Source organism: Hylobates moloch, unplaced genomic scaffold (assembly GCF_009828535.3).
Source record: "Hylobates moloch isolate HMO894 unplaced genomic scaffold, HMol_V3 SCAFFOLD_12, whole genome shotgun sequence".
Classification (NCBI taxonomy): Eukaryota; Metazoa; Chordata; class Mammalia; order Primates; family Hylobatidae; genus Hylobates; species Hylobates moloch.
Genome location: NW_026652287.1, coordinates 31233593 through 31294263, shown reverse-complemented (window position 1 = coordinate 31294263; position 60671 = coordinate 31233593). Strand labels below are relative to the sequence as shown.

The following is a 60671-nucleotide window of genomic DNA, read 5'->3' as shown; positions in this document are numbered from 1 at the left end:
CAAAAAAAAAAAAAAAAAAAAAAAAAGAGTATCAGGAAAAGGAAGTGAAGAAAATCAAATGATCATGACACCTTATGGGGATTCTCTGAAAAAAATGCCCAGCAAATATGCACTCTCTACAATGAGTTAACATCATGGACCTATGGATGACATTGTTTTTTAATCTGAAAATATTTAATTGGCAAATAAAGGTCATATACATTCAAGCTGAACAATATGATGATTTGATATATGTATACATTGTGTAATGATTATCACAATCAAATTAATACATTCGTCAGCACCGATGCTGTACATTCGACGCCCAGAACTTGTTCATCCTGTAACTGAAAGTTTGCACCCGTGTAGATCAAATTGAAATGCAACTGAATCCATTTGAGAAGATTGCCCTAGAGTTACCTCTGAACACATCCGGCTTTCTTTGTTAGAACTGTTCGTTTGCTTATTTGCCAAGCACTAAGTAGAGTTTAATGTGAGAAATAGTGTCAAGTAAAAGTCTATCCTTCTCAGATGTACTTTCTTTCTAAGCCATGCTTTAAAATTCTGTCACTGGCTTTGATGGTCTATTAATATGCCAATTACAGATATGTTTTGATCTAAGTTTCTTCAATTTGAACTTCAGCCTAAAATAACCTGGATGAAAAACAAAGTTGCTATTGTGGATGATCCAAGATACAGGATGTTCAGCAACCAGGGAGTCTGTACCCTGGAAATTCGCAAGCCCAGCCCCTATGATGGAGGCACTTACTGCTGCAAAGCAGTCAATGACCTTGGGACAGTGGAGATTGAATGCAAACTGGAGGTGAAAGGTATGACATCCAATATCTCATGTATAGACTAAAGTTAAAGAAAATCATTGAATTATTGTTCTTAATGCTTATTGTTCTTAATCCAAATTGCTTGCCAAAATGCTGCAGCGAGGGTGGGAGAGGGTGGTGAGGGCAAGGGAAGCAGGGAGGGAATTCAGGGAGAGAAGACATTCTTACATCCTGCATTCACTTCACTTTATTTGTGGAAGGCTACTTGATTATTTAAGTTAACTTATTTTTATCTTATGTGATTTGCACTAACTAAGGGACTGTTAATTTCAGTGGAATGTTAGTGTGTGTACAGCATGGTAAGAATGAAAGGGGCTATCACTTTGGTGACATAATCCATCTATAAATAGAAGCCTAGTGTAAAAATCCATCTATTGAAATGACAATTGAGGAATCTGCACTATTTTTAATTAGTTTACTATTTTTTAAAGTTTATTATTTTCTGATATTTATAGAAATAGTTTTGCTAATTGTTTGATACTACACATATAGAATATAGCATATACATATTATAACAGGTTGCTTTTCAAATCTCTAACTAGAGAACTTCCATTTATAGGTATACATTTCATTTATACTAGTTTTCAAAGTGTGGCAACTAATGTAAACCAAGAAAACACATAAGAATTTATGTGATTGAAAAGCATAACCTGCCATCTTAATCAATTTTCAAATTAATCAACTACCATTTTTATGCTGATATTTTTCTTTACAAGCAGAACCTACTTTGGGACACTATGAAAACCCCTTCAAAGAGTCACCATTATGAGATAATAGGTGACATGATCCTAATGTGTTTTCTCTCATTCTTAACTGTATCATATTGCCATTCTGTAATAACCAAAATCTTTCTTTTTCCAACCTCTCTATAATGAAGAAATTATAATCTAAAACTAGTAAATAACTATTTTAGAAAATCATAGTATATGCTTGGGTATTTATGTTTTTTTAAAAAGAGTCTTTTAGTCCTAAATCTAGTATAAATATGATAGAGAAACTTCTTGAACAAAATAACTTTCATATATATATATATATTTTTTTTTTTTTTTTTTTTTTTGAGACAGGGTCTCGCTCTGTCACCCAGACTGGAGTGCAAGGGTGCGATCTCAGCTCACTGCGACCTCTGCCTCCTGGGTTCAAGCAATTCTCGTGCCTCAGCTTCTTGAGTAGCTGGGATTACAGGCATGCACCACCACACCCGGCTAATTTTTGTATCTTCAGTAAAGACGGGTTTTCGCCATGTTGGTCAGGCTGGTCTCAAACTCCTGGCCTCAAGCAATCCATCCACCTTGGCCTCTCAAAGTGCTGGGATTATAGGCATCAGCCACTGCACCCAGCTGCTTTCCTCTTATAACTTTTTAAAGCTGTATTCTTTCTTTTACAATTCATAATTGAGTGAAAGGAAAAAGATTTGATTTTTTTCCCTCACAAATATAAGGCATATAATATTCTTAGAAAATTTCAAGCCTTACTATTGAGATAACCCTTACAAATTTAAACATTTTTAGCTGCTTTATTGGCTTTAAATGATTATTAAGGTCATAATTGCAAGTCATCTGGTTTCTAAACTGCTACCCTTATTAGTTCCAAAGTATTGTTGATGCTTTTGTTTCAATATCCCCCCAAAAAACAAAAACTAAAAAAAAAAGTACCACTTATTTATGCTTTGAAACTAGCTGAATGTTGTTAATGATATAAAATGATGCTTTAACAAATGGAACAATATTTGTGGCCCTCCTTAAAAGCGAATAGTATTATACATATACATGATATATTCTTTTTAGTGAAAATGTAGTAAATGGTACAGTAATTAAATTTGATAAAAAGAATAATGTATTCTAGTATGTAAGTTCATAATAAAGTATCAACTGTGATATATTGATAAAAGCTTTTGATCCTAAAAGTAAAGCTGAAATTGTTTATCATCAGATTGTTATCTGATAATAGGTAACTTGAATCAAGTTAAGTTGTGAAAAAAGGTAAGAATGTCAACTGAGAATAAATAAATACTGGTACAAATATTCTGATTCTGCAGTGATATATCAAGGAGTAAATACCCCTGGACAACCAGTCTTCCTGGAGGGGCAGCAACAGGTTTAAAAAGTTTATATCCCACTGGATATTCTACTTTCCGTTCCATTCCTCTTACATGAAAATGCACCTTGCATGTAAAGCTTGACTTTCTCATTTGCTTTTAATTGTACCCCTTAGCAGCTCATGGCATACAGTGTTTATGCCATGAACAAGGAAGGCCAAATTATTCAAGGATATTAAGTAATGTAGAAACTAAGTTTTGTCAGAAAGCTACATACCATACCACAAGTCTCCATGAATAAAGCCGGAAAACTACATTTGAAGATGATCTCGTTTTATATAATAAGACTATCAAAACTTGGGAATCAATATTTCTTTAATATTTTCATTTTTTAAATGTAGAAAGACTTTTTTTAAAGATAGTTTACAGCATAGTTTCCTTATATTCATGATGCAATTCAGAGAACTGAACATTTCAAACTTTTTTTAAAAAATGTTCTGAGCATTTTTTATGGAAAGAGGATACAAAAATAGATCCGATATTTAGAGGCTGGGCGTGATGGCTCTCGCCTGTAATCCCAGCACTTTGGGAGGCTGAGGTAGGTGTATCACTTGATCCCAGGAGTCCAAGATCAGATTGGGCAACATGGCAAACTCCCATCTCTACAAAAAGTACAAAACTTAGCCAGGTGTGGTGGCGGCATGCCTGTAGTCCTAGCTACTTGGAGAGCTGAGGCAGGAGGATCACTTGAATCTGGAAGGTCGAGGAGGCTTCAGTGAGCCGAGATCTCCAGCTTAGGTGACAAAGTAAGACTTTGTCTCAAAAAAATAAAAAATAAAATAAATAAATTGGGAAACTTACCTATTTAAAATATTCCCATTACAAATTCACCAGTAGAATATCTGTAACCTATCTGTTGAAGATTTTGGACATTTTCATGGGGACTCAAATTATTTCACATTTATGAACTTAAAAGGAAAGAAAATTCTAGGCTCTATTACAAAATGTATCAAGTAATAAATGAGTACTATCATATATATGTGATTCACCCCCATTTGGAATTGCAAATTAAGAGTTATTTGCAGCTGGGTATGCAACCTGATAAAAACCCTGATGATGTAGATCTATGCCTGAGGTTACAATATTTGTTTTGTGAGTTTCCAGAGATAATATCAGCTTCCAAAAGAGGAAAAAAGTAAGGTTCTTTCTTGAAAGCTTTGTAGATTATATATACAATAGCTTTGTGACATAAGGTTAAGTTTTGTGTCTATTTAGATCAGTCATATATATTCCATTCAGAATACAATATTATAGAATACACTAGTCTAATATTTGTACTTGATAATTTTGCCTTTTAGAATTTCAACATATATATATGTACATTAACACTTTGTCTATTGTCTATGTTTTTCTTTTGTTGAAAAACACGATATATATATGTTGTAGGGTTTTGGTTTTTTGTATTTGTTTTAAGCTAATGGTTTGGAAGCTCTTACCAGAGATATTCACTATACAATCAGATTGCCTTTGCCACCTATTCAGGCAAAGTAGTTGTGCATATTAATAAATGTTTTACATATTAATGATCCTTTTGACGTGACTGGATCCCCACCCTTCATTTCATGTGCTTCTATTTTCCTACATCTTTTACATGACTAAGGATTAATGAAATCACCTCATCATAATCATGACCATAATTTCATCCAACAAGTACTCAACTTTGGTGTTAGCACTTTATTAATGCTTACGACTTCTCTCTCTCTCCCTCTTTCTCTTTTCCTTAGTCGTTGCACAATAAGGATTTTTGAATGTATAATATCATCTAAGGTAAGCTTTCATATGGTTTTGGCATATGAAGCTTATGACTGTCATAAGCCATACCAAGCCTGTGGAGTATGGCATGATTTTCATTATGTAATCCAATGAAAATAGACTTATTTTAAATCGCTAACTTTGTAGTTTTAATTTGTATTTCACTATCTTGAAATTAACAGCTAGTACTTATCCATCACAGCAGTCTCCTATTGACATGAGGCAAGTTATTGAATGCAGTAGAGCATGAATCAAAGCATTTAATGTAGACAAAAATGGGTGATACCCAAGCATTCTGAATTATTTGCATCAAGGAATGGACATGTACATAAGTGGCATCATTTCTACCAATATGTGACTTGAGTTGTTTTTTTAAAAAAAGGAGAATGACTTTCTCAAATTTGCATTAAAGAAGTTTTTAAGAATGTTCAAATGGCATGCTGCTTTGCCTGGACGTGAATTTATTAGCAAGTAGTAAAGCACTTCACTAAAGGACCATGAATTTTTGTGGTTTCATGGATTCTCTCTTGAAGGGTACTTTTATTTTTTTAATATAATTCAGAAACTCAGAAGGTAAGTATGAAATATTGGTAGGTGTTTCTCACACCTTCAGAAAGTATTGGACTGGTATTGTTATTATAATTTTAACAAAATATTTCCAATTTTTGTGCTTTTGACATATATAAGTGGCCAAAGTTAAAGGGAGTAGTTTTTATCTTTTCCAATGTGCTTGAATTGAAACTCTCTGTGCCTAATTAAAAAGAACATTAACAAACTGGAAGCAGATCTTCCCACTGATCCATAATGTGGTATGCATTTATTCTGCTGTTCAGTCAGAACATTTAAATCATCTATGAGGAATCACAAAACCTCTCAAAGAGCAATAAATACTTTCCAACTACTTGGGAATTTAAATGAAGATTGAACAATAGTAGGCGAAAAACTGCTATGGTTCTGCTGGGAACTTGCTTTTCCTTCTAGATGCCAAGTGCTTTAAATTCTAAATGTACTAAACCCAGGAGAAGATTTTCCAAGTAGAGACTGAATGAATCTTTGTAACTAATGGGCACATGATTAGTCACATTTCCAGGCAGCTAGTCAAGAAGTATTGTTTCAGCGATTTTTCAGGTAGATGGTTTTGATTTGTCTGTTTTCCTTTTGGTCCTCTCTAGGTGGGCTCTCCTTCTGCAGGCTCCTCTTGCAAGGCGTACCTCCAAACATAATTGATTCATATCTGCGAGACTTACACTCAAGCAATCCTGAGGAATACTGAGGGAGGGCCTGGCCACTGCCTCTCTGTACTCTGCTGCTTTGAAATCTGGTTGAAATGAGAAAAAGCATTTTCTGTTTTCCCACCAGGCCCCCAAGTGTGGTCTTTTTCTTTCCTCCTAATGTTGAAGAGAAAAAAAAAAAAAAAGTTTGCCCAGATTGCTTAATTAAAAATTGCAAACAAAATCTCATTTGAAGTCAACACTTTGGTCATTATTATCTCTGCTCACTGTATTATACTTTACAAAAATGCAAGTCATAGAATAAGCAAAAGCAGTTATTTTCATTTAAATAGTAGGCTATAAATGCTTTTTTTTTCCTCTCAGAGTAAAAAACATAACACAATGCACCACGATTGGATCTTGAAAACCCATCTTTCTCTTGATCTAATAGATTTTTCTAACCAAAGCGGAGTTGTTGATTTCATACAGGCCTGCTTCACACCAGGATCTGTGCCCTTTTTTCTTATTTGAATGCAATAAAACATTTTTAAAAGTCTAACTTTCAAACAAATTTTCTCAGTAGAAGGGAAAATGAATTCAGTAAATGGTACAACAAATCTGAAGTGTTTGTGATGAAATGATACAATATTCATTCATGCATTTAGGGTTGTATGCCTAGACACAGAACTGAGGCTAAAGGCTGGGAGCCAGCATGCCCCTGAACCCAGGTCTGCCTTCCCTGTGTCTCTAGCAAGGCATCTTCGCCAAATCTGCCAGAGCTTCTGCCAAAACAGCTAGTCATAGTGACAGAGGGCTGTTACAGCAGACCTATTACAGAGTTAGGGTTTGCTGATGGTATCCGTTCAATTTGATGGAAACCTCTATAAAAAAATCTAGCAGCTGAGAAACATTTATACTAACCCATAATCTTTTCAGCAACTTCCTTTACTTTTCCTGATATAAAGTTTCAGTTAAGGGAGTAGAATCGAACTGTAAGGTACCACAGCATTACTGTTTATTCCCTTGCCTCCCCTCTGTTTTTCTTTATGGTCTTTTGTCGCAGGAGCTAAGTATATTGTGACTTGTTGGTGGGCCCATGGCTTCTTTGGATGACATTTTAAACATCTGCTCTTTTTTCTTTCCAGATTTTAGCTGGGAAGTTCTGTGGTGGTCATGGATCTGGGTTGATGTTGGGCTCGTAAAGGGAAGGGTGAATGATTCAGGTCATTGCAGTACATTTGAAAACAAGAGAAAGTCTAGTTTATGTCCAAACTATGGTGGCTCTATATATCTCTGTTGAAATTGGTTGGTGATGTTGCCTTACTGGTTGTTAAGAACATTGGCTATCACCCCTGCTCCTATGCTCCCAACAACTCCAGAATAATATTGTGTGCAATCCCTGTGTAAACACCAATTTTATTTTATTTTATTTTATTTTTATTTCTATGACCCATTGATTTATATATATATATATATATTTTTATTATACTATAAGTTCTAGGGTACATGTGCACAACGTGCAGGTTTGTTACATATGTATACATGTGCCATGTTGGTGTGCGGCACCCATTAACTCATCATTTACATTAGATATATCTCCTAATGCTATCCCTCCCCCCTCCCCACACCCCACAACAGGTGCCGGTGTGTGATGTTTCCCTTCCTGTGTCCAAGTGTTCTCATTGTTCAATTTCCACCTATGAGTGAGAACATGCGGTGTTTGGTTTTTTGTCCTTGCAATAGTTTAATGAGAATGATGGTTTCCAGCTTCATCCATGTCCCTACAAAGGACATGAACTCATCATTTTTTATGGCTGCATAGTATTCCATAGTGTATATGTGCCACATTTTCTTAATCCAGTCTATCATTGTTGGACATTTGTGTTGGTTCCAAGTCTTTGCTATTGTGAGTAGTGCCACAATAAACATACGTGGTAAACACCAATTTTTTTTTTTTTTTTGAGACGGAGTCTCCCTCTGTCACCCAGGCTGGAGTGCAGTGGCGCGATCTCGGCTCACTGCAAGCTCCGCCTCCCAGGTTCATGCCATTCTCCTGCCTCAACCTCTCTGAGTAGCTGGGACTACAGGCGCCCGCCACCATGCCCGGCTAATTTTTTGTATTTTTAGTAGAGACGGGGTTTCACCATGGTCTCGATCTCCTGACCTCGTGATCCGCCCGCCTCGGCCTCCCAAAGTGCTGGGATTACAAGCGTGAGCCACCGCGCCCGGCCTAAACACCAATTTTAATCAAGAAAGCTACATGCACAGTATTGGCTAAGGTATTTTAACATAAAGGAATTCTGGCTCATCTATAAAGACATGAAAACTTTATGTCTATGTACAAACCAAAGAAATGACAACGTGGCAAACCCAATCAACGTGGTCCCTGCAGCCCAGCTGCTGGGTCTTAGCCATAGCGCAGCAGCTGAGCTGGCTGCTTAACTCAGATACTCACGGAGCAGTTTTGCCAAGACATTGGCCAAGCTACTTAGGCTGCTTACACGTGTATGGTTTTACATAGCCTAAAAGAGACTGTAAAACCTCCCTGCTGAATTTTGGTTCCCCACATATGACTTAGGCTCTTTAATTATATTTTGTACTAGATAATGTTACTTTTCTACATATAATCTTTCCTTATATTAAGGGTACACATACACTGCAAAGTTCTAATAAGGAAGAAAAAGTCTATTGTGAAACTGCAAAGAGCAAAAAATTTCAGAAGCTGTCATTACTGTTGGTTTTTCTATAATTTTGTTTAAATTTCATTCTGTTAAAAAATTACGTATCACAGGAATTTACCATAAATTCTTTTGGGGAACTAAACACTCATTAAAAATTTTAGGCCGGGCACGGTGGCTCACGCCTGTAATCCCAGCACTTTTAGAGGCCGAGGTGGGCAGATCACTTGAGGCTGGGAGTTCGAGACCAGCCTATGCAGCATGGTGAAGCCTTGTCTCTACTAAAAATACAAAAATTAGTTGGGCGTGGTGGCACACACCTGTAGTCCCAGCTACTTGGGAAGCTGAGGCACAAGAATAGCTTGAACCTGGGAGGTGGAGGTTGCAGTGAGCAAAGATCGCACCACTGTACTCCAGCCTGGGCAACAAAGTGAGACCCTGTCTCAAAAAAAAAAAAAATTTTTTTAAGGCTCACATCTCTTTATTTACCTTAAAAGAAGGCTTAATGAATGTTCTCATCTAAATTAATATCAAAGTAGAAAAAAATTAATTCTAAGAGACATTGGAACAAGGTAATATGCCCTTAACCATTCATTTTTAGAGTAAATTCTGAAGCACTATTCAGCTCAACAAATGAGTTATTGAATGTCTGATATCTGCATGGTACTGTAATGGATTCAGCTTGCAACTTGATAAATAAGGTACTTCAGGCTGGGCATGGTGGCTCATGTCTGTAATCCCGGCACTTTGGGAGACCAAGGCAGGCAGATCACTTGAGTGCAGGAGTTCAAGGCTAGCCTGGGCAAGATAGCAAAATCCCGTCTCTACAAAAAATTATCCAGGTGTGGTAGCACACACCTGTAGTCCCAGCTACTCAGAAGGCTGATACATGAGAATCGCTTAAACCCAGGAGGTGGAGATTGCAGTGAGCTGAGATGGCACCACTGTACTCCCAGCCTGGACAACAGAGTCAGACCGTATCTCAAAAAAAAAAAAAAAAAAAAAAAAAAGAGGTACTTCATGCCTTCAAGGAATTTATAATGTATAAGACTAGTATACAGAGGGGAACATATAAACAAAGCAGGATGCAGGTATAAGAGAGCACTATAACAATGCAGAAGCTGGATAGTGTGGTTTATGTATTCGTTATTATCAATGTGTGTATCATACTAGGATGGAGAACAGGACTTACCATATTACTTCACTTTTCTAAATCAGATTAAATGTAACTCTGAGCTCTCCACTAGCTAGGGAGATTGAGAAATTCTCTGTCCTGTTTGGGGATTCAGATTCCAGAGTCAACAGGAATCTTCCTTGGTGCCCAGAAAATGGAGAGAAGGAAAGGCCTCCGGTCTTCAATCTACACTGGTGACTGCAGAGATGCCTGTCATTGTATTACACTTTATAAAAAAGTCACCCATAGAATAAGCGAAAGCAGTTCTTTTAGTTTAATGGTCAAACCCAGCATGGTTCACTCCAGGACAGGTGACTCTGAAACATCCCTGACAAGCGTGGACCTGGGGTCTTTCAGTCTTCAAGGCTATAACTTGGCTATTATATTAGGGTTCTTCAGAGGAACAACCAATAGGAGAGGAAGGAAAGAAGAGGGACAGAAGGAAGGAATGGAAAGGAAAGGGAAAAGAGAGAAAAAGAAGGAAAAATCTAGAAAGAGATTAATTATAAGGTATTCGTCATGGAATTATGGAAGCTGAGACATCCCGTGATTTGCTGCCCACAAAACCCAGGAAGGAAGGCTGGAGGTGTAGTTGAAGGCCTGAGAGCCAGAGCGCTCAGAGTGGTGCCTCCACCTAAGCCTCCTAAGACCGTGTGCGTCAGTCCCTCATTACTCAGCTGACCACCTGGGAGCTTCTTAGAAATGAAAACTCTTGTGCCGGGCGCGGTGGCTCGCCCCTGTAATCCCAGCACTTTGGGAGGCCGAGGCAGGCAGATACCTGAGGTCAGAAGTTGGAGACCAGCCTGGCCAACATGGCAAAACCCTGTCTCTACTAAAAGTACAAAAATCAGCCGGGCGTGGTGGCGCGTGCCTGTAATCCCAGCTACTCAGGAAGCTGAGGCAGGAGAATCCCTTGAACGCGGGAGGCAGAGTTTGCAGTGAGCCAAGATCTCGCCACTGCACTCCAGCTTGAGCGGCAAGAGCGAGACTCCATCTGGAAAAAAAAAAAGAAATGAAAATTTTCTAGCCCTGACCCAGATCCTTAAGTTCAGAATCTGCATTTTAACAGGATCCCCAGTGATTCATGTGCTCATTCATGTTGGAGAGCCCATGCTCCAGACTCTTTCTGTCTTGTTCCTTGCATGGCTATTATTTGGAGGCATTCTCTCTTAGCTGTCCCAGAGGAAAAACATCCTGATAAATGTATCCCGTCCCAGGTATTGCTGATAATGACCTAAATATAACTTAACCTGTTACTCCTAAAAGCCCTGACTCAAAGGCTAACTCACTGTGGGGTGTCTGGGTTCCTGAAAAAGGAATTTTTGAGGAAGGATGTTCCCTCTAGTGCTTCTCAAACCATACCATAGAAAGCGTTTTAGAGCAGTAGAAGATAAACTCAGAAAAAGATTATAAATAAAAAATGATTAAAGGATATAAACAAGACCCAATGCTAAGAACCGTGTCTCTGAAGGAAATCAGTTTTCTTAACCCTAAATTGCTTTTGCAATTTCAGATAAACGGCACAATTATAACATCTTAGGGACTGTATTGTGAAATTTTGTTTTCTGATCTTGTCCAGGAAATTAAGCATTTTTAGAGAGGAGAGCAAAGGTTTCAGTCAATCTATTAGTGAACACTGAATATCTACCCATGTATTTTGTAAAGTTACCATAGTTCCATAAAATTTAGACTTTAGAGTCTCGAAGTACAAAACTATAAAAATATAAAACCCAAGCAAGTAAAGCAAGTATTATACCATAAAACTATGCTTATCACAAATACCCCAGCCTGTGTATCTAAAGCTCAGAATTCTAAACACTCACACAGATAGCTTGATGCCCTGATGATAAAATTCTACTGCAATGCAAACCTAGCCAGGTGATTTATTTATTTATTTATTTATTTATTGAGACAGGGTCTCACACTGTTGCCCATGCTGGAGTACAGTGGCATGATCTGGGCTCACTGTATCCTCCGCCTCCTGGGTTCAAGCAATTCTCCTGCCTCAGCCTTCTGAGTAGCTGGGATTGCAAGTGCATGCCACCACACATGGCTAATTTTTGTATTTTTAGTAGCGACTGGGCTTCACCGTTTTGGCCAGGCTAGTCTCAAACCCCTGGCCTCAAGTGATCTGCCTGCCTCAGCCTCCCAAAGTGCTGGGATTACAGGCGTGAGACACCGCGCCCGGTCTCTAGCCAGGTGATTTCTTATTGCAACCCACTCTTTCTTCCAAACCAATGAAAGTCCATGGGCTTCTAACTGGTTATTTCACACACAACAGTGCCTAATCTGCTTATATGACATGATTTAATATTTTGTGGAAAGTTGGCCTAGAGATCGGGGATGTTAAGGAAGACTTGAAATATGAGTGAAAGTTACACAAAAGAACTAGTTAAAACTGAGAGCCTAAATCAAGATGTTCTTTCTCCTTTGGAAAGGAATGCAATTTAGTTAAACCATCAAATAAACATTTATGCATCCCTATCGTGCTATGGAAATGTAAGATGTTACCATAGGAGGAGGCTGTGTGACGGCTATACAAGGGATTCTTTGTACTATTTTTGCAACTTCCTGTGTGTCTGTAATCATTTTAAAATATATATTTTTTAAATTATGAATGTCTACTGGATGCCAGGCATTGAGGAGCATACTCAGTGCGGGCTTGGTCTGACACTCTATGACCTGGGCAGGGAGGCTGAACAATACACAAATAACTGAACAAAGATAGCCTGCATTACAAGGTACAAAGTGCTCTGATGGTGTGGGAGTAAGAGGGATCAAACTGGAAGAGTCTGAGAGGTCATTTTCGAGAAGGTGGAATTTAAGTGTGGAATCTGAGTGATGGGCAGTGTGCTAGGAATAATAAGGGATTGAGGGTACTCCCCAACAGGGAACAAATGAGAGTGGGTTTGGGGACAGCCAATGGGCCCACACAGCTGGAGCATGAGACTTAGGGAGGAGAATGGGGGAAGAGATATTAGGGAGGTAAGACTAGGAGGGTAGACTGGGCCTGCAAATGCCAAGTGAAGGAAGTTGGACTTTATCAAAGGCTTCTGAACAAGGGAATATTTTATTAGTTTTAGTAAATTTAGTACAATAATTTTTTTCATAATATTTAGAATGGACTGGAATGGCACAAAACCAACATGATACATAGAAACTAGACTGTTCCATATTGACAAAAGTACCCACTAAAGTCCTATATTTAATACATGTAACTTATTAGGTGGCATTTTGCAGTCGTTGGGAACATAAGCTCTGAAATCAGACTACATGGGCTCGAATCCTGGCTTTACCACTATACTAGCTGTGCAGCCATGGGTAAGTTTTTGAACCTCACTGTGCTTCAATTTCCCCATCTGTAAAATGGGGATAACAATGGTCTATTTTATAGAGCTTTTGTGAGGAGTAACTGAAGTAACTCCTGATGTTTAGAACAGTACTTGGCATAGGATAGAAACTCATAAATGTGAGCTACTATGTTAATTCAAGAAAAGGGGGAAACATTGTATATATCAATCACTATGTAACAAACCATGAAAATGGAGGGGAGCCATGATTCAAGAAATAAAATAATAGGAAATCTCTAATATACTTTTTTGACATTAGAGTATATTAGAGTGGGGTAAGGTAGAAGAAATAAATATGCCTTAGTATGTCTTGAATTAATTTGAAATTTCCAAAAATTCAGCAAAGAAGCACATGGAAAAATCAATTTAGAGCATGATGAGTAGTTTAAAAATGGTTTTTATATTTATTATTTTCACTTTTTTTTTTTGAGGTGGAGTCTCGCTCTGTCACCCAGGCTAGAGTGCAGTGGTGCGATCTCGGCTCACTGCCAGCTCCGCCTCCCAGGTTCACACCATCCTCCTGCCTCAGCCTCCCGAGTAGCTGGGACTACAGGTGCCCGCCACCACGCCCACTTAACTTTTTGTGTTTTTAGTAGAGACGGGGTTTCACCATGTTAGCCAGGATGGTCTTGATCTCCTGACCTCGTGATCCACCCGCCTTGGCCTCCCAAGGTGCTGGGATTACAGGCGTGAGCCACTGCGCCTGGCCTACTTTCACTATTTTTAAATTATGACATTTCATATTTGCAAAATATACAAATATACAAATATGCCATCTATATCTATGTAGATATATAGTTATATAGATTGCATAAATAATAGTAAAATGAACATGTTACTACTACTCAGTTAAAAAAGTGTGATTGAGACAGCTTGATGGCCCCCCACAATACCCACTCTCTCACTTTTCAATAATAATAGAAATGTTTTGGCCAGTTGTGGTGGCTCACACCTATAATCCCAGCATTTTAGAGGGTCAAGGCGGGAGGATCATTTGGGGTCAGGTATTCGAGACCAGCCTGGCCAACATGGTAAAACCCCATCCCTACTGAAAATGCAAAAATTAGCTAGGTGTGGTGGACTACAAGTCTCAGCTACTCAGGATGCTGAGGCAGGTGAATAACTTGAACCTGGGAAGAGGTTGCAGTGAGCTCAGATTGTGCCACTGCACTCCAGCCTGGGCGACAGAGCAAGACTCTGTCTCTAAATAAATAAATAAATAAATAAACAAATAAAAGAAATTTTACCTGGGCAGGTGGCTGGCTGGCTAAAGATTGCATTTGCAGGCTCTTTTACCGTTAGGCATAGCAGCCATGTGGCCAGGTTCTGGCCAGTGGGATGAGAGCAGAAGTGATGTGTGCAACCTTTGATCATGGCCTTCAGAAGAAAGGAGCATAGCAGCCCCTTCTCTTTTTCCCCTTCCAATTGGTTGGGAGTCGTGGCCAGCCATTTTTGATCACAAGGACAAGGGCACCATCCGAAGGGTGGCAGACTAATAAAATGGAAGAAATCTGTGTCTTTGACACCATCGAGCTGCCATGTAGCCCTACCATGCCTACCCAGACATCAATGTGGGAAAAATAAACTTCTATTCCAGTTAGGCTGCTGTAGTTTGCCTAGCTGCATTCTAAAAAATTACCAATACCCTTGAAACTTGCCATATGCCCCTCTATAATTGCATTTCCCTTCCTTTCTATCAGGAGTAACCACTATCAGGATTGTACTTATAATTCTTTTCCTTTTCTTCATAGCTTTGCCACATGGGAACTGCAAAGTGCAGTCGCATGTTTTTGAAGTTTATATAAGTAAAATAATACTGTGTGTATTTTGCCTATGACCTGCTGTTATGGACGGAATGGTATCCTGCCCCTACTCCACCCCCAATTCATATGTTGAAGCCCTAATCCTCCACAATGTGATGGTATTTGGAGATGCAGCCTTTAGGATATTGGATATCACGAGGGTGGGGCCTTCATGATGGGATTAGTGCCTTTATAAGGACTTTATAAGGAGACACCAGAGAGCTTCCTCTCTTTCTCTCTCTGTCTGCCATGTGAAGACATAGAAGGTGGCCAGCTGCAAGCCAGGAAGAGAGTTCTCACTAAGAAACACACTTTGACTTTGGACTTCCCAGCCTCCAGAACTGTGAGAAATAAATTCCTGTTGTTGAAACTATTCAGTCTATGGTATTTTGTTATGGCAATCCAAGCTGACTAATACATCTGCTTTTTTTTTTCACTCAACATATGCTTGTGCAATTCATTCATGTTCATAAGTGCACCTATAGTTCAGTAATTTTTTACTGCCATATTAAACTTGCTATATAATATTAAATTACTTGAAAATACCAGTTTATTTACCCATTCAATATTAGTGGACATATAAGTTATTTACAGCTTTTAGTTATTGTACAGACAAAGGTGTCATGAATATTCTTATACTTATCTCCTAGGATACATGTGCAAGAATTTCTTGAGGATCTATTTCTGGATCAGAATTGTGGTGTCAGAGTATACGCGTCTTCAACTTCACCAGATCATGCCAGGTTGTTTTTCAAGTGGTTGTAACCATCTACTCTTCCTAGCTAACACTTCCACTTGGGTACGCCACATAATTAAGTTCTGGCCAATGAGATACATAATACAACAGTCCCCTTATCTCCAGGGATATATTCCAAGACCCCCAATTGTTGCCTAAACTATGGATAATACCGAACCCTATATGTACTATGTTGTTTCTAATAACCAAGATGGCTAATAAATGAATAAAGGACAGGTGGCTTATATAGCAGGGATACACTGGACAAAGAGATGTTGTAAGTCCTGAGTGGGGAAGAGCGAGACTGGGTGAGATTTCATCATGCTACTCAGAATGGCATGCAATTTAAAATTCATACTTTGCTTATTTCTGGAATTTTCTATTTAATATTTTTGGACTTTGGTTGACTGTGGGTAACTAAAACTGCAGAAAGTAAAACCAGGGACAAAGGGGGACTACTGTATGGAGAAATGTTGTCTGGGAGTTTTGGAGAGGCACCCCAGTTTGCTCACCAGCCAGTGATATCCACCTTTTTTTTTTTTTTCCTCTCCTCTTCCTCCTTCCTGCTGCTTGAAATGCAAATAGGATGACTGGAGCTTCACCAGCCATTCTGAATCATGAGATGGCCTTATAGATACAAGTCAGAGAGGATACTGGAGCAGAGAGACAGAAGAGCCTGAGTTCCTGATGACCATGGAAACATCGTACCAGTCTTGGAATGCCAATTCTATACTTCTTTTATGTGAGAGAGAAATAAATTCCTGTTGTCTAAGCTATTCAGTCTATGGTATTTTGTTAAGACAATCCAAGCTGACTAATACACCTGCTTCTTTTTTTTTTCACTCAACATATGCTTGTGCAATTCTTTCATGTTCATAAGTGCACCCTGGAACATTACCATGTTCCAGGGCTTCTCCTATAGAAACTGAACATAGCCCAGTTGATTATTTTTTATTCTGATTGATTTTTAGGAGTTCTTTACATAATCTGGGTACTACTCATTGTGGGTTTTGAGGGAAATACCTTTTCCCAGTTTATGGCTTGTCTTTTCATTCTCTTGATGATGTCTTTTGATGTACATTAAAAATTATCTTTAATACAGTGAAATCTGCTAATCTGGAAAAGGATGTTTTCCTTGGACTGTTCATGGCATTGGTAAATTAAAAAGTAGGTACCGTCAAGTTCACTGCACATAAACCGGCATTGTTAAAAGTGGATCTCCATCATTCCTTTTCCTTTCGTGCGTTTGTCAGCATCGTTTTTCACACTAAAGATGAGGAGATCCATATTCCTAAAACATATACGCTTGGTCTGTAGACACCCTCATTGCTCTAAGGCAGTGGTTGCCACTTTTTTCCTTAAAGGGCCTAGTAGGACATATTCCAGGCTTTGCCAGCCATCACAACTGAATTCTGCTGCCCTTGTAGCATGAAGGCAGCCAAACAATAGGTAAGGAATAAACATGGCTTTATTCGTGGCACTGAACTTTGAATTTCATATAATTTCACATCACGAAATTGTATTCTTTTGATTTTTTTCCAATCATTTAAAAATGTCAAAACCATACTTAGATGGAGGGCTGTAGGAAAACAGGTGGTGGGCTGGGTCTGGCCCACAGGCAGCAGTTTGTGGACCCCTGTGCCAAGTGTTTGACGAAGCCCGTGAGGCAAACTGCACTTGCCGATAGAGTTTGCGCCACACAAGCGTCTTGGAAGCAATTTCTGTCTTGTCCTAGGCCTTAGAAAGTGCGTGCAGATCAGAACCATGAAGAGCAAAGCAAGTGACAGGCCTGTCTCAGGTTGTGCAACAGAGCATGTTTATGACAGATGTCCCCTGTCCAAGTGAGTGCACTGTGAGATAAGGGGCCGGTGACCTACCAATGCGTGTGGCAAGCCAGCCTGTTCCCCCGTGCAAGGGGAGGACACTCCTGCCCTCTATTCCAGGAAGAGTATGTGTAAAAATATCCACCCTTGTTGGTATCAAATGCGCTGAAGAAAATAGGTATCGGGGTTTCAGCCATTCGGTCTCCTTGTTAGTGTTCTAAGCCTTGATTTTCAGTTTCAAAACCTTGGTCTCTGAATCCGCAGTGATGGGTCTCTAGAGCGAATACACGGCAGGGCCGCCTTCCTCCGTACAGAAAGGGAGAATTGTGCTTGTGTGTTTTACCAAGCAGGACAGATGGGGCCGTCACCCCCGTGACCCGAGCCCCGCAAAACTGTGTTCTCACACGAAAACCCCCAGGCTCTGCGGGCAGCGTGGTCCTCCAGTGGTTAACAATGGGCGACCGGAGTGGTGTTCCCAGCCCTAGGAGAGGAACCGGCTCCGTCGCGGTGCGGTCCGCGAGGAGACGACCTCAGGGCGTAATCCGATGCCGTAGGTTAAGAAATCAGATCCCAGGCGCAGTGCAGCCGGCCCCTAGGGAGTCAGGGACCTTGATCGCCAATAACAAGTTGCCGTTGGCGGGCGCCGAGGGTGACCCGCGAGCCTGGCGCCCACCTCCCCGCCCCCAGCCGGACCCCCCCCGCCCCGCCCCCCCCCGCCCCCCCTCCGCCCCGCCCCCAGCCGGACTCTTCCCCGAGGCCCCGCCCCACCCGCGAGCCGCACCCGCGGCCCCACCGCTTCTGGGGCTGGGGCCCCGGGACCCGGGCAGCCCGGCCTGACCTCGACCTCTGCCGTGCGGGCCCGACCGGTGAGTCCAGCCCGGCCGTCGCAGGCCCCGGCCGCCAGCCCCTCCCTCCACCTCTCCCTGCCCCCGGCGCCAGGCGCGGGCTGCCCTCGGTGGCGGCGGCGGGGCCCGCAGGCGGCCATGGCGGCAGGCGCCGGGGCCAGGCCCGCGCCGCGCTGGCTGAGGGCGCTGAGCGAGCCTCTGAGCGCAGCGCAGCTGCGGCGACTGGAGGAGCACCGCTACAGCGCGGCGGGCGTCTCGCTGCTCGAGCCGCCGCTGCAGCTCTACTGGACCTGGCTGCTCCAGTGGATCCCGCTCTGGATGGCCCCCAACTCTATCACCCTGCTGGGGCTCGCCGTCAACGTGGTCACCACGCTCGTGCTCATCTCCTACTGTCCCACGGCCACCGAGGAGGTAGGGCTGGCCGCTCGCCCGAGCCCGGCCCCAGTTGCGCTGCGGGCGGGTCGCTGGAGGCGCCGGGGGAAGGGCGGACCCACGCGCGGCTGAGCTTCTCCCGGGCCCCGGAGGGGCGGACTGGCCACTGCCCCGGGCGGTGTCCGCCCTGGGCCGCCTGGAGACTGTCACGGCACTATCCCAATCCCGTGACCATCCCGAGCCTCCCCTGGGCAGCGGAGGGGCTGTTAAGGTCACTGCCCTAGGTCCAATGTCCCCGCAGGTCCTCCCGACGGCCGCGGACGGGCCGGAGGGCGCCTGCCCAGCCACTATCCCATGCGGCGCCAACCTGTGGGATGGACCCGCGGTCGGGTGCTTTGCACACTGGGGACTGAACACCCCCATCTCCGTCCTGCCTGGCACAGGGACTTGTGCCAAGCCCCGAGACGCTCTTTGAATACTTTCGTAACCGTTCGTTTCTGGAAGGTTGAGCTAGTGATCTTGAAATGACTGGTAGCACTGATCAAAGATGAGTTAAGAGGTAACTTCCTCTTTGCTTCATCGACTTTTTCAAGAAAAACAAACTGGAATGTTATCAAGGCAATATTTTTTTTGTCATCACAACCTAGGGCTTTAAAAAAACCCCAACATTTTATTAGCAATAATTACATTTGACCTTTGTACAAAATAAGGAGTAAATATAGGCTTTGGATAGCTGTTCATCAGAAGCACCCTTTGGGCTGAGTGTGGAGGGATGAGGGCAGAGTGGAGTTCATTCCCATCTATAGTTTATACTACGTGGGATAAATATTACATTGCACATTCTGTGACATTACTTTCTATTCTCTGCTCCAAATAGTGAAGTCCCTTTATAATCATTTGAGTGTAGGCCTTGTGGAGGACTCATGGGGGTTGAGGATGGATTAACAGAAATACAGTGGAAATATTTCATGCCCTCCATGCATGCATCCATTTTGTTGTTGTTGTTTTTGAGACAGGGGTTTACTCTGTCACCCAGGCTGGAGTGCCGTGCCGTGGCCCGATCTCGGCTCACTGCAACCTCCGCCTTCAGGGTTCAAGCGATTCTTCTGCCTCAGCCTTCCAAGTAGCTGGGATTACAGGTGCGTGCCACCACGGCCGACTCACTTTTGTGTTTTTAGTAGATACGGGGTTTCACCATGTTGGCCAGGCTCATGCATCCTTTAAAAACAAAAATTTGATCGAGCCTACATTTTAAAATATCTTGTCAATGGTTCGATATGCTTATTATGTATTTCTTTTCTTTCTTTCTTTTTTTTTTTTTTTTTTTTTGAGACCGTCTCGCTGTGTCACCCAGGCTGGAGGGCAGTGTGGTGATCTCGGCTCACTGCAACCTCTGCCTCCTGGGTTCAAGCGATTCCCTTGCCTCAGCCTCCTGAGTAGCTGGGACTACACGTGCCTGCCACCACGCCCAGCTAATTTTTGTATTTTTAGTAGAGACGGGGTTTCACCATGTTAGCCAGGCTGGTCTCGAACTCCTGACCTCAAGTGATCCGCCTGCCTCGGCCTCCCAAAGTGCTGGGATTACAGGAGTGAGCCACCGTGCCAGACTTATTATATATTTCTTAATAGACATTCCCATTGTCATTTGCCATTGCTATTCATTTACATATTACATATGAAAAAGTAAGCTGCTTTAGTTTTTGGCTGTTTTGCTGCCTGTTTCTAGAATTTACCAGAGGGAGTGCCTTAGAATGAAAGGATTGCTGGGTTGGAAGTGGAGGTCTTGGTTTCTCACTGGCTCTTCCACCACAGACCTGCTGGGTCTGTGTTCCCACATATAAAATAGAAAATAATGCCTGCCAAAACAACTTGACAAGGATGCATTTGAGGACCAAATGATATATATGCAGATAAATGTGAAAGATTGTGATGTGCCTAACAAATTAAAAATATTACTCAACACATTAAAAATATTACTGTTATTAGACAACATCCTGAAAACACAGAATAAAATTTAGTTTTGATTGGGTCCAGATTTAGCTAACAGCATTTGAATGTTTCTGATATTGGCCAGTTAAGTTGTGGACTCTTCAATGTTATTATTAATTTAAGAAGCATTTGTTGAACACTTAGAGCAGGGCATACAAAAAAAGTCAAGAGCTTCTGCTTGGGGAGGTAAAGGGAGGCCTGATGGAAGAGGTACATTTATGATTAATTAGTTTTTAGGATCAGCCTCATGTGAAAAAAAAAAAGGGGGGGTGGAGGGTGGGGATTGGAGGCATTTAAAAATAAAGTGCAAAATCAAATGGCCCAAGAAGGGGAAATGAGAGTTAAGAGTTTCTGAAATGTATGTCATTAGAACCTACATATGCTTCTGAGTGACTGATGCAGGGAGGGGAAACGCCATTACAGGATCCACATTGCTTGTTTGGTGAAAGCCCAGCAATAGTGTGAAGAGTGTAGCAGTTTCTGGCTATTTTCCCTTAAGGTCATAGAACTAGCAAATGACTGGATCAGGTAGGATTCAGATCTAAGTTGGTATGACTTAAAAAATAAAAAGATCCTGTGTTTTATATAATAGAAGTATGTAAAGTGCTTTCACATCCATGGTTGCATTTGTGTCTTGTATCAGCCGAAGAGGTTAGCAAGTTTTCCGCTTCCTACAATGGCCCTTCTACCACCTCAGTATTTCTTCTATCCATCTATCCTAAAGTAACAGTAGTAAATGTTTTCATTAGAGGAAATTGAAGCCCAGAGATGTTAAGTGACTTTCACCTGGCTTAGGACTTCTTTTCTGATTCTCAGACTTAAGAATTCTTAGTGCTTTTTCAGACTTGACAGATTGCTTCCAGAAAGGGTCAGCAAAAGCACATAAGGTTTTTGGATTTAGATGCTTGGGCTTATCTACTCATATAGGCTTTAATACTGAGTGCATGAATAATAACATTTGATATGTTTTTAAGTATGATGCTAATTTCTAGAACATGACTGGGGATAAAGGGAAACTAATAGAAAAAAAAGTTGTGATTTATATTTAGCTTCTGCAAACTGCTTTTCAAGCCATCATTTCCATTAAGGAACTTTGTACTCCAGCCAAATTGAACTTCTTACTCTAGCAAGGATTTCTCTCCTTCTTATCCCTCTCTTTTCCCCTTCCTCTTCCTTTCTTCTGTACCAGTTATCCAACTATGCACCCATCTTTCAACACTCAATTCTAACACTATATCCTTATGAAAGTTATCTTCCTTTTCCTAAGTCAAATCAACCACTCTGAATTCCCATGATAATAACAATAACTAACTTTTACTGGGTATTTACTGTGTATCAGGGATGATTTTAAGTCACTTTTATTCTCTCATTGAATTCTCTCAACAACCTTATGAATAAGGTACTATTAATATCCTCATTTTATAGATGAGGAAACTGAAGGAAAATTATCCTCTTCTAGAGGGGCATACCTTTAAGTGGGGGCCAGGATTCCAAGCCAGAAGCTATGCTTCCTTTGTAGGGCTTTGTAGCTCTCCTGTGGATCTTCACCGTTTTATTTTGGTTATCTGTGTCCTTATTGAGCAGGACAACCTACCAGATTTTAAGTTCAGACAGCAATTGCTTGTTCATTTGTATAATCTCTATAGCACAGTGCTTTACATCAAACAGATGCTTATAATTTTGCATCAAACAGATGCAATAATTTAGAAAACAAACATTTGTTTTCTAAATTATTGGCTGCAGGAATGAAATAACACAATGTGATGTCAAGAGATGATGTTTTTCAACCCTTATTCAGTTTTAGCTGTTCTTGGGTTAAATACCTAGCAATTGTTTGGCCTTGGTAGTTTTAAGTAGAGTAAGCAAGTGTTAGGGCAAATGGAGAAAACAAGAACTTTGTCTCCTCACTTTGATGAAGCAGTTCTATCTGAACATCACCCTAAGTAGGTAGTCCCTGGCCCCCATTCCTTGGCTACCTAATCTTAAAATAGAATCACAGATTCTTAGAGTTTGGAAGGACCTTAGAGATTATTTAATGTAACTCCTACATTTATATATGTGATAACCAGGTGATTTGAATCTAGTTCTTCTAACTCCAGCCTAGTAGCAGTCTCTCCTACTAACTCCATGCACTTGTGTTTGACTGGTATACACTGTGACTCCATTCTCTATTACATATCCGATTAAGTGTTTCTGCCCTGTCTTCGTGATCTGTGCATATAAATCCATGTCAGTGTCTTTATTAAGAATATGTTTATGGCAGGGACAAGTGCCTAGCTTAAGGTCAGGTCAGAGGGCATTAATTAATGCATTTCTTGTGTTTGTGATGATAAAGAGTTGAACTGAAAAGTAAGTATACCTGAGCATGCCAGAAACACCTTAAGAAATGGTTTATTCTCTGTTTAAATAACTTATTTAAATAACTCATATTTTAAACAGAGAATAAACCATTTCTTAAGGTTATCTTTGTACTACATATTGCCTTTTTTATTACATATTGAAGAGTTATTTTGGGGGGGAATAATAGAAAGAAAAGGAAATAACCTTTAGATTCCTACTCAGACTTTTTTTTATAGGATTTGGTTTCTTTGAGATCTAGTATATTTCCTTTTTAATCACTCTTTTACTCCCGCTTTTTTAAAACCAGCTCAGTAACTTTTCAAGCATCATTTATTAAGGCAGGACTCTTGTAAGGGCGTGACCTCTCTCATTAAAACAAAATGTAAACTCCAGATTTCCAGGAGATAGAAGCAGGGAGGGACTTAGGGTGAGGCAAGCCAGGACTCAAAATTTAAGGAGGCCTTTGCAGGACTGTGAGAATGAATGTCCCCTTAACTTCTGCAGCCATGGTGCCTCCTTGCCTCACCCTTAGTCCCCAGTCATCTAGAAGGAGACTCTTCAGATAATGTGGAGGTAGCTTCCCTTGATTCCTATGGCTTCACTATACTTAATTCCTAAAGAATAAAACTGTTTCTCCTTTCGAATTCTGGTTCAAGTGTGGATAAAACATGGCATTGTGGTATTTAGAAGAAGCTTTAAGTTTTCCTCCTGGTGCATTTGATTGGGGTAGAAGGCTACAGCTAGACCACTTGGGATTTGCGAAGTTAAAGAACAGAACAGAAGCAACCCAGTACAATTGATGTGGATGATAGATTTGGCCTCAGGGGAATTCTCTTCACACCCCTCTCTCTTTTTGTTCCCCTTAGCACAGTGACAGGCTGGCATTTTCAACAAGAACCCTCATAAGTATTAAAGAAGAAAGAAAACCAAAATGATTCACACTAAACGTAAAAATAAAGGCCACCTTTCAAAGTACAGATTTCTCAGGTCATGAGAAAACCCCATTGGCCCTGAAGTGCTGGTTTAACTGCATTTGTGTGTGATGTCAGTCTGGTTTCCTTTGCCGCAGCTTATAACCTGCCTAATTTCCTAAAAATGGATGTGCTCTTCTCAAATGCTAGTTCCTAAACTGAGCCAAGACCAAAGGTCTGGGTTGAAACCAGTAAGCCCCTAGGGCCTTCCTGATTGGCTTGGCAGAGAATGGTCTTACCTTTTCTGACCACCAAGGCTCCTCTGGAGCCTCCCCAGGCCTCAGGTAGGAACCCTCCCTCCGTAAACAAGGAAGCGCCCTGCCCATCACAGGCTCCCAGTAAACAGTGTGTCATAAGCACATCTTAGGCACTTATTGCGTTAGAGCAGTTGTAGGAATGGAGCAATCAGTCATTTCTACTTCTTATGTCTTCCAGAGTCAGGTTAGCAGTCTATTAGAAACTCTATTAATTCTCTTTTAAAAATCGTAGAATCTCTTGTGACCCCTGGAATAACGAAATGAAAAAAAATCTTAAGAGTCACCTGTCTGGGTGGAAAGTCTACCTTTGGCAGCATACTAGCATTACATGTTTTTCACATATGCACAATATGTCTTCTAATGTCCTTTCTTCCTATGTCTTAGAAATGCAGTTTCTATTTTTATGAAGAAAAAAGTCAATGTTTGGATAATTGAAATCTTCTTGTTACCAGCTGACCTAATGGTTATTGGTTATCTAATTCCCTTCTGCATAGATGTCAGTTCATCCAAGGCCATTTCAAGCAAAGAGTTGTTGTTTTTTTTTTTTTTAGTATAAAAATTTACATAATGAACATTGTATAGTTCCAGTATTTCCTAGTTTGGGAAGATTTTTTCTTTTATATATTATCTATACTTGCTTTTATTTACTATTTTTCTTTATGCCAACCTTAAATCAACTCTTTTAAAAACTTTTACTCTGACTTAATATTTATAAAATCATAGATATGATATGCTATTTTTCTTTTTTTTTGAGGTGGAGTTTCGCTCTTGTTGCCCAGGCTGGAGTGCAATGGTGCAACCTTGGCTCACTGTTACCTCCGCCTCCTGGGTTCAAGTGATTCTCCTGCCTCAGCCTCCCAAGCAGCTGGGATTACAAGTGTGCGCCACCATGCCTGGCTAATTTTGTGTTTTTAGTAGAGATGGGGTTTCACTATGTTGGTCAGGCTGGGCTCGAACTCCTGACCTCGGTGATCCACCCACCTCAGCCTCCCAAAGTGCTGGGGTTACAGGCATGAGCCACCGCATCTGGCCCTATTTTTCAAAATACATTAAATTTTTTCAAAATATATTAAAATAAACATAAATATTCAAATGAAAAATTTACCTACAGATCACCTAAAATTATCTGATGGAGTATCGGTAATAACAGTAACAGTAACAAATACTGAGCTCCTTCCATATGCCCATCACTTTTATAAACATTTTACATGTGATAAGTCATTTAATTTTCACAATGAGAGAGGAGCAATGATTATTACCATTTTCAAATGGAGAGACTAAGGCACTGTAAAGTAATTCATCCAACTCATTTAGCTAGTAAGTAGCAGAGCAAATGTGGGTGCAAGTAGAGTCTAGAGTCTATGCCCCAACCACTCTGCAAGAAAAACCTGGGGCATGTATTCTTCCCATTGCCTTTTTGTTTTGTTTGTTTGTTTGTTTGTTTGTTTGTTTTTGAGATAGGGTCTCACTTGGCTCACTGCAACCTTGGCCTAGTGGCCTCAAGTGATCCTCCCACCTCAGCCTCCCAAGTAGCTGGGATTACATGCGTGCACCCCCACGCCCGGCTAATTTTTGTATTTTTAGTAGACACGGGGTTTCACTATGTTGGCCAAGCTGGTCTTGAACTCCTGGCCTCAAGTGATCTGCCCGCCTCAGCCTTCCAAAGTGGTGAGCTACCACACCCAGCCTGATTTTCATCATCTATGTATTTAGCTTCTACAGAAGATTTTTAGAAAAATAGAATACGTGGCCGGGTGCGGTGACTCATGCCTGTAATCCCAGGACTTTGGGAGGCCTAGGTGGGTGGATCTCGAGGTCAGGAGTTTGAGACCAGCCTGACCAACATGGTGAAACCCCATCTCTACTAAAAATACAAAAACTAGCCAGGTGTGGTGCACATCTGTAATCCCAGCTACTCAGGAGGCTGAGGCAGGAGAATCAGTTGAACCTGGGAGGCGGAGGTTGCAGTGAGTGAAGATTGCACTACTGCACTCCAGCCTGGGCGACAGAGCAAGACTCTGTCTGAAGAAGAAAGAAAGAAGAGGGAGAGAGAGAGAGAAGAAAGAAAGAAAGAAAAAGAAAGAAAGAAAGAGAAAGAAAGAAAAATAGAATACATATTTCATGCCCATGAGACGATTACATTCTAATATGAAAGATAGGGCCACATACAAATGAGATGACATCAATCTAGAGCTGAAACATACCTCAGAAACTGTCTAGTCTAGCATTTTCATTTAGAGAAGACCTAAGAACATGTTCCAGAAAAATCAGTATTTTGAGGCCGTAAGTGAAATTTGTCCAGTGAGCTCAGTGGATCTCAGCATGAGGCTTTCACCAGATGCCAGTGTCATGCCCTTGGGCTTCCCAGGCTCCAGAACCATGAGCCAAATAAGTCTTTTCTTTATAAATTACCCAGTGTCTAGTATTCTGTTATAGCAACAGAAAATGGAGTTACACAACTCTTATTTGAAAAAATGGGAGGCTATAATTATGAAACAATTAATGACTTATGTAGAATTACTTCCCTTAGTTAAATTAGATCTTTACTTCATTAACTAAAGATGGTAATTTCAAAGCTTTGCTTTTTAAATTTGTTCTGCTACCTGTGAAATCATTTAAAATCAAGGAAACTAGACAACAGAAACAGTACATTCTTATAAAGTCATGAACGTCATTGTCATGTAGTTCCTTATATTTGTATACCTGAGGTACTAACCATCTAATGAGCATATTTTGTACAACAGAAGGCCTATATATTTGCAAAGACTGCTTTAACCCTGAAAAATATTTGTAGAAGGTGTATTTTTAAGGGAGTAGGTAGGAATGGGATGACTGGAGATAGGTAGGTTTGTGTCCTTTGATCTCTCCCTAGATGAAGTTGTAGGTGGAGTAAGAGGTGTATCAAGCAGTCCTTGAAGGAGGGGGCACGTGAGTGCTTTGCTGAATTGGGTGAGAAGAGTGTTTAGAAAGGAAGAAGCCATGAGACAGTATTAAGTCATAAATAAACAAGAGGACTTTGTGGGTGGAATGGAGCTGGAGTATGAAGGTGGGTGATCGAGAGTTATGCTGCGAAGAGACTCTTATCAGTGAGTAAAGAGCTTGTGGTCATTCTATATCTTTTACGTCTTCTAAGACTGGTTTAGGAGTGGCCAGAAGAGCTACTCCTAAACTCATGTGCTCCTTGATGTGCTTCTAAACTAAGCACATGAAGGCGCTCCCCTAAATCTCCTGTAATACAAATAGAAAATTATTTTTGCACAAACACCTTTATTGTCACACTTGGCCCATTAATTGAGGGATATTGGTTAAACATATACTCTGTGCCAGAGTAATATTCTAGAGTACTGGGAATGTAGGGGTGAGTGAGAAAGACACAATCCTTGCCCTCTCTGTGCTTTAATCAGTTCAGCCTTAGAAAATGAAATATCTTAGGTGAGAAGGCAAGGAAAAGGGAAGAGTTAATTTTGGAGTTTTGGATTGGGTATGTGGGGGGCAGGTGGCTTTGATTAGGGAGACCAAGATGAAGGCACTAGTGCTGTTTCTCAGTGAGTTACAGGGTTGTGGGCAAGGAAGAAGAGAAGTAGATGCCTCCTCTCTCACCTCAATCTTTCTCCTTCAGTCACTGCGTAGTTCCGTCTCTTAATATGGAAACGTTAAGATTCATATACTTATGGGCCTTTTTCCAGAGAATGCAGAGAGCATACAGGATTTTGTCAGACGTGCAGTTCACCTCTGGATGTTTTCTGGAAGAGTAAATAATGTGTGAAAATTGAATAAATTAATGGACTATCAGACTTGCTGTTTGCTTTTTTCCAGTATAAGCTTTGTGTCTTTGAGACAATGGTAGGAGTGTATGACTTCCTGGCTAGGATGTCAGTTTAATTTGTTTGTGCTTCTGTACAATAGTTACAGTGTTGTAAGAAAGCATTGAGGAAGTTTTAAAATCATAATTTAGTTTTATCTAATCCTGTAATGATTAGAATCCTATGAATAATTCAAATAACTAGAAAAGCTAAAATTTCCCAAATACGTATTTTATACAGCTCTTTTTCAGTGTATAATTGAAAAACAACTTAAATTTTAATCAGTGGGGTTTTTTTTAATGACGGGTTATGATTGATTTTTAGTAGTTATTTTGTTTTCTAGAATAAATTTATATGAAATTTAATATATCAAGTAAAATTCATTGTTAGGGAAGCTATTACTTAAATCATGATATAGCCACATAATTGAATACCATGCAGTCATTAAAAAGAATGATGTAGATCTCTGTGTTTGACCTGGAAAGAGTTCTGTAACATTGTTAAATTTGGATACAGTAGATATTATGAAAACTATATAATTAAAACGTATTTATTTATTTATTTATTTATTTATTTATTTATTTATTTAATTATTTAGAGACAGGTTCTCACTCTGTTGCCCCAGCTGGAGTGCAGTGGCTCACTTCAACCTCTGCCTCCTGGGTTCAAGCAGTTCTCGTGCCTCAGCCTCCTGAGTAGCTGGGATTACAGGAGTATGCCACCACAGCCGGCTAATTTTTGTATTTTTAATAGAGACAGATTTTTACCATGTTGGCCAGGCTTGTCTCAAACTACTGACCTCAAGTGATCAGCCCACCTTGGCCTCCCAAAGTGCTGGGATTACAGGTGTGAGCCACCACATCCAGCCATAAAAACTTTAAATGTTAGAATGGAATATTACCTAGAGAAGTTCTACTACTTGGAATAGATTTCTTCTAACAAACATTGCTTATGACTTTATAATTCACAATCCAAGGGTGAGTTTTTCATCCTTACATTTAAATTTTTTGAAAATAAGTTAACGTGAAAACTAGAATTGAGTTAGGGAGGCTCTGTAGCTCCCGCTTCCATCAAGAGTCTCTTCTGGCTAGGCACAGTGGCACTCGCCTATAATCCCAGCATTTTGGGAGGCTGAGGCAGAAGGATAGTTTGAGGCCAGGAGTTTGAGACCAGCCTGGGTAACATAGCCAGACACTGTCTCTACAAAAAATTTAAAAAATTAACCAGGCGCCGGGCGCGGTGGCTCAAGCCTGTAATCCCAGCACTTTGGGAGGCCGAGGCGGGTGGATCACGAGGTCAGGAGATCGAGACCATCCTGGCTAACACGGTGAAACCCCGTCTCTACTAAAAAATACAAAAAAATTAGCCGGGCGTGTTGGTGGGCGCCTGTGGTCCCAGCTACTTGGGAGGCTGAGGCAGGAGAATGGCGTGAATCCAGGAGGTGGAGGTTGCGGTGAGCCGAGATCGCGCCACCGCACTCCAGCCTGGGGGACAGAGAAAGACTCCGTCTCAACAACAAAAAAAAATTAACCAGGCATGGTGGTGCACACCTGTAGTCCTAGCTACTGAGGAGGCTGAGGTGGGAGGACTGCATGAACCCAGGAGTCTGAGGTTACAACATGTGCCTCTGCACTCCAGCCTGGGCAACAGAGTGAGACCTGTATCTAAAAAAAAAAAGTCTAATCTATAATTGTACCATTTTTGGAAAGGGATACCTGGAAGGAAGTTGTTCTGCTGTGCCTGGCCAAATAAATCCCAGCCTGTTTGCAGGGATAACAAGTTAGAAAAAAAGTGAGAAAGTGCAAACTATTTAATCGCTTTCACCTAGGAATGGAGGTGGTGACCAAAGGAAAAAGAGGAGATAGGTCTGGCTCCTGAGGCCTTGGGAAGACTGGGAAAACTTGGAAAGATTTGGGAAGAATTGGAAAAGGAGTGAACCAAATATTGGCAGATCATTGTGCCTTTCTGGGTTTAAAAGAAAGACTCTTGTGGCTGGCACCATTTCCTGTGGCTCACTACCACTTGAAAGTGTATTGTGTGAGGGGGAAAGTGCTTATCAGCAGGTTTGATGGAATAGGGAGTTTGTGAAGATTTCAGGTGAAGAGTTCCATTCAGTCTGTGTGGCCTGTGGTAGGATAAATCTCATCAAAGTGCAAGTTGGAAGACCCGATCTAGTTCCTCGACCCAGCCTAAGTGCTTGCCTTGATGTAAATTATCACTCCTCCGTTTCACTTTCATGTTTAATAAAAAGAATATGATAATAACTGCCCTATCTCTGTGGATTTATGTATTAATTGAAATAATACGTTAGAAATGCTCTTTGTCAGCTGGGTGTAGTGGCTCACGCCTGTAATCCCAGCACTTTGGGAGGCTGAGGCAGGTGGATCATTTAAGGTCAGGAGTTGGAGACCGGCCTGGGCAACATGGCGAAACCCCATCTCTACCAAAAATATAAAAATTTAGCTGGGTGTGGTGGCGTGCGCCTGTAGTCTCAGCTACTTTGGGATCACTTGGGCCTGGAAGGCGGAGGTTGCAGCGAGCCAAGATCCTTTACTGCACTCCAGCCTGGGCGACAGAGCGAGACCCTGTCTCAAGAACAAAAAAAGAAAGAAAAGAAATGCCCTTTGTTGTACTATTTAAGATCACATTACCTTTGCAATATTATCTCTTGTAAATTACCTGTTCCAGGAACATGGATCTAGTCACTGACTCCAGTAAACCTTTCACTTTCAGCTAGAAACTTTGGTTTCTGCCTAGACTTCCTCTCTTCCCTGTTTACATTCCCAGTCTCTCCCTATTTAAACGCCGCTAGTATCCTAATGAAGTACTTTTAAACTGGTGAACAGTCTTCATTTCCCTTTTCTAAATGAAGAGCGGGATATAATTTGGGGCAGAGTCACCACCAGTTGTGGTGTAAGGGTTAATCAAATTTATTTCAGTATGAATTTCAGTTAATACCTGACCATGAGACCTGCCTATACCTAGTTTCTCAGATCAGAGATCAGAATTAAGCTTTAAATGTTGACTTTTAGAGTTCTCCTTGAGAAGATCCAGATTTTCAGTATAAAGAGTTACGCAGAGAAATGGAAGATCCCTCTGACATTTTGTCATTACAGAAATTTTAATAACTTCAACGTCCAATTTTACATATGTCTGACGTGTAACTTTGCTTTCCTTTAATCATCAAAATTAAAAACAATTTCTCATAGTAGAAAAAATGGGTAAGAATTTGCTAGTTTGATATGGTCAACTAATTTTTGATAAGGGCCCCAAGAGGACACAATGGGGAAAGGATAGTCTCTTCGATAAATAATGCTGGGAAAATGATTTCCATAGGCCAAAAGAAGGAAATTGGACCTTACGTTACACTGTATACAAAAATAAACTCAAAATGGATAAAATACCTAAATATAAGAAAACTGTAAAACTATACCCAAAGGAAGTGAAATCATCACCTTAAAAAGATATTTGCACTCCCATGATCATTGTAGCATTATTCACAGTAGCCAAAATACAGAAACAGCGTGTCTGTTAACATATGAATGGATAAAGAAACTGTAGTATACACAATGGAATATTACTGAGCCCGAAAGAACAAAATCTTGCCATTTACCACAACATGGATGAGCCTGGGAGACATTATGCTAAGTGAAATAAGCCGGACACAGAGATATTGTGTGATCTTGATCTCGCTTATACACAGAATCTGAAAAAAAAATTCAGAGATAGAGAATGAAACTGGTTATCGGGAGCAGAGGGGTGTAAAGGGGAGGAAATGGGAAGAGGCAGGTCAAAGGATACAACATTACAGCTTTGGAAGATGAGCAGGTCTAGAGATCTGATGTACAACCTGAGGGGTATAGGTTAAAAAAATTGAGCTGTAAAATGAATAGATTTTAGCTGCTCTTGCCACAAAAACAAAAAAATGGGTAACTATGTGAGATGATGGATACAGTAATTTGCTTCAGTTTAGTACCGTTTCCATCTATCTACATATCCCATAACATCATGTTGTATACATAATAAAATTTATCTTTAAAAAAGAATTTACTAGTTCGAAAAGAATTTACTAGGTTAACAGAATTGTTCTCTGCAAGACACTTTGGGATTCTTTCAAAAGATTCTGGGTAGGATGTGTTGTTTTTCATTTTTGTACTGTCATGATGACTGCTCAGTTTTCTGTTTGCCCTTTCTTAAATTGTTTCATAGTTTCCAAGATAAACTTTTAAGAACATGCTCACTGGAACTGAATATGATATTTTATTTATTTTACTCTTCGAGACAGGGTCTCGCTCTGTCACCCAGGCTGGAGTACAGTGGCACTCACTGCTCACTGCAGCCTCGACTTCCCCAGGCTTGGGTGATCCTCCCACCTCAGCCTCCTGAGTAGCTGGGAATACAAGTGTATGCCACCGCACCAGGCTAATTTTTGTATCTTTTGTAGAGATGGAGTTCACCATGTTGCCCAGGCTGGTCTTGAACCCCTGGGCTTAAGCAATCTGCCCACCTTGGCCTCCCAAAGTGCTAGGATTATAGGTGTGAGCCACCGAACCTGGCCTGTGATTTTCTGCTTACTACTAGTTTTCATTGATTTAATTATGATGTGCCTTGATGGGTTTTTAGAAAATACTTATTCTGTTTGGGGTTTGTTGAGCTTCTTGGACATGTGGGTTTATAGATTTCAACTTTGGACATTTTTCATCATTTATTTCTTCTTATATTTTTCATGCCCCCATCTGCTCTTTTCTCTTTTTAAGACTCCAGTTACATATGTGCTAGACTGCTTTCTGTTGTCCCACCACTCGCTGATGCACAGTTCAATTATTTTTAGTCATTTTTCTTTCGTCATTTTGGATAGTTTCCGTGGGTACATGCTTATTGATCTTTTCTTCTGTGGTGTCTAATATGGTGTTAATCTCACCCAGTTTGTTTTACAATTCGAATATTGTAATTTTCATTTCTAGAGGTTTCACTTGAGTCTTTTCTTCCATTTCTGTTTATAATTTTCCTGTTTTCTTCTACTTTCTTGAACATGTGGAGCATATTTATAATAACTATTTTGATGTCCTCATCTGCTAATTCTATTACTTCTGTTCATATTGATTCTGATTGTATTCTGATTATATGGATTTTACTCCTAGTTGTCGATTATATTCTCCTGCTTCTTTGCATGACTGGTAATTTTTTACTGAATGCCAAACCTTGTGAATTTTACCTTTGGGATACTAGATTTTTTCCCCTAAGATGTGCTTTGTGATGGCTGTAGTTAAGTTGCCAGGAATTACTTGGATCCTTTTGAGGCTGGATTTTAAGTTTTGTTAGGGCTGTCCAGAGAAGCCTTCAGTCTAGGGTTAATTTATGCCTGCTGGTAAGGCAGTACACTTCTGAGAACTTTACCCAATGCCCCAAGTATTAATGAGGCTTTCTGCTTTGCCTGGCGGGAACATGAATGTCCCAGCCATGTATGAGCTTTGAGAATTGTCTGAGCTTCAACATTGCAGTGCTTCTCTCCCTGGCCTTTGTTAAGTTTCATCTCATTCAGGCACAGGTGAGTTCTCAGCCGAAGACTGAAAGATACCCTTCCATAAGACGTCCACAACTTGTGCTCCTCTCTCTGTGCAGCTCTGTCCTCTCAGGCACTCTGCCTCACAAATCCTAATTGCCTTGACCTTCCTGAACTTTGTGTTTCTCTTAAACACAGCATGATCGCTGGACTCTGTTCTAGTCATGGGACCTGCACTGTGGCCTGGAAACTGACTCTGGGAAGTGAGCTGGAGCAGTCGCAGGGCTCATCTCATTTGTTTCCCTTCTGTGAGGAATCACAAGCCTGCACTGCCTGTAATGTTTGAAAACTTTTTTGTGTTTTTTTTAAAATATATTTTATTGCCTTTCTAGTTATATAAGGTGGGAGAGTAAATCTAGTCCCTGATACTCCATTGTGAATGGAAGCAGAGGTTGGCAGTTGGCCCCTAAGGTCTTTTTTCACAGCAAAAATTTAACAGTAATTTCAAATCTGTGGCATAATGCATAGTATTATATTAAAAGAGCCAGGGATGTAAGAATCAAGATCAGGGTCCTAATCCTTACTCAGTTGTTTAACTTTGTGTTTCTTACATTGTGGACTTCTGTGACCCTCTACCTAGATGACTTAAAGCAGTTAATTCGATTTCTCAATTTAATTCTCATCTGTAGAATGAGGGTTAGAAACGTTCTTTATAACACACGGGGTGCTACAAAGTGTGAAGCCTTAGGTTGAGCTATTTTCAAAAAGCTTATTATCACTAACAATCTTTATTTTATTTACATTTTTTATAGGCACCATACTGGACATACCTTTTATGTGCACTGGGACTTTTTATTTACCAGTCACTGGATGCCATTGATGGGAAACAAGCCAGAAGAACAAACTCTTGTTCTCCTTTAGGGGAGCTCTTTGACCATGGTTGTGACTCTCTTTCCACAGGTAAATTAGTGGAGTTTTTTTTTTTTTTATGATACCTTAAAAATACAATGAACTAAGCTGTCTGAATGGTCAGTTTTTGGATGGATATACATTTGGAAGCGAATGTATGGAGTTGTTTAAAAAGTATGTCAAGAATTCATTTTGATAAGTGTACTTTATTTTAATGCCATGATTATTTCCTTAGAGCTCCGTATTTCTAAACAGCATAGGGTAATTATTTCATAAATTATTTTTAATTCTTAATGATTCTTAAACTTTGTTTCTTTCAGTATTTATGGCAGTGGGAGCTTCAATTGCCGCTCGCTTAGGAACTCATCCTGACTGGTTTTTTTTCTGCTCTTTTATTGGGATGTTTGTGTTTTATTGCGCTCATTGGCAGACTTATGTTTCAGGCGTGTTGAGATTTGGAAAGTAAGTATGCTTTTTAAGTTGTACATTAAAAAATATAATTGAATTCATTTGCACAATCTGTTATATCGTTCATCAATAATAAGGAGAACAAATCTTCAATCAGTAATTTAAATTAATTCGTCGGAGTACTCATAAATGCTACACCTTAAGTCTTTTAGGTATTCTGCATGTTATAAATAGTTACATTATTTGATAATAATTTTATTTTTCTTCTCCTCTTCTCCAACTTAATCATTAGCCCAAGTTTACAATAGAGAGGATTAAAAGAAAATTAAGGGACCTGAATAATATAGAAAAGGGATATGCAGTACTTAAATAAGCATTTGATTCATATAATAAAATAATGCAGTATGGAGTCTAAGGTCCTTTTTTGGTCGAATCTTCGTGTGCACAGAAAGGGGACCCGCCTTGACAACAGTCACCAGCATCAGGTAATTGTGAGACTCTCAACTGTGGTAGGCAATTGGTGAGATAATGTAAAAGCACCTTGTAAATGCTAGTGCTAAACATTAGATAGTATTATCTGCCTCTGGTGCCTCTTTCTTAGAGACCAGGAAATAGTGCACAAAGCAGGAATGCTATTCTCTGTTCCTCTTTTTCATATAGCTCCCTCTCGGTCTGATCCTTTTAAGAACTTTGTCATTTGCTCATTTTGGCTTTGGCTTCCCATGTCTACTGATTCTTTTTAGCCCCACTTTATTGCTGAAAAGGAGAAACAGTAGCTCTGAAAAAAATCTCTAATGATAAATGATAGGAGAAGCTCAAAACTATGGATCATTTAGCAGAGGGCAGGCTTCAGGCAGTTGATTCTCAATTACGGAATAATTGTATTTACCACCTATCGAGCACTTACCTGTTTCAGGCATTGTACTAAGAGCTTCACAGGCATTATCTTATTCCTTACATTTATCCCGTAAGGTGGGTATTACCTCCATCTAAAGACATTGGGGCATCCAGGCAGAGATGTAAAGTATGTAGACAGATATAAAAATCTAGAGCTCAGGAGGCCGGGCGCGGTGGCTCACGCTTGTAATCCCAGCACTTTGGGAGGCCGAGGCGGGCGGATCACGAGGTCAGGAGATCGAGACCACGGTGAAACCCCGTCTCTACTAAAAAATACAAAAAAAAAATTAGCCGGGCGCGGTGGCGGGCGCCTGTTGTCCCAGCTACTCGGAGAGGCTGAGGCAGGAGAATGGCGTGAACCCGGGAGGCGGAGCTTGCAGTGAGCCGAGATCGCGCCACTGCACTCCAGCCTGGGTGACAGAGCGAGACTCTGTCTCAAAAAAAAAAAAAAAATCTAGAGCTCAGGAAAAAATGTAGATTGGAGATAAGGATTTAGAAGTCATTAGCATATAGATGGTAGTTTTAAGTATAGATAAAATTGTTCATAGACTATAAAATTCCAGATGGAATTCTGAAAGCATCATCTAAGATATGAATAAACAGGCAGTCTAGGAAGGAGCATGAGAAGAGCTCCAGCAAGGGAGGAAAATCAGGAGAGAACATGGAATAGATAAAAACACAGCAGAGCTTTTCAAGAAAGAGGGTATGATCAGCATCTTAAATATTGTAAAGAAGTTATGCAAGATAATTAATGAAATGTATCCCTTAGATTTGTATCCTTTAATTGAAATTGAAAATTGAAGGTCAATTCACCTTAAACAATTTTAGTAGAATAATAGGGCCAAAAGCCAGACTACAGTGGGTTAAGCAACAAACATGAAGAGAGGAGAGAATTACAAATGTTGACTAATTTTCGGTGAGCCTATTCGTGTAGCATAGGAGAGAGAGTGACAGCTTCAGGGGAATGCAGACTAGAGGGACTGATGCTGATTGGTTAGTGGTTTTTTGAGAAATTTAAGCATATTTATTAGGGGAAAAATGTCTATGGAAACTAAAAAAACTACAGTGACTATTAGTACCTCAATGAAGAAGACTCTTGGAATTTTCCCTACTTTTTAAGTGAAATTGGCCTGGGAGTGTTTAAATTTGCCTTAAATCATATGGTTGTTTTTATTATAATTTTTCCTTATGTACACAAGTAGTGGGTAATTGTTGTGAAAAAACTTCAGACTTTACAGGAGTACATAAATTAGAAAATAAAAGTCTTTATAACATCAGTGATAACTATTAGCAATTTGATACATGGTATATATTTTTTTCCTTCTGCATGTACTGTTACCTATGTGTGAGCACATGTTGTTCTGTAACCTTTTTAACTTAACAGTGTAGTCAACTGATAATTCAGTAATGGAAGTAAAGGTAAAAATAAACTAAGCCTACAGAGATTTTTCCATCTTTGCTATTTAATACATGATTAACCTCCATATTCAGGAATTTTATTTACAAACACCTTATCGATTCTTTGTCCTTCCTCTTTAGAGTGGATGTAACTGAAATTCAGATAGCTTTAGTGATTGTCTTCGTATTGTCTGCATTTGGAGGAGCAACAATGTGGGACTATACGGTAAATCCGAATATTTAAATTTATAATTAAGTACTTTTCAAATATTTAGGAAAAAGTATTGCATTGTTAATTTTCTTCAGAAATCCTTGGCATTGTATTTAATTTTTTTCTCTTTTTTATTGGTGTATTTAATATTTGTTCCATTTCTTAACATTTTTTTCTTCATTTTATAATGTGTATTATCCTATATACCTTATGGCATTTCCTCCTATGCATAAATATATTGCCACATAGAAGAAAACAACCTCATTTCCCTAATACTAAATGAAACAAAAACAACAACAGAAAACACATTGGAATAACTTTTTCCAGGGTGAAATAAAATAAATATTTTAAAAATAAATCCAGTAAAATATTTTACATTTAAAACTAGTCACTCAATATTAGGAAAGTAGTTAATTTGCATTTTTATAATCTACCTTGAGGTGAAGATTCCCATATTAAGGAATGTTTTTATTTTCTGCCTGCTTGGTGACCTCAGTATTTTCATAAAAGTTGGCTCTTAGGAGGCCATTGTCATAAATTCAAGCTTTTTTGCAAAAGAAGAACATTTCTGAAGAAACAATTATCCTGTTACCACAACCTAAGTCCACCATACTGGCTAACTGACTCGCACTTTCTGCTCATAGTGTTAAGAATAATAATAAGGATATCAATAGTCAACAACTAACAGTCATTCAATACTTATGTTCCTAAACATTTACCATCAGTTTTATCTGCCCCTCAGAACAATCCTATAAAATAGATATTATTAGTATTATGCTTGATAAATAAGTCTTAGGGCGATTAAGTAATTTGTCCAAGGACACATGAGAAGTGCTGGAGCTAGGAATTAAACAGACTGATTCCAGACTGTATGTAATCACTAAGCTATACATCTAGTAAAAATAGTAAGTGATACAAAACTAAACATAGTTTTACCACATGATCAGCACACTCCTTGTTATTTACCTAAATGATTTGAAAACTTATGTCCATACAGAAACCTGTACACAAATGTTTATAGCAGCTTTATTCATAATTGCCAAAATTTGAAAGCAACTAAGATGTCCTTCATCTTAGCTGGATAAACTAATGCTAAAAAGAAATGAGCTATCAAGCCATGAAAAGAAGTTATGCGAGGAACTTATGGAGTTCCAAGAAGTTATGGAGGAACCTTAAATGTTTATTACTAAGAGAAAGAAGCCAATCTGAAAAGACTGCATATTGTGTGATTCCAACTGTATGACATTCTTTAAAAAGGCAAAATTATGGAGACAGTAAAGGGATCAGAAGTTACCGTGGGTTGGAGGAAGAAGGGATGAATAGGTGAAACAGAGTATTTTTAGGGGAGTAAAACTATTTTTTATGATACTAAATGGTGGCTACATGTCCTTATACATTTGTCATAGCACATAGAATGTACAACACCAAGATTGAACTCTAATGTAAACTATGAACTTTGGGTGATAATGATGTGTCAATGTAGGTTCACCAGTTGTAACAAATGTACCACTCTGGTGTAGGATGTTGTTGGCGGGGGGGTGGGGTGGCTATATACTTTTCCACTCAAATTTTGTTGCAAGCCTAAAACCACTGTAAAAAATTAAGTCCATTAAAAACACAGTATGAGGCCAGGAGTTCAAGACCAGCCTGGGCAACTTAGCAAGACCTTGCCTCTACAAAAACTCTTTAAAATTTTAGCCGGGCATGGTGGCATGCACCTGTAGTCCCATCTACTCAGGAGGCTGAGGCAGGAGGGTCAACTGAACCCAGGAGTTCAAGGCTGCAGTGAGCCATTATCATGCCACTGATTACACTCCTGCTTGAGTGACACAGCAAGACCCCATCTTTAAAAAAAACAAAAAAGATTTCCCTGTAGCATTTAGTATCAGAATTGCCAATTATCATTTGTCAGTAGGCTTCAAAATAGACTTTGGGCATGTTTTTAAGTAGTAGTGATAGATTCCCCAGTACATTCATATTCCCTCTCATCATGTAAGAGTAAATAGAATCAAGGGTATGCTACTATAGGCCCATACAAGATAACAGAGGGGTGCTATGTGTTTTTTGTAGTAACTGTTCAGGTTGTGCCCGTAAGAAGGTAAATGTATGGGCCGATCACCTGAGGTCAGGAGTTAAAGACCAGCCTGGCCAACATGGCAAAACCCTGTCTCTGCTAAAAATATACAAATTAGCCGGGTGTGGTGATGGGCACCTGTAATCCCAGCTACTCGGGAGACTGAGGCAGGAGAATCACTTGAACCTGGGAGGCAGAGGTTGCAGTGAGCCAAGATTGCGCCACTGCACTCCAGCCCTGGGCGACAGGAGACTCCGTCTCAAAAAAAAAAGAAGGTAAATGTAGACCTAGAAGCAGTTAGACAACTCTAGTTATTAAGTCAGGTGTGGTTGTCTTAAATTTGGAATTGAATCTTAAAATTGTTTCACTCAATGTTTTGGCAATATTGTAGGAAGAAAACATACCTGCTTATTCTTACCAACAAGAATACTTACTTTTGATTCAGGTTTTCTAAATTTAATTATTAACCTGTAGTTTCCACAAATTTTGGTACATTATTTCAGTCTATTTTCTAAACATAGTAGCCTCTAGCTTCTGGCAATTCATTGTTACTGTTTTTTAAATCCTTTGCTGCCTTTGGAAGTTTTCTTGAACAGCAGTTGACCAACAGGTAAATATATTGCTAGAGATTTAATCCTGGATATTAACTACACAGATTTTTTGCTTGCATACACATCATGATATTTGTTACATTTATGATGCAAATCATGGTGTCTCCCTTTCCTGTGATGCTACTTTTTAGAAGCTACTAAATTCAAGTGAACTATCCTTTTTCATGTTTAAGTCAGATGAAATCTTATGAGATTAAACATTTAGTCATAGTTATATAAACAGACTAAGCTGGTTTGGTGGATTCATTTTTCACTTAGGAAGAAAGCAGTTTCAAAAAAAAAGTCACTTTAGGCTGGTCCAGTGGTAGTCAGTTATCTCAATTGATTGCTTACAGTCAGTTACAGGTCAAACTCCTTGTTCTTCTCTTTCCCCCCCTCATTACTGTACTTGGCTAGTCTAAAAACAATAATAAAAATTTAAAAACTAAAAAAGTTAAATAAAAAAAGTTTTTAAGTTATCACTTTGGACTATATTCCAGAAGTTGAGGTTTGATCACAAGAAAAAGGATAGCTTATTGTACAGGGCTTATCATTATGTTTCTTTATTATTTAGTAAAAAAACAAAATTCTGTTGTCTTAATTGTTTCTTTCTTCTACTCCTAAAGATTCCTATTCTAGAAATAAAATTGAAGATCCTTCCAGTTCTTGGATTTCTAGGTGGAGTAATATTTTCCTGTTCAAATTATTTCCATGTTATCCTCCATGGTGGTGTTGGCAAGAATGGATCCACTATAGCAGTAAGGCATTAATTTCATCATTCAGTGTTAATTTTATGATAAATTTTCTTATCACCAGCTATAAAAAGATTAAAATATGCCAAAGTTCAAGAATGGGGAAGGAAACTAAGTATCTTAAAGAATTCATTTTAGGCACATAGTACAAAAGCATTTTAAAAACAGTTTAAACTGATATTTTCCTCTTTCTACAGGCTTGCTCTGCATAGACTTTTCTGACATCTAGTTTCATTGCTGCACATAATTAAGAGTTGCCATTTGTTTTCCTGCATTTTGTGCCTTGAACTAATAGCAGAGAGGAGGAAGGGTAGGGAATGTATGAGTTCCTGATTGAAAGCAGGAAAGCAGCCAGAGGTCCATGGTTTCACATATGGGGCAATTTATTACTCATCAAGTAAATTTTATTGAAATTTCGCTGAAATATATTTGAAAGAACTATTCTAATATTTCAAAAGGTAAAATTTTAACTTTAATTCTCAAGTGGGTATACTTTGTGCTTGTGTTCTTTACACCTTGCTCATGCAAGTATTAAATATAATGCTTTTGTATTTTTTCATATTTGTTTTTTAAAACTTCAGTACTTTTAAGTGGGCAAGAGTTGGAATTCCTGCAAACTTTTTAAACAAATGTAACACCTATGTTTTTAAAAAGCCTATTGTCATTTTCAAGGTAGTTGAACAGAAGAAGACAAGTACTTATTCCAGTGATACCATCTTATACCAAAACATTGTTATAATGCCTTTTTCAGGGCTGGGCACAGTGGCTCGTGCCTGTAATCCTAGCAATTTGGGAGGCCGAGGCAGGTGGATCACTTGAGGTCAGGAGTTCGAGACCAGCCTGGCCAACATGGTGAAACCCTGTCTCTACCAAAAATACAAAAAAATTAGCTGGGCATGGTGGCCCATGCTTTTGTAAATCCACCTAGCTACTTGGGAGGCTGAGGCAGGACAATTGCTTGAACCAGGAGGCAGCGGTTGCAGTAAGCTGAGACGGTGCCACTGCACTCCAGCCTGGGTGACAGATTTTTTTTTTTTTTTTTTTTAAAAAAAAAAAAAAAAAAAAACAGAATGCCTTTTAGGATTGCTTTAACCTATAGCATATTCACTTTAATTTCTTTTGTTGTATAGTTCAAAATTTCTATCCTTTAAATTAAAGTCATTTGGAGCAAGGTCTAATAAAATATTAAACATTAGATATAGCATTTTTAGTAAAAAAAAAGTCTCATTCTTTTAAAAGACTTGTAAATAGACTTTGGAGACAATTTCAAAGGGATCCTCATAATTGATAAATTGTCAATATTTATGAATACACTATATACATAATTCAAAAGCAAAGTATACAATTCATCTAGAAATACAAGTTCTGACATATTTGGAAAAGTTGTCATTTTTTGAGGTGTTTTGTCAGTTGATCTCGGTATAGTACTGTGCTTAGGAATACATGTTGCTTGACTGTGGATGATAACATAGAACATTAGTTGGAAAATTCCATTGAAGAAAACAAGATTTAGTAATGATCACTGTCTACTCTAAAGAATATTTTTGGCCAGGTGCGGTGGCTCATGCTTGTAATCCCAGCACTTTGGGAGGCCGAAGCAGGCAGATCATGAGGTCAGGAGTTCAAGACCAGTCTGACCAACACAATGAAACCCCGTCTCTACTGAAAAACAAAAATTAGCTGGGCTTAGTGGCGGGCACCTGTAATCCCAGCTACTCGGGAGGCTGAGGCAGGAAAATCGATTGAACCTGGGAGGCGGAGGTTGCAGTAGGCAAGATCATGCCACTGCACTGCAGCCTGGGTGACAGAGCTAGACTCCATCTCAAAAAAAGAAAAAAAAGAATATTTTCATAAAAAAACTGTTAGATGTTTGAAGGATGACTTAAACACAAGTTAGCAAGTGGTTGGTTTCAAACTCTTAAACTGGTATTTTTCCAGCTTTTTTAGGAGCAGATTTTTTTTCTTGAATGAAATTTCAGAACCATAATATAAAGCACTATTAGATTTTTATAATTTATTACTATACAGTGTCATGTATATAATTTTATAATATGGTATTACTGTAATTTTATAGTAAGTTCTAACTTAAAACATGTAAACTTAATAAACAAGAGTAAAGCTGTTGTTATGAACCCATTTAAATTGGTTATAGACTTAATAACCTCAATACCAAACTTATTTCAATATTTTGTTTAGGATAAGCAGTGCCAAGAGGATACTAATTCACATAGATAAAAATATAATGGTCTGGATTTTACAATTTTACATAAAAGAACATTTGCAGTCTGAATGCAAAAAAAAAAGGACGTGGGGATGTTGGTGTGGTGGCTAATGCCTGTAATCCCAGCACTTTGGGAAGCTGAGGCTGGGAGGATCGCTTGAGCCCAGGAGTTCTAGACTGGCCTGGGCAACATGGGGAAATCCTGTCTCTACTAAAAACACAAAAAATTTAAAAAAAGAAAAATAGAAAAAGAAAAGAAAATAGGAAAAAAGAAGGAAACCTGAATAGAACTAAACTATTCTTATTCTTCTTCATCAGTGATGTTTTGTAGAATTGGCAGAATAAGCTCTATTTCAGTATCTCCACAAAATTATGTTAGTTTGTCAATCCACATGTGGATGGCCTTCAACATAGTAAAAGTTGATATAGAATAAACTGCATTAATTTTTAGCCAGTTTAAAACATGTGTGAATATCAAACTGGAATCAGACATCTGTGGCACTGTATTATGTCTCTGTCACCCTCAGGTTCTATGAAACCTTGAAAAGCACAACTCAGGTTTGTACACTCCTGTAGGCCATACACTACATCACACTGTTCTTTAGGCCTCTTGCACAAAATAGATGGTCAGAAAATGTCTACATTGTAATAAATGCAGTGTTAAAATGTGATACTGATTTTCTGCTTTATCCCTTAGGGCACCAGTGTCTTGTCACCTGGACTCCACATAGGACTAATTATTATACTGGCAATAATGATCTATAAAAAGTCAGCAGCTGATGTGTTTGAAAAGCATCCTTGTCTTTATACCCTAATGTTTGGATGTGTCTTTGCTAAAGTCTCACAAAAATTAGTGGTAAGAAATTTTTATTATTCATGATATAAATAATATACTTGGTCATCAAACACAAAGCTGGAAATTATTTCATAAAATGTATAGGTTTTTTTTGTAATGTCAAAATCATAATAGCTATTTGTGCTCCAAGCAAAACTGTGATAGGAGTTATGTTATATTCAGTTAAATTGTTTAGCTGTAGTTATCATTTACAACTTTCTGATATCAAGAAATTTAAACATTAGAAACTTTAATAAGCTACCCAGTTGTGAATTTGAGAAGGTGTAGAAAAGTATTCTTATATCAAATGTGAGATTAAGTGGTCTGTCTGTTTTAATACTGAATTAAAGTTATAATTAATTCTGTCGTAAAAGCTAACACATTTAAAACTTAATAGTAAAATTATTTTGTTTAATTTTTTTATAGATAGCTCACATGACCAAAAGTGAACTGTATCTTCAAGACACTGTCTTTTTGGGGCCAGGTCTTTTGTTTTTAGACCAGTACTTTAATAATTTTATAGACGAATATGTTGTTCTATGGATAGCAATGGTAAGTATTTTTCTCCATTTTATTTATTTTTTAACAATGCTTAAGAGATATTTCAGTGAGCTATCAGTAGCCTCAAGATCTAGTCTAGGCCAGGCGTGGTGGCTCACACCTGTAATCCCAGCACTTTGGGAGGCCAAGGTGGACGGATCATTTGAGGTCAGGAGTTCGAGGCCAACCTGGCCAACATGGTAAAACTCTGTCTGTACCAAAAAAAAAATACAAAAAATTAGCCAGGCGTCATGGTGCATCCCTGTAATCCCAGCTACTCAGGAGGCTGAGGCAGGCGAATCACTTGAATCTGGGAGGCAGAGGTTGCAGTGAGCCGAGATCATGCCACCGCACTCCAGCCTGGTGACAGAGTGAGACTCTGTCTCAAAAAAAAAAAAAAAAAAGATCTAGTCTATACAATATACACAATAAATGTTTCTGAGTATTTGAAATTACTTCTTCTAAGCTGTGAATAATTTTATATTGTGTGTAGAAATGGCCACATATCTATAGGCCAGGTTTCCAACAACCTGGATTCTTGGAAACACAACTGTCTACCTAAAAATAGCTATATTTTTCTCCCCCAAAATACCAGTACAAAGATGCCAAAAACCACTTTACTCTGCCCAAAGACTTCATTCCCAGTTTACAGCAAGTAACAGGAAAATTAGATGGGGTTAGTACTAGCAAAGGTGGGCACTTTATTGCATCGAGAATTGTCAGCTAATATTGAGGAAATAAAACAGAATAGACAGTGCTACTAAATACAGGATTCTCAGACCATTTTATGCTAGATGTAAGGAACCCTTTATATGTGTATGGCCCTTGAGAATAGTGCATAATTTGTATTAATGATGACTAAGTCATCAATTAAATTAAATTCTCTTTGATTATATCCTGCTTAAGGAAAGGATGTGGATGACATAGATATTAATTTCTATTCAAAATGATTATAAAATACAGAATATAGTGCTTGAGAGAGACACGTCAGCCATCTAAGGAAAAGAAAATATTGGTAACACTTCAATTACAAAGTTGGATAAATGGAGCATTATTACATTTTTTTCTATTATTGAGACATATCTTTATGGTTGGTCTCCAATTAATGGTGGCTTTGAATAGTTTTGTTGTATTTCTATCTCTGGACCCACTGGTTGTCACCAAATTCATAGTGATGTATAAATATACTGAAGTACACCAAAACAAAACCCCCCAAAGCCCTGCAGTGAATCTTTCTTTGGATAATTCAAATAATCTCACCGTATTTGTTAGATTTGGATATTTAAAAAAATCTGTATCCATTCTGTGCATGGATTACGGGAGTACATCTAAGGTCCTTTACTAGGTTGTGTAGTATGCTTTTTCTGGAGTAACTTAATAACGTAATATTCATTCATGGTCCATTCAGAAGTCGTCATTCTTCCTATGGTGGCAGTGAGATGTCCTTAATTCTTTGAGGTGGACAATGAACGTTTTCAGGCAAAATTTTTAAAAAAATGTTTAAAAATCAGAATAATGTCCTTTAATTTGGTATCCACTATAAATATTTTTAGGGCTCCAAGGCCGGGCGCGGTGGCTCACGCCTGTAATCCCAGCACTTTGGGAGGCCAGGGCGGGCGGATCACAAGGTCGGGAGATCGAGACCATCCTGGCTAACACGGTGAAACCCCGTCTCTACTCAAAAATACAAAAAATTAGCTGGGCGTCGTGGCGGGTGCCTCTAGTCCCAGCTACTCGGGAGGCTGAGGCAGAAGAATGGCGTGAGCCCGGGAGGCGGAGCTTGCAGTGAGCCAAGATCGCACCACTGCACTCCAGCCTGGGTGACAGAGCGAGACACCGTCTCAAAAAAAAAAAAAAAAAAAATTTTAGGGCTCCAGAACAATCCAGTTTAAAAAATAGGGGGTAATTAATCAAAATATCTAAAAACTCAATGTAAGTTTTCTTTTAGTGAACTTAGGTATGTATTACCAAGTGGAATTGCTGAATTAAAATATCAGGTGTTAAAAAAAATCAATCATCTATTGTAACGAGTAATTGGCCTGGTTTACACCTGTGATGGAGACTGGTAAACTGAGGAAGTCAAATTCAATTTTTATTTAAAACACTATGTGGATGACAAAAAAAAAAAAAAAAGCCACACACACAATGTGGTGCTTTTCAAGTAAGCTTTTAATGTAAATGATAGAGATTTTCCCCTCATGGGTGACAATTCCCTCTCCAAGGGCAGAGCTATGAGGCTCCTTTTTCTCCTGGGTTTCATTTTCTGAAGAGAAGCATTTGACTGTAGACTCTGGGCAAAGTTTCTAAATAGAGGCCATCTTTAAATTTGTAAACACAATTTTGTATATGCTTCAAGTATGGTATCTTTTCTAGACCTTTTACCTTCTTACAACTAACCTCAAAGAAACAGAAATGTATATGATGGAATTAGTTCATTATAAGATGGCTGATAACCTCTTCTAGAAGGAAATTTGCAGCTTCGTGGCACAGCAGGAAGTTGAAACAATGTGGAGTCAGGGGAGTTGGGTTCTGTTACTTTCTAGCTTCTGTATTTTAGTCGTCTTTTTTACCTCTGAGCCTCAGTGTCTATAACTGAAATAACCTGCATTTTCCAGAGGACTACAATGAGGTCCAAATTTGAAATGTATTAAAGTGCTTTAAAATGTAGTATTTTTGGTGAAGAATTTTAGGTTAAGGTTTGATATTTGGGGGAGAAACAGAATAGTGCTACTTGAGAAAAGATAGATCATAATCCATTTTATATTTTTTTTGCTTCTAAAGGTGATTTCTTCATTTGATATGGTGATATACTTTAGTGCTTTGTGCCTGCAAATTTCAAGACACCTTCATCTAAATATATTCAAGACTGCATGTCATCAAGCACCTGAACAGGTTCACAAGCATATTGACTGACTAATAGCCCAAGGAAAAGAGGAGATGAAGTTAGGGGAATCTATGAGTGAAGGAAATCCCCCTGTGCAGGAGGCTAGTATACCATAAATAAGGTTATATTTGAATATAAAACATAAACCCTGTAGATTTCATTGTGTCTATTTCAGTTATGAAGCCCCCGTTGTGTGTATCATCATTTTTTATCACAGATGTTCTCAGAATAGTCTACATATTAATTAGAAACAAGACTAAAGAAATGTCAATCCTGAGGACAACAGTGAACCCCTGTAATCCTAAGTAGCAGTTTGTCTCTGAGACTTAGCAGACACAGGGTTTTCACCGCCAAAGGATTACATAAATATTCAGAACATAAAGGATTTTAGCCATCTTGAGGGTGCTTACTTTGACTGCTAAAAACTGAAAAGTGATTCAATACTGCTTAAGTGCATGGCTTATAATATTGTAATTATTGAATCAAGTGATGTTCTAAGAAATTTTTTATACTAATGATTTTTCAAAAGAGGCATATTAGTATGTTATAAAAGAAAATACTTGCTTTTAGTATAATAGAATTTAAAAGGGCTACAGGAATTTTTTAAGTAAAATTTGTATTTAATAAAGGGAATTTCTCGTACCAGTTCAGAAAAACATCCGAGTCTGTACACTGAAGGTAACTTGTTCCTTGATATTTTGAGTTAAAATTTCACTGTCACCGAAAAGTGGATGTTAAATATTCCCTTTCATGAAAAATGAAACAGTAGCTAAAAGTCAGTTGACATGTAAGAAAATTAATTAGTAACTTAGAAAAACATGGTAAAAAAAAAAAATCTTCCTTTTAGAATATAAAAGTTACTTTAAGTACACACTGACTCATTTGAGGTGATAAGGGATAAAATAAGTAAAAGTTATTCAACCACTAAGTACATTAGGTACTGATTCTTATCTTTCCACTCTAATTTAAATGTATTTAGATTACTCGTTATGAATACTACTAGAACTATCACAAAGATCTCTGGGGATCCAAATCTTCAGATTCCCATCTGACTCTATTTTTAATTTTATATAATAGTTCAGTAGACCATATGTCATATGATGAAGTAATCAAAAAATTAAAGGAGTAATTTATGTACTACATCTGTTTTAGGTGAGAAAAAGGCATATTGAAGAAAACAGTAAAAGATGATATTCCTTAAAAGCAAAAAAACATACTTACGGGAATTAAGTACACAGAAAACACTGGAGTACTTATTTTGCCTCTAACTAACAACTATTGGTAAAACTTCCCAAATAAGGACTTCCTTACAAGGATGAATAGTACTTATGATTTATATTCTAATATATACTTTGGCTTAAAAGGAAAATCCTTTACAAAGTTCAAAAATTTAGGAAGTAATGTCAAATATTTGTTAATGGTGAAAGACTAATTTCTTCCTGTACAAGTAGGTTGTCACAATTAGAAAAAGTTTATCTGTAGGCACCTGTTTTTTTTAAAACTTGGAAAACCTTATTATAACTAAGATAAGGGTGAGTTTTAGAGGCAAAAATTAAAATTTAAAACATGGAACAGCAGGAGGCCAGGCATGGTGGCTCACACCTGTAATCCCAGCACTTGGGGAGGCCAAGGCGGGCAGATCATTTGATCGTTTTTTCCTTAAAGAATATAACCTTCTATACTTGCATTTTCTACCTTTTGGGATTGATACAGATACAATGAAGCCAAACCTAAAATTAAATCTTCTTTATTTAATTGACAGTGTTAAGAGAGAAAAATTCACTATCATTACTAAAGAGCTGAAAGCTTAATACATATTCTTTAGGAATAGTTGCTAACTCATAACAACTATTTAGATTTGACTTAACAGAAAGGGAGGTCTTACAATGAAACAGGTTTATGATTAAAGATGTTACAATTAAACTATTCTAAAGACTTACAATATGCTTCTTAGCTAATGTTATAATTGTATCATATTACTTAGGTTCAAGTTCTTTCTTCAAAGAGTCATCAGAATAACATGGATTGAAGAGACTTCCGAACACTTGCTATCTCTTGCTGCTGCTGTTTCATGGAAGGAGATATTAAACATTTGTTTAATTTTTAGTTAAGTGTTATACCTATTTCAGCAAATAAAATATTTCATTGCTTATATTAATCCTTATTTTTTTCAATTTCAATATGATCACTTACAGTTTCCATCATAATTTTTTTTTGCAACATAGCCATTTCTTTTTTAAATTCATTTTGTGCACCAGTAAGTAGATTATCATGATTCTTCTCCAACTCTTCCATACTCTAAAAACACAAAAGACTAGTTAAGTTACAAAGCACCACTTTTCATTTCAGGTTCTAAACTTGTACAATTAATTTTCAAAAGTAGTAATTTTTAAATATTCAAATGCTCATTATCTATTTGAAATAAAAATATTCTAAGTAATACATGAATACCAAAATACCTACTATAAAAGAAAAAAATATAAGATATGAATAAAATGTTATAGGAAGTACAATGTAGTATACTTTGCCCAAAATGGGTTTCCTGAACTGTTAAGGTCAAGATAAAAAAGACTGGAAGTCCCATATCAGTAAAAACCATTTCTATTAAGCTTTCCAAATATCAAGTAATAATCTACTTATGACTAATAGTGTGCCATGAATTCACTACAGGGAATAAAATAATCTACAGTACAACCTCTTTCACGTTATGAAAAATAAAAATTATGTCTTACATCTTTATTGTTCATTCAACAAATAATCTGGTGCCTACTATGTAAAAGGTGCTGTATTAAGTGCTGTGGAGAAATTAAAAAACAATAATACATGATTGCTTCCTGATGGCAATGAGAAAAAAACGTAGAAACAAAAATTTTATAATAGGAATGGAAGCACAACTTGCTGTGGTGATATAGTGGAAAATGGGGATTAATTCCAATTTAGTGGGCAAAACACTAAGATTTCAATAGATAAAGAAAAAGGAGTTAAAAATATTCTAGGGGAAGGGCATAAGCAGAAGCATGGAAGTACATAGTGAACTGAGAGAAAGCAGTTATGTGGAGGGGTGGGGTAATGAACAAATGTAGTAAATGAAGCTCAAAAAGAGGGTCATGTCATAGGGGGATCTTGAATATCTACGAATTTAGAACGGAGGCTACTGACAGTTTTTCAAGAGGGAAGAGACGTATTTTTAAAAGATAATATGGCAGATCTAGGAAAGATAGATTGGAGAACAGAGAAATCAGTTAAGAATTTTAATGGTACAAGCAAATAATAATGAGGTCCTAAACTAGGGTAGTAGCAGTGGGCATTAAAAGAAAGAACCACTGCAGAAGTAAAAATTACAGGGCCTAGTAATAACTGGATGTGACAGAGAAAGGAGATGGAGGAATCAAAGGTTATACTATAGTTCCTATCCTAAATAGTAACATTTAGTGATAACATTTAGAAGAAATCTTTATCTAGTACTTTATCAAACCTTCACACCAATTACCAAATGGTTCTCAGAGCATTAGAACAAGACAACAAGTTTTCCACTTGGAAATACTTTTTAAAATAACGTGTGTGTGTATAATTTTTTTTTTTTTTTTTTTTTTTTTTTTTGAGGCAGGGTCTCACTGTCACCCAGGCTGGAGTACAGTAGTACGATTTCAGCTCACTGCAACCTTTGCCTCCAGGGCTCAAGTGATCCTCCCACCTCAGCCTTCCCAGTAGCTGGGACTACAGGTGAGTGCCACCATGCCCAGCTATTTTTGTTTGTTTGTTTGTTCTTAATAGAGATGGGGTTTTGTCATGTTGCTCAGGCTGGTCTTGAAATCCTGGGCTCAAGTGATCTCGCCTTGGCATCCCAAAGTGTGAGCCACTGTGCTCGGCCATATATATTAAAGTTATTCTGAAATATTTATTTTAAAACAATTTTACTAGTTTACTCAGAGCATCCCAATTCCTTTAATGTTATTTTAACATGTATTTGCACAAGACTATCTAAAGGAACCACCACTGAAAAAAAGTATATGCAAGATTCCATTGAGCTTCTATGAATAGTTACTAAAAAGTATATTTCTGCCTGAACAAGAGGGGTACACACTACAATTTGCTAATATGTATGTGTCAGTAGGTAATTATCAATCCACAGACTTTTAATCATCAGATGTCTATTATATCTATTATTTTATCTTGGATATAAATTCATTTTTGGTCACTGTAATAATTCTAAAAGCAAATGTGCCATAAAATACTTCTATAATACACTTGAAAACGAGAATTCAATAATTTGGGTACTTTCTATTTAACAAACACTGGGGATAGAAAAACAAGTAAAATACAGCCTAAAAATGATTATTATAGAGTCTATTTTCAGCTAAACAGAGAACTATGACTAAAGTGTTATTAAAGTATGGATTTTATGTATGATAAGTATATTTCTAAGTAAAATTCCCAATTTACCATTTCCTGTCTTGAATAATCCCGACAAAACCATTTGAATCCTCAAGTAAAAATGCATTTATCACTTAAATCAGAAACAATGAATTCAAAATGGAAAAGTAGTTAAAGTCTAAAATGTTTTTTCCCATAAACTTAGAAAGAAAAGAATTATCTTCTACTTCCATAAATATATTATGTTCTATAACGATGTATTGTGTTACGACATACAACAAACCTTTATGAACTGCTCATATAACTGTCTAATTGTTTTCAGTCTCTGGCTCTGAACAATTCTAGATTGTTGAAGAATCTTTTGTTGCTGTCGAAACATATTCTACAAATATAAAAGAAAAAAACTGTGTAAGAACAGTTTGGGTAAAATTTTAAATTTAGAAAAAATAATTCTACATTAAACTTAAAAGAAAGTGTTAAAAATCAATGCTTTTAAAATTTTAACAACTATTATGACCATGTTTAGATAATTTATGTTCACCACTAATATGTAACAATATATTAATCCTACCAGTTGCTGAATGGGAAATTTTAACAAAAATCAAGTCATTGTCTTAATTCTTGCTGATTTCAATGTCCACACAGATGATCCTTCCAGTAATAATGGTTTTCCGTTCCGTGACCTGTTTCTCAATGATTTTGGCCTCTACCCTACTTTAGCCATTGACTTACATACTCCCACCCTAGATTTTGTCATTACTCTAACCACTACACAGTATTAACAATGGTAAACTTTCTAAGAGATAGATACTCAGCATTCCCCTTTCATAGATGAGTAAACTGAGGCATAATCTGTCCATGGTTTCACAGCTACAATTGCTCAAACAAGAATTTGATCCAAAACAGTATTGTTGCTGGCATCCAGGCTCTAACCATTATACATACTGTTTCTCTATCTATCCTAGTATTTAACCACTACTTCTTTACCATTCTAACTTACTCTCTTTAGTACTACAGCTCAATAATCTATCAGCACCACAAATCCATCCTATCTATTTTACACTGTCATCCCTACCCCCAATATCCTCACTTGCAGGTAACACAAGTCTGGCCATTAAAAGTCAACTATGTTCTGACTACAGACATCCCTAGGTATCCTGGGGGGACCAGTTCCAGGATACCCAACCCCTCAGGAGACCAAAATGTGCAGATGCTCGAGTTCCTGTTACAAAATGGCATCATATTTGCATATAACCAATGCACATCCTTCCACATACTTTAAATCACTTCTAGATCTCTTATAATACCTAACACAATGTAAATGCTATATAGTTGTAACACTGGATTATTTTTCCAATTTGCATTTTTTCTTTTTTTTTTTTTTTAAGAAAGTTTCTCCCTCTGTCACCCAGGCTGGAGTGCAGTGGCACGAGGCACGATCTCGGCTCACTGCAGCCTCCGCCTCCCAGGTTCAAGTGATGCTCCCGCCTCAGCCTCCTGAGTAACTTGGATTATAGGCACCTGCCATCACAGCCCGGCTAATTTTTGTATTTTTAGTAGAGATGGCTTTTCACCATATTGGTCAGGCTGGTCTCAAACTCCCAACCTCAGGTGATCCACCCGCCTCGGCCTCCCAAAGTGCTGGGATTACAGGCATGAACCACCACGCCCAGCCTCTTCCAAATATTTTTCATCCACGATTGGTTGAATACACAGATGCGGAACCCTTACATACAGAGGGCTAACTATACAATGATTGGTTCAAGAATGGGCAAATGATCCAAACTCCATCAGTCATATTTTCCCGGAGGAATTTTTTGTTAGAGCTATTGAGAAAGATTTTCTCAGTCCACTGGGTTTACTAAACTTGTAATAAGCCTAGGACTGTAAAAACTATCTTGCTTACTACATTGAGACACCTTACTGAGAACTGATGACAGAACCCAGATGATACTACATGAGCAACCCCTTCCCTGTTCCCATCTGGCTATGCCTGAAGCTAAACTTCCCCGACTTCTTTTATATAAACCAATAATCCTTCTTTTGTACTTTGACAAATTTCTGTCACTTGGAAATGCAAGAATCCCAAACAATATAAAAAGCAAAGACCAATGCCTTTTATGAGTATGGTATGTGCCTATACATCTGTGGTTTACAGTTCAGCAGGTTTAAAACACATGGCCAGCAATGGTTAATTAAACCTAGCTCAGTTCCTTTGGTCACAATAAAAGGCTAGGTTCTCCATTCCTACTTGAGACTTGGTTAATTATAAACCTAATCATGATACCAACAAGTATTTTTTCTTCTTGTTCCTCAGCTTTCTGTATATCTAAATCCCACTGCTGAAACAAAGTCAGAAACTGCTGAGAATATTCTTGGTTAAGCTTCTGCCTGTAAAACATAATGATGAATTATTGTCATATTTCATATCAATATAAAAAGAATTTAAAACAAAACTGAGTTGACACATTTATACTATATAAGAAAAGGAAATACCTGCAGCTTAAGTCTTTTGATGGGAAACCAAAAAGTAAAATCATGATTTACACTGATTCCAGAAGTATTTTTTTTCTAACAAACTAGTAGAAGAAAAGCCCTGTCACAAGCTTTAGCTCTTGAAAACTAAGGAAGTTTTATTGTATATATAAATTTTCAAAAAGAAATTCATCTGATCTCTAAGCAGTTTATTTTTCATTTTTCCTATTGAATATAGATTCTGATATAACAAACACATTAAATAAGGTGATTGTATTTATTCTATAAGATTTCTAAATAGAAATAGTTCGCTTAATTTTTTTCCCTATTTTGGCTTAACAAAGATTTTATACAAAAGAAGAGGTAAGTCAGCTAAAACATACAAATTATATACGATACAAGATTGGTGTTTTTCCACATTGTTGAACATAATTCACCGTCATAAGACTAATGGTTTTTATGACATTTACCTTTTATTCAACTAGTGTATTTCTAGAATGAACATAAATTACTTTTAGGCTGGGCACGGTGGTTCATGCCTATAATCCCAGCACTTTGGGAGGCTGAGGTGAGAGGATAGCTTGAGCCTAGGATTTCAAGACCAGCCTGGGCAACATAATGAGACCCCCATCTCATAAAACAACAACAAAAAACGAAATTACTTTTATAACCTCACTTGTTACCTAAAAGGAAAAAAGTGATCTTTATTGATTTTTTAGGAAATAATGTCAATTCTATGAAGGAGTGAGGTTATAGGGCTACAGGACTATCAGACTTAGAGAAAAATCAAGCCAAATACATTTTCACTAGAAACCTCAATAACCAGAATAGTATTTTTCTTTTCTTGTTTTTTTTTTTTTTTGACAGAGTCTCACTCTGTTGCCCAGGCTAGAGTGCAGTGTCACGATCTTGGCTCACTGTAACCTCTGCCTCCTGGGTTCAAGCGAGCACGCCTGGTTAATTTTTGTATTTTTAGTAGAGACGGAGTTTCACCATGTTGGCCAGGCTGGTCTCTAACTCCCGACCTCAAGTGATCTGCCCGCCTTGGCCTCCCAAAGTGCTGGGATTACCGGCATGAGCCACCGTGCCCAGCCTAGAATAGTATTTTTCATAAGTAATTTACACCAGTAAATACTAAGAAATGTGGCTCTAAAAAAAAAAGCAACCACTTTACCTTTGATCTTGTTGTGTTTTCCAAACATGTTCGATTTTCTGGTTACTAGTTTTGAGAGAAGCCTTGGTATACATTTCTAGTCTCCTTCTCTTGGCAAGAAGAGCCTTGTTAATGTCAACTAGATTGAAAATAAAAATTCATTAAAATTTAATGTTGAAAAAAGTATTTTGTTCCCACATATTCAAGTAAATATGGGTAAGGTTGGTTCAACAATATTAGAAAGACATTTAAACTTAAATTTAGAAATAGGCATAATTTCAAAATGCAGAATTATTTGCTTACTTTTTTTTTCTGAGAAAACTCTTAGCTACTAGCACCCAAATTCTGATTTTCCTAACTGGAGATAATTTTTTAACTTAGGAACAATAAAAAAGAGCTAATAAACAAAACAATGTGCCAAGGACAGACTTTAAATTTCCCCATGAGAAAACACTGTTAATAAAGGCTAAATGTAGGTCAGGCACGGTGGCTCACACCTGTAATCCCAGCACTTTGGGAGTCCGAGGCGGGCAGATCACGAGGTCAAAAGATCGAGACCATCCTGACCAACATGGTGAAACCCTGTCTCTACTAAAAATACAAAAATTAGCTGGGCGTGGTGGCGCGCACCTGTAGTCACAACTACTCGGCAGACTGAGGCAGAAGAATTGCTTGAACCCGGGAGGCGGAGGTTGCAGTGAGCTGAGATTGCACCACTGCACTCCAGCCTGGGGACAGAGTGAGACTCCGTTTCAAAAATAAAAAAAAATTATTTAAAAGGCTAAATTTATCTAAATTTATAAAATACAGCCCAATTAAAAGGACACAGTTCAATGAATTATTGTTAGAACTCATTATAAAAAATATGTAAAAGTACTCTATTAAAAAAGAGAATCCAGAAAGGATAAAAATAGTTAAGAAAACTATTTTTAATATAATCAATTTTATATATATATATATATATATATATATATATATATATGTATGTATTTTTTTTTTTTTTTTAAAGACACGGGGGTGTCTCACTATGTTGACCAAGCTGGTCTTGAACTCCTGGCCTCAAGCAATCCTCCTGCCTTGGCCTTCCAAAGTGCTGGAATTATAGGTGTGAGCCCCTGTGCCTGGCCATCAATGATACTTCTAAATACATTTTTTACTAAAAGAGACAAAGACCAAGGACAGAAAAAAATCTTAGTTTAAGTAAATTTCTAGATAAATTAATTTAAGATCACTTTATTTTCCAATGAGAAATAGGTGAATAAGATCAGTTTTAAATGCTTTTATGGAGCTCTTTATTGGGCATTTTTACCCATAAGAACTGCATTTCATAAAATGTTTACTACTTCAAATAATGCTTTGCTAAACATAAGCCTTTATATTATGGATCTACCATAAATAGGCATCTTTCAGTAATCATGCTGGAGCTGCACTATTCCATAAATATTTTGTGCTTTCAGTATTATCTATAATAAATTTATTAAACAAGCACTTTTTCACCACCAGACAGAGCAAAGCTTTCAAAAAAGATGTGACTGTATGAATAATCCATTTAGAGGAGCTAAATATTAACTCTTTTTTAATAATAACTAATCTCTAACAAAGCTCATATTATTGATACTTAATATATTATTTAAAACTTGGGAATTTTTGAACCTAATTATAAAACTCTATCTAGCAAAATTGTCTTTAGTATCAACTACATAGTTTATTAATGTAAAAAGAGTTATTTTAGAGGCTTAATTTACACTGTCCTCCCTAAAGAACATAGGAAGTCAGAAAATAACTAAACTGAAAAAATGAAAAACTTATATACAAATATATGTATGTATGTATGTGTGTGTGTGTGTGTGTGTGTGTGTGTGTATCACTTAGTCTGTGAATACAAAGAAAGGTAAAGACTTTTCCTGTGCATTTTTCTTCTAAAATTCCATAGTCCATTAAATTCACATATGTATAAAATAAAAGCACCATTCACTCTTAACATCATGGAAAAGATTAACTATGAAAATCTATGATGCTAAATCACAAATACTTATGCAGAATTTTCTATGTGAGAACAAGGCATTAAATAACAGTCTTATAGTCCATTATTAACATTTGTTATAAAAATTATATGGCTTAAAACAATTTTCTTTAAATACAAGTATCTCCTAAAACATACCTCCAACTCCTTCCAGCATATTCTGTACTTCACCCCTGGAAAGAAATTACATTTTAAACACTTTAGAAGATCCACAAAATACCATGCTTGTTTTGGAAGAAATACCAGATGCCAAGTATTTTACATATATTATTTGTTAGCAACTTTTCTTGAAGTGCTTTATCTAAGAAACAAAAATTATTTTGAACACGTTACCCCATATCTTCAACTACTCCTGCAGAAGACCTTTTCTTCCTACGTTTCTCAATGACTGCAGTCTTCCCTGTATTGACAATTAAAAAAAAAAAAACTTTTGAAACTGAATAGGTTATTTTGGTAAGTTTTGATGAAACATCTTCATTTGGGGATTTTTTTGGCTCTTTGCCAACATACAGTTTCAAAGCAGACATAAAAATGCAATATTCTCTGCAGGTTAGATGAAATTAAATCAGGATTCAGGACCATTTTATAGGAATAATTTTTCAAGTCTCCCTGGGTTAATGTCACAGTAAGCCACATACTATATATCAGATATTTTGGAAATGACTGCAAAAGCAAGAGTTGCCGAATAAGCTTCTGTAACTCCGATACTGCAATATAAGGATTAAATGAGAAACACAAAGTACAGCTGGCCATCCGTGTCAGCAGGTTCTGTAACCACAAATACCGGGGGAGGGAAGACCATACCTGAAAATGCTTTACAAACTAAGTTGTACGATAGTCTCAATGGGTTCAAAACAAATGAACTGAAGGACATCACTGCCCAACATGAGATGTACTGCACCTTCAATAACATCTTCCTCTGAACCACTCAGATCTTTCTTATCTTCAGTCTCAAAGTCATAGGCTCTTGTTAACTGATCTTCCATGGACGGCTTCCCAGATTTCCTGGAATACTTTTTTCCGGAGGACACCATATTTAGATGCTTCCTGACTTTAAAAAACAAATTTCTTGAACGTTCTGAATCCAAAGACATCATTTTAATACACTGGTAAAAGTTTAAATATCAAAGGAGATACCGAACAAGGATTGTTGAATACAATTTTAACAGTTTCCTCATTTATTTGGGGGGCCAAAAGTTAAGAAGATAATGACATTTGTTAAAAAATAATAAATAGGCCAAGCACGGTAGCTCACACCTGAAATACCAGCACTTTGGAAGGTTGAGGCAGGCAGATCACCTGAGGTCAGGAGTTCAAGACCAGCCTGGCCAACACGGTGAAACCCCATCTCTACTGAAAAAAAAAAAAAAAAAACCACAAAAAACAAAATTAACTGGGCGTAGTGGCACGTGCCTGTAGTCCCAGCTGCTCAGGAGGCTGAGGCAGGAAAATCGCTTGAACCCGGGAGACAGAGGTTACAGTGAGCCAAGATCGCAGCCACTGCACTCCAACCTAGGTGACAAGAGTGAAACTTCCCCTCAAAAAAGAACAACAACAAAAATGGTCGGGCGCGGTGGCTCATGCCTGTAATCCCATCACTTTGGGAGGCCGAGGTGGGTGGATTAACCTGAGGTCAGGAGTTAAGACCAGCCTGGCCAACATGGTGAAACACCGTCTCTACTAAACATACAAAAATTAGCCGGGCGCGGTGGCGGGTGCCTGTGATCTCAGTTACTCAGGAGGCTGAGGCAGGAGAATCGCTTCAGCCCGGGAGGCGGAGGTTGCAGTGAGCTGTGATGGCCCCACTGCACTCCAGCCTGGGCGACAGAGTGAGACTTCGTCTCAATCAATCAATCAATCAATCAATCGATGAGCGAGAGTAACAGCGTCCACCCCAACTCCAAGCGCGCAGTGCTGGAGAGGTGGCCCCTGAGGCCTGGGAGTTCCGAATTTTGGGGCCGCCTCTGCCAGATTCTGGCTAAATCTGGACAACTGTAGTAGGCCGCTCAGTCATGCGGGGAAATTATAGTTGCTGGCGGGACACGTCATGAGGATGCCAGAAATAAGCTCATAATAATCAAGACAAATTAAAAAAACGTCCCGCAATTTAGGTCTCGGAAAATGAATGCCGGCAAAAGATTTCGACAACAAATATATCGAGGAACCACGAAAGGCGCCCTCGGTGTGGAGCGGGCAGGAGGGAGACACGCGCCGAGCGAGGTAGGGCCCTGCCCGGCCCCGCCGCGTCCCTGCTGTCAGTGGTCCCAGGGTGTAGCGATGGGGCCCAGCCCCAGCCCAGCCCGCCCGCTTCCCACCAGCCCCTCTCCTGCCCAAGGCCCTGTCCTCAGTGAGGTTCGCGGCCTCCGTTTTCTCGTCAGAGGCCCCAGGCGACGCCAGAAGGTAAGATTTACCTCACTGGTCAAGGGCAGCCTCTGGCCTGCACACCTGCGATAGACAGACGCCTCCCCTGCTCACACCTGAAACACACCGCAATGGCCGAGGACCAGTTACCGGTCGTCGACAGGCGTCCTCCACAACTCCTCCACAACTCCTCCACAAGCGCGCTTCACCTGAGGTGGCCCCTTCTCCGCGACGCTTCTGAGGCAAGCTGGGATTCGCACAGGAGAAAAGCCAGTCTCGCCTCATCCGGACACGTCGCTGATTGGCCGGACGCAGAGCGCAGGCGTGAACTGGGTGGCGAGGCTCCGCCCCCATGGGGCGATTGCGCGCCCAAATCGCTGGCCCAAGGTGCTTTGGCCGCCGGGGCAGGCTGCGAGTACACTTGAGGCCTGGTGCCTTCCAGTTTTTAAGTTTTAAATGTTTATAATCGAAAATTGCGGCTGGGCGCAGTGGCTCACACCTGTAATCCCGGCACTTTGGGAGGCCGAGGCAGACGGATCACTTGAGGTCAGGAGTTCCAGACCAGCCTGTCCGACATGGCGAAACCCGTCTCTACTAAAAATCAAGAATTAGCCGGACGTGGTGGCAGGCGCCTGTAATCCCAGCTACTTGGGAAGCTAAGGCAGGAGAATCGCTTGAACCCAGGAGGCAGAGGTTGCAGTGAGCAGGACCACGCCATTGCACTCCAGCCTGGGCAACAGAGTGAGACTCCATGTCAAAAAAAAAAGAAAAGAAAAGAAAATTGCGGAATAATATGTAAATTATGAAACATGATGAACATACCACCTAATTTATGAAGTAGGGCTTTACCAACATTCACTGAATCTCCTCAGGCAGGCCTTTCCATCCGATCCTCACCAGGACCCCACCCTTCCCCATTCAGGGATATAAGAAAATTATCCTCAATTTATGTAAATCTTTCACCCTTCCTTATTTTCCAAGTTTTATTACCACATGAAAATGTGTCGTTAAACAACACGGCTTAGTTTCGTTCGCGTTTGGCATTAC

At 38.7% G+C, this 60671-nt stretch overlaps 3 protein-coding genes across 16 annotated transcripts in view; 2 read left to right on the top strand and 1 right to left on the bottom strand.

Annotated features, from left to right (window-relative positions):
- Positions 1 to 16292, top strand: part of MYBPC1 (myosin binding protein C1) — a 108278-nt gene extending 91986 nt beyond the window's left edge. For 2 of the 8 annotated variants that reach the window (XM_058425504.1, XM_058425507.1), the window contains 4 exons: positions 623 to 809; positions 2854 to 2912; positions 4638 to 4680; positions 5838 to 5913. In XM_058425504.1, coding sequence (XP_058281487.1) covers positions 623 to 809; positions 2854 to 2912; positions 4638 to 4661 — 270 coding nt within the window. In that variant the 3' untranslated portion in view covers positions 4662 to 4680; positions 5838 to 5913. Of the gene's footprint in view, positions 1 to 622; positions 810 to 2853; positions 2913 to 4637; positions 4681 to 5837; positions 6329 to 15530; positions 15680 to 16201 lie in introns of those variants that run through there. The other 6 variants (XM_058425501.1, XM_032168894.2, XM_058425502.1 and 3 more) reach the window with 4 other exon arrangements.
- Positions 16293 to 18169: 1877 nt separating this feature from the next.
- On the top strand, positions 18170 to 49392 carry CHPT1 (choline phosphotransferase 1). Of its 4 annotated transcripts, none has more exons than XM_032168882.2 (9): positions 18176 to 18695; positions 34332 to 34479; positions 34749 to 34890; positions 37273 to 37357; positions 40633 to 40764; positions 43677 to 43835; positions 44241 to 44366; positions 47136 to 47246; positions 49223 to 49392. In XM_032168882.2, exons 1-9 carry the CDS (start codon positions 18423 to 18425, stop codon positions 49265 to 49267), a joined length of 1221 nt encoding a protein of 406 aa, XP_032024773.1. In that variant the 5' UTR covers positions 18176 to 18422; the 3' UTR covers positions 49268 to 49392. The 4 variants fall into 4 exon arrangements, 2 of the variants coding, with proteins under 2 accessions (XP_032024774.1, XP_032024773.1); XR_004250712.2 differs by having other exon boundaries at positions 18177 to 18695; positions 47136 to 47339; positions 49223 to 49344; XM_032168883.2 differs by lacking the exon at positions 40633 to 40764 and having other exon boundaries at positions 18174 to 18695.
- SYCP3 (synaptonemal complex protein 3) lies at positions 31568 to 60376 on the bottom strand. 4 transcript variants are annotated; one of them, XM_032168884.2, is made up of 9 exons: positions 59675 to 59868; positions 58165 to 58310; positions 57597 to 57663; positions 57402 to 57436; positions 55262 to 55379; positions 53904 to 54003; positions 51896 to 51994; positions 49432 to 49536; positions 31568 to 31722 (listed from the first exon to the last, which is right to left on the bottom strand). In XM_032168884.2, exons 2-9 carry the CDS (start codon positions 58295 to 58297, stop codon positions 31594 to 31596), a joined length of 786 nt encoding a protein of 261 aa, XP_032024775.2. In that variant the 5' UTR covers positions 58298 to 58310; positions 59675 to 59868; the 3' UTR covers positions 31568 to 31593. The 4 variants fall into 4 exon arrangements, with proteins under 4 accessions (XP_032024775.2, XP_032024777.1, XP_058281492.1 ...); XM_032168886.2 differs by having other exon boundaries at positions 31570 to 31722; positions 58165 to 58314; positions 59675 to 59866; XM_058425509.1 differs by lacking the exon at positions 31568 to 31722 and adding an exon at positions 48970 to 49302 and having other exon boundaries at positions 59752 to 60376.
- Between the last annotated feature and the right edge of the window lie 295 nt (positions 60377 to 60671).

Bases quoted from the DNA above. Each gene is read 5' to 3' on its own strand.
- CHPT1 (XM_032168882.2), top strand. From the start codon at position 18,423: ATGGCGGCAGGCGCCGGGGCCAGGCCCGCGCCGCGCTGGCTGAGGGCG. The intron at 34,891-37,272 runs GTAAGTATGCTT...CTTCCTCTTTAG, and splicing joins GGCGTGTTGAGATTTGGAAA to AGTGGATGTAACTGAAATTC. The intron at 40,765-43,676 runs GTAAGGCATTAA...TTTATCCCTTAG, and splicing joins AGAATGGATCCACTATAGCA to GGCACCAGTGTCTTGTCACC.
- SYCP3 (XM_058425508.1), bottom strand. From the start codon at position 59,978: ATGGGGGCGGAGCCTCGCCACCCAGTTCACGCCTGCGCTCTGCGTCCG. The intron at 58,315-59,740 runs GTGTGAGCAGGG...TGTTTTTTAAAG, and splicing joins GCCATTGCGGTGTGTTTCAG to TCAGGAAGCATCTAAATATG. The intron at 54,004-55,261 runs GTAAAGTGGTTG...TATGTTTTACAG, and splicing joins AAAACACAACAAGATCAAAG to GCAGAAGCTTAACCAAGAAT.